General features: G+C 32.7%; 1 protein-coding gene across 8 annotated transcripts; it reads left to right on the top strand.

Moving 5' to 3' along the window:
• The first annotated feature begins 26059 nt into the window (after positions 1 to 26059).
• On the top strand, positions 26060 to 53403 carry LOC134714541 (protein FAM184A-like). 8 transcript variants are annotated; one of them, XM_063575871.1, is made up of 6 exons: positions 38531 to 38750; positions 46563 to 47471; positions 49363 to 49386; positions 50129 to 50161; positions 51668 to 51910; positions 52976 to 53403. In XM_063575871.1, exons 2-6 carry the CDS (start codon positions 46644 to 46646, stop codon positions 53105 to 53107), a joined length of 1260 nt encoding a protein of 419 aa, XP_063431941.1. In that variant the 5' UTR covers positions 38531 to 38750; positions 46563 to 46643; the 3' UTR covers positions 53108 to 53403. The 8 variants fall into 8 exon arrangements, with proteins under 8 accessions (XP_063431940.1, XP_063431939.1, XP_063431936.1 ...); XM_063575870.1 differs by lacking the exons at positions 38531 to 38750; positions 49363 to 49386; positions 50129 to 50161 and adding exons at positions 26060 to 26219; positions 48543 to 48644; XM_063575869.1 differs by lacking the exons at positions 38531 to 38750; positions 49363 to 49386; positions 50129 to 50161 and adding exons at positions 26060 to 26293; positions 48543 to 48644.
• The last annotated feature ends 18686 nt before the right edge of the window (positions 53404 to 72089 follow it).

Below are 72089 nucleotides of genomic sequence, written 5' to 3'. Positions count from 1 at the left end.
CAGGAAACTCTAAGCCAATATTTGATATCAAGTGTGCTACAATGTCTAACATGGTTCAAAATTTATTTTGATAAGCCAAATTTCATTGTCTTGATCCTTAGAGGGGCTTGTTGGCCAGTGTTCCTAATAATTCATCTAAGTTTTCATTAGCCTGTCGACAGTTTGATCATCGGTCGTTACCTTTTAAAGCTCTGGATATCATTAGAAGCAGTGAAGCAAAAATAAATGACCCGGTACTGGTAAAATAATTAGATATATATAAGATGGATGTATGCAAATGTAGTATAGAAATAAGAAGCATTAGACAGAGGTATGGTTTAGATTAAAACATTGGTTACCAGATCACACAGTTAAACTTGTTTTTGAGTCCCTACATGGACGCCAAATGTAATAACTGACTTTTGGGTTTTATATAAAACTGAAATTGCTTTGCTAGGTTTCAGTATATTAATTTATCTGATGATTATCGGACTTTGTAGTTTGTTAGCACAGAAACTTTCTTTTTGAACAAGAAAGGGCTTGTATACCAGAGGTTGGACCATACTTATCGTACTTCCAACTTACAACAGCTACTCAGAAAAAAATCGTTTAGTGGTTTTCGTAGGGTAAACACTTCATAACTTACAACTATTTACTATGCAAGATATGCTATCACGTTAGAATTGAATTACCAAGAAAAGAAATATCTATTAATGTAAATAAACTCATAATAAATACCAACACTAAATTTTGTATATTCGCCAGACGCGCGTTTCGTTTACAAAAGACTCAGGCGACTCGAATCCAAAAAAGTTATAAAGACCACATAAAGTACGAAGTTGGAGAGCATCGAGGACCAAAATTCTTAAAAGTTTTGCCAAATTCCGCTAAGGTAATCTATTCCTGAGGTAGAAAAGCCTTAGTATTTCAAAAATTCAATATTTATAAATGTAACCATATCAATAAAAATGCATGTCAAGGAAGTCCTAAAATGATTTCTTCACGGAAAACAAGGAAAATGTTTCATCTGTACTAACACTGACGTTTTACTTAATATATAAAAGGCAGATGTGGTATGAGACAACTCTCCATCCCAGTAACAATTTATAAAAAGTAAACCATTATTGGTTAAGGTACGGCCTTCAACAGAGCCCCAACCAGTTACTAGTGTAAAACCATTCAAACGGGGAACCAACGTTCTAAGTATATTTTATGTCTTACGTATTGACTGTCCGTATCATTCTTTCTTGTTCTAACATAACAATGCATATGCAGCTCTTTATACATTCACGTATGTTAAGATATTAAGTACCCAAAATAATGTAAAAATCTTCACATTTGATTGAATGATAATTGTTCTTCTTTTGACTGCAGATCTTAATCATATATGGAGTATGAAAAACGATATGTGCTTTGCAGTTTTAAAATTTCCCCATCAAAGAAAAACTATTATTTCATGTGTACATTAACAAAATATGGACATAAAAAGGTGAAACAATAAGATGCAAGCAAAATAATCAATAGATCAACAACATTAAAATGGAGACTTTCTGTTGTACCATCACTTAAGTTTTGGATTTGTGGTCGATGGATTTGTTTACCCCTCATTTCTTTATTTTAACATTTGTTTTACAGTAAAGGGTTTATCTAAAACCAATTACAGTTACAAAACACAATGAATAAATCAAGCATAAATAATAAACAATAAACAAATTGATCTTCAACGTATGTTATTTTTTGTCGAGTTTTTCATAACAGAAATGGTATCTATTTCGAGATAAAGCTTGTGCTAAGTGAGTGAGGTTGGAATACTCTACTGATGCACCGAGCTGGACCCTCTATGTACATGAAGCTGCACCATATCCCCCTAGCCGATTAAATACTGTATAAATTGTCTAGCTAATTAATTTTTGAAGATTGTGCTGGCTGAAGATAATGTGATATAAAGACTGTTATGTGCGGAACGCCTACCATTCTTTTCACATGTTGAAGTTTTTTTTGTTTTTATTTTCTATAAACATGAATGTTGCTATCCTACATTCAATATTATGGATGTGTCATATAGATGAAAGATGCTTTATGTTCGATTGAACTTTAAACATAAAAATGACAATCGCATTGCGCTGGAACACATTAAGCGAGCAAACGATTATCAAGGGAATTAGTTATATGATTTTGTTTCTAATAGTTTATAACGAAAAATACATTTTGTTATGAAGTTGACGATCTGATTAATATCATTTTTTTTTATATATTTAATGGGTTACCATTCACAACATGTTATGAAATTCTGTTTTTCCAACGATTAATATCAAACTAAGGAGATGTTGTTTGATTTCCAATGAGACAACAATACCCTAGAGTTCAAATGGCGTGGATATAAGCAATAAGTCGGTAAGTTGATAAACACAATTTGAAGCACCTGAATGACTATTTATATTCATTCGTCCATACTAACAATTCAGTGAATCATCTCGTTAGTGTAATACATTGAGGAAAATATATAAAATGATAATGCTTCATAAACGCATGTTTTGCTGACAATAGATTAACTCTTGACACATTTTTTAAGCTTTGCTTTTGTTGGTTGTTTTGTCATTATGTTTTAAGATTGTGTCTGACTTCATTGATTACTTTCGATTTAAAACTATGTGCTCGATATTTATCCTTTTATCTTTAAATAGGCTTTTAGCAAGCAATAGTTTACTACAGGAACTTTGTTTAACTGCAAAATATTTAAAAAAAAAATGAAGGATCTTTTATCAAGAAGCATTTACAGTTATGATGGTCGACTTGATTTTTAGAAGCAGTATCTCAACATAAAACTATTGGTAATTAATTCACGTTTTAGTCAATATCAATTATTTATTTGAAGCATGCACACAAAATCAAATGATCACGATAGTAACCGATTTTAGTGCGTTTGGATTAATCGACATGTAAATTCGAAGCCGAATGATATACAGGTAAACATCGAATTATGTTAGGTAAATGACTAAAATGATGACAAAAAACACGGAAGGAACTACTATCTCAGATTGTTAGTTTCAGTGATATAAATTTATGTCAATGAATTACTAATACCATTCGAGAAACTAATATTGGATATTGGGATGGAGGTATCTTGCGGTACTAAGATTCCAAAAACAGTACGCCGTTTGATTTCTCATTTTTCATGGCGGGGCCTTTTATAGCTGACTATGCGGTATGAGCTTTGCTAATTTGTGAAGGCACTACGGTGGCCTGTAGTGGTTAATGTGTGCTACAATGTATTTGGTTTCTTTTGAAGAGTTGTCTCATTGGCAATCATGTCCCATCTTCTTTTAAATAACACTTGTAACAAGCACTTTTGATACAGATTTGTTATTGATTTTATTTAAAAAAACATCAAAACTGTCAATATCACATAACTCTTACCTGTATGTAGGTCAATATGAACATGCATATTGATTCCTTTTGCTAAGAATGATCAATTGGTGGATGAACTTGAAACTTAGACATACAATAATGTATCATCAAAAAAATTTGTTTTGCTTTGTGGTCTGTCAATTTCAGGTAAATAACCCTTTATGATTATAACACCATATTGACTGCTTTACCACTATATTTGACATTTCAACAATGTTATGTCTGTTCATTTTGTTCACACATTGTTTTCAAAAGAATTTGATGCAACTGTCATACAAATGAGACGTTTTGCTAGCTATAAATAAAGTCAAAAGGAGTATACAGCTAATCAAAATTCATTTATTGGTTAAGATAAATCAAATCCAGGTTATAAACTTAAATCGGGGGAAACACATCAACTATAAGAGTAAAGCAAAGAAACAATAGGAACACTGAAATGCAACAAAACAAATCGCCAACCAGGTTTTTACAACCGTTTCCTAAATACGGAAATGTATGTACTACCTCAAATAGAACAGTTGTTTTCATTCGTTTGAGATTTTGGGCTTTTGATTTTATCAATTAAGGGGGCTCCTGGGTATAAATGATTTTTTTTCCTAATATAGGATTTCGCTATATTTTTTCATAAATGAACTTTATCATATACTTAAAAGAAAAATGAAATAAAAAAATGGGGTCACCGTTCATTTAAGCTAAAATCTGCCTCTGGAAGAAGCATACATTTTTGTTAATGTCCTTTTTTTCTGTTGAACTAATAGGAGAAAAAGAGGAAATATTGAAATAAAAAAATAACCTAATATAAGAAATCGGTTAAATTTTACAATTATTTAGTTTATGTACAGCTTATTTGAAAACAATAATAAAAAATATAGGTCACCGATGAGTTAAAAAAGATATTTCAAATTTAAGGCCAAAAAAATGGCATTTTTGCACCAAAGGGAGATAATTTGGTTTTTTTTCAATTTTTAAAGTCATCTGGGGCCAAACCAAATCATTTTTTTGGTTTGTTTTTTGTACCATATCATAAAGTAACAACTAATAGTGTAATAAATAAAATTAGTAATGAAACAATAAAGGTTTAATTTTTGCTAAAATTTTTGTACCCACGAGCCACCTTAATAAGGGATTTATCGATTTGAATTTTCTTTGGGGTTGGTATTTTTATTATTTTACTTTTATGTCCTACCTTCTTGAGAGAGTACTTATTCTTAAATCATGGAATGGGTATTTAAAGTGTGTAGACTGAAGAACCTATTAACATAGTTAAAATGAATGATTGTTAATTCCACAACTTTTAATGGCAATAACATATATATCGTGCTTATTTATGACAAGAACAAATTGACAAAATGTAGGTAGGTCAACCGGTATGACGGTCATGCGTGTTACTAGCAGATGATGCACGAAAAGAAATTATAGAGATCGCAATTAATCATTTATCAATGACTATTCTAGGCAAAACTTGAAAAAATAAGGAATTTAAAACAAAACTAGTAATATAATTTGAGAAACTATCACGAAAAAAATCAATAAACGAGGAAAAAACATCCATGACATCTTCTGTATACGTCTGAAAGCACGGGAACATTTTAAAACGTCTAAAAACATTAAGGAAGCAAATAAGACGAACTTTCCCGAAACAACAAATTCGTTAGGTACCCGGAATTACCAACTACATATTGTTATCAAAGAAACCCCACTTATACTTTTTATAAGTTCTGGCTGTAAAGTTCCATAAAATACTTTTTTATTTACGTTAAGCCTGGTGACATAATACATTCATATTATCCCAACTGCAGTGGCTTACTCTTAATTTATTACAGCTAAACATCATTAAAATGAAGCTTTGGCATTGATTTCGTTTACTCATAGTCATTGTTTGGTTGCGTATTTAGACTCTTTAGTGCATTGAATGGCAGTAACAAACATTATAATATTCATGTTTAATACGCGACCAATAGACACGTAATGAATGCGTAAAACATGTGTAAACACAATAAACTGTTACATTATATGAATTATTGTGTTTGCTCTCGCTGTATTCGTGTAAGAACTAGTCTCTTTCGTGTTATAAAAGGAACCCCTTGTACATCATTATCTAAGAATCTACCATACAGTGTTATATTCAACAATCCTGTGAGTTTGATAGAAAACAAACAAGTTTTCTTAATTTTTTGTTCATTTTATTTCGTTCTCTTCATAAGCAGTATTTTTAAAATAACTTTTTCCAAAGAGCTTTATCCTGAAATAGGAAGCAACTCAATTAATAACCGGTTTGTATAAGGACTACTGAGTATCGCATGAACTGATAAGATTTGTTCTGTATGTCGGTAATTGATATAAGCTTCCACTGATCACAACTAATTGTTTTGTTCGTCTATAATTTCTTCTCCTATTCTTGATATGCAACAAATGCATATTTCTGGTATGGTAACCTATACATTGATAAAGGTATGCTATGATACACTTGCTGTCGATTTGTGAAAGACACATCAATGACACCAGCTCTAAAACAATAAATTTGGCATCACTACACAAAATACATTAAAAAAGCTTCTGTTTGCAAATAAAATTAAGAAAGGAAATGGTGAATATGTCAAAGCGACAACCACCCGACAATAGATCAGACAACAGCCGAAGGCAACCAACATTTAATACCAGATGTTTATGATTACATACACGGGGATTACATATGAAACAAAATTTCTATGAGGTCAATATTGTCATTTTATCTAATGCTAAAGTTTCCAAGGAATGTCTTAAACTTGGCCATGAAGTACTTTTGAATGAGTTGTTGATTCAAAGCTGAAACTCTGTAAAAGGAACAGTCATTTCTTTCTTTTTAATTTACAAAATAATGTTAGCAGACCTTCATCTGAAGTGTTGTTTTTGTATGAATCAAAAAAGGGAGACAGCCAATTAAAGTTTTGGTCAACATTTCCGCACGAAAACATTTTATTCAGTGAAAGAAAATTCTTTCTTGCTTGAGTTAAAGGGATTTGAATGGTAGTTTATACTTAACTTTAGCACTGCCTTGGACACTCTAGGTGCCTGAACCTTTTTTTTAAACGACTAAATGTTGCCAACCTACATACTACAGAATATTATGATTGTGTCACATAAAAGAGAAATGATTTATATTCAGTTGAACCTATGAAATAGAATAGAAACACAAAAATCGCGTTGAAATGCAACATATTTAGCCAGAGAAAAACTAGATACCGCAAACATTATGATACAACGGGATTAAGTTGCATGACCTCGTTTTTAATAGTTTACAACGGAAAATATATATTGCCATGCAGTTGACAATCAGATTTATGAAATCATGAAAATATCAATCACCATTCACAAAACCTTGCGAAATTCTGCCTCCAAGAATTAATATCCGAAGGAGATATTGTTTAATTGCCATTAAAATCAACTATGCGCGAGAGTTCAAATGGCGAGGAAGTAAGCATTGAGTCGGTTAGTTGAGAATTACAATTTGAAGCACTTGAATGCATATCGTTCATACTATATTTTACAGGAATTATCTTGTTAGAGTAATACTATGAGAATAATATCTATTACGATTACGCTTCATAAGCATTTTTTGAAAATAGATTAGGTCTTAACACGTTTGTTAATGTTTGCTTTGTTGATACCAGTTTCTTTATAGTTTTGAGATTGTGTCTGCCTTCATTGATTACTTTCGATTTAAAACTATTTGATATCCACTTATGCTTAAATAGGCTTTTAACAGGCAATAGTTTACAGGAACTTTGTTTAATTGCAATGTTTTTACAAAAGTATGGGATCCTTTATTAAGAAGCATTAACAATTTGAATAGTCGATTTAACATTCAGTAGCTTAAACCGAACTTGAGATAAAACTATTGATACTTAATTCCCGTTTTAGTCAACATGAATTATAGACTTGAACCATGCTAACAAAATCTACGGATCACGAAACCAACCGATTTCAGTTCAATTGAATTAACCTCCATGTAAATTCGAACCCCGAAGGATTGACTGGTTAACAACGAATTATGCCGAGTTAAAAATCAACCCTTTGAGGGCAAACAAAAGTAACATTGAACAAATTTAACTTGTCGAAAGGTACTGCTATACATGTAATACTCGTTATTACGGAATTACAGCCCTATATTAAAAAAATGTTACCAAGTGTCTGCACCAGATGCACATTCCGAAAATCAATGTCTCTTCGGTGATGCTCGAGGCCAACATATTTTCAAACCCAAAGCTTATGAAAACTATGCATTCCTTAATTTAAAATAATTTCCAAAAATGTGTATCAGCAAGTCCTGGCTACTGGCTATGATGAGGATCCTCGAGGACTTTCAGTCCACAAGCAAGCATAGGCAACAGTTGATTGACATTAGTAACATAAACTTTTGATACAGGTTTGTTGTTGATTTGATTAAAAAAAAAATGTGTGTAAATATATTCATGCACCCTGATTCCCTTTATTAAAGACAGATAACTAGATGGGTGATCTTGAAACGTAGACATACAACACGATATCAACAAAAGATATGTCTGCAATGTGGTTGATCAATTTCTGATAAATAAAGCTTTATGATTATACACAATGTTGACTTCTTTACCACTATAATTTACATTTTTACAATGTTATGTCTAAAAAAGAAGATGTGGTATGATTGCCAATGAGACAACTATGAGCAAAGCCCATACCGCATATAGTCAGCTATAAAAGGCCCCGATAAGACAATGTAAAACAATTCAAGTGTCTGTTCATTTTGTTCACACATTGTTTTCAAAAGAATTTTATGAAACTGTTATACAAGTGAGACGTTTAGCTAACAATAAATAAAGACAAAATAAGTATGTCGCTGTTCAAAAGTCATGGATTGATTGCGAGAAAACAAATCCGGGTTACAAACGTAAACCGAGGGAAGCAAATCAACTCTTAAGAGTAAAGCAAATAAACAACAGGAACACTGAAATGCAACAAAAACAAACGCCAACTAGGTGTAATTCACCATATTTTACATAAGAAAATGTATGTAACAAGGAAGATAAGACAGTTGATTTCTTACGATTGATTAGTTTGAACTTTTGATTTTTTCATTTGATAAGGGATTTTCCGATTTGAATATCTTTGGAATTTTTGTTATTTTACTTTTTGTGCTTTTTTTTAGTATAATACTTTTTTTTTAAATACGGAGGTTTGTAAAAGGGTGTAGGCTGAAGAACCAATTGAATGTTTTGTTTCTTTTTTTTCCAAAGCTACTAAACATGGTTTAAATGAATGATTGTTGCTTTCTTAACTTTTAATGGCAATTACATGTATATCGTGCTTATTTAGTATAATATGTAGGTTTTACAAGGCAGGTCAACTATTATGAGGGGCGAAACAACAAATTCGTTAGGTATCTTGAATTACCAATAACATTGTGTTATCAACACAACAAACAGCACTTATATTTGTGTTTTTTGTTGTTGACATTTCTGTAAAAATGTTTGTGTTCATGACTTTGTTTAGCATCAACCAAACTCAATGCGTTATTACAGTGGATATCTCAAAAGTAATTTCTGTGAAGTTCCATAAAATACTTCTTTCATTAACTTTAAGGACTGCTGACATAATGAATTCATATAATCTTAACTGCAGAGTCTAAGTTTTAATTAATTACAGCTTTACTCATTAAAATGAAGCTTTGGCATTTATTTCGTTTACTTATAGGCATAGTTTGATTGCGTTAAGCGTCACTAACAAACACACTACAGTTCATAATCAATATGTAACAAATAGACAAACAATGGTTGCATAAAACATGTGTAGACACAGTAAACTGTTATAGTGACATAATATCAGTTATTGTGTTTACTCGTGGTGAATTTGTGTAATAACCAGTCCGTTCGATATAATAAAAGAAACCCCTTGTACATCATTATCTGAGAACCTATCATACACTGTTTTCTTCAACAATAATGTGATGTTAATTGAAAACAAATTAATTTTCTCAATTTTTTCTTCATTTAATTTCATTCTATTCATAAGCAGTATTTCCAAAATATATTTTTCTTAAGAGCCGTCGCCTAAAATAGGAAGCAAACTCATTTCAATAGATAAACGAGTTGAATATTAAGGACTACTGTTGACGCAAGAACTGGAAATAGGGTATATTGGTCATTTTTATAAATTTCCTGTTTACAAAACATTGAATTTTTTCGAAAAACTACGGATTTTCTTATCCCAGGCATAGATTACCTTAGCCGTATTTGGCACAACTTTTTGTAATTTCGAATCCTCAATGCTCTTCAATTTTGTACTAGTTTAGCTTTATCAGTAGTTTGATATGAGCGTCACTGATGAGTCTTATGAAGGCGAAACGCGCGTCTGTCGTACTAAATTATAATCCTGGTACTTTTGATAACTATTTTGTATGTCGGTAATCGATTCAAGCGAAATACAGAAAAGGAAATAACATTAACAGTACCAATTTTCTACACCAGAGTCGCGTTTTGGAATCAAATTCTCTTCAGTGATTTTAAAGGCATAACTATTTAAAAAATACAAATACTAATCAAAACGTTGCATATGCTGCAATTAGTTTTTAATGAGGAGACTAGTATCATTACGTAGCTTATGAGTCATGTCAGACTTTATGTAACTTGTGTGAGACAATAGCAACAAAGACAAAAATATCTGTGCTCGTCACCAACTACTAGAAATGAAAGAAGCAAGATAGTCAATGAGCGAAGTAAAAGTTTGTCAAACAGCTCTTTATATTAAACTAAATAATTCCTGTAAATTGTGTTGTTCAAATTTTATGAAATTTTCATATTTTTGTCAACAGGTCAAAGTATTAGTTATTCCATTTGTAATTGATGGCATGTATATAAACCATTGCATACAGTACTGTTTAAAACATATTTAATTTGATATTGCAAATATTCCTCAATATATCTTTAATGGTAATAAAAATCTAAAAATACAACATATTACGATTAAAAATTAATGTAAATATTATACCCTTCGATATCATTTCTATACGAACATATTCATTTGTTGAAAGTGCCTCAATATATTGTCTATTTTCTTTATTTGAAAATTATGCAAGTCATGCCGTTTCAAAGGGGTTTTCAATTATTCTCTTATTTTTATAACATTTATAAATTTGACATTTGCAAAAACAAATGACGACAAATACATTATTTCAGGGATCGGTATGGAGTTGATAGTCATTTAATAGAAATAAATCAGCTGATATCTTCATAGTGTGGTTATAACTTAAATGTTTATGTGTTTATTGTTTTGTGTGTTTAATATTTGTTAAAACACTATACTATGCTTTTAACTAGCATTCTTCGTTTATAATTGAAAGACCGACTACCTCTTACAATGTTGTTCTTTATTCACAAAGTAAAACTCTTTCTCAATCCTTGTTTTAGTTTTATAAAAAAAAATCAATCATACTCTGTGATCTTTAACTGATTCCTTAAACAAATACATGGAAGGTAACATTGACTTCATCGATGTTGAATATATCAACAGTTATAAAATGTCTATTTGCCAACTGTTTTTCTTCTGGTAGAGATATAAGACGATGTGGTTTGAGTAAACATGAGACAACTCTCCATCCAAGTAACAATGTGTAATAGTAAACCACTATAGGTCAAAGTACGGTATTCAACACGAAGCCTTGGCTCATTCCGAACAGCAAGCTATATTGGTCCCCAACTGACTAGTGTAAAACATTCAAACGCGAAAAGCAACTTAAGTATAACCCTTGAACCTATTGCTTTCAATTTCAAGCCTATTACACTAGATCGAATCGCGCCTGAATCGAAATTACAATTTAAATAATGAGTGTCTAGATTATGCAACTATAAAACCTTTGGGTCTTTTAGAACTTATATTTTCATTTTGTTGACACAACTCTGCTAACCCTTCCGGAGCACCTGAGATCACCCCTAGTTTTTGATGGGGTTCGTGTTGTTGATTCTTTAGTTGTCTATGTTTTGTCATGTGTACTATTGTTTTTCTGTTTGTCTTTTTCATTTTTAGCCATGGTGTTGTCAGTTTGTTTTAGATTTATGAGTTTGACTGTCCTTTTGGTATCTTTCGTCCCTCTTTGATCACTATATGCATACATACCAACTTCAGAATAAAGTAAATTAGCTTTAATTTAGGCATATATTAATCATCAAGCAGAATACGACCTCTAACTGGCGAACTAAATCAAAGGTTATATATTTATATGGTTAAAAATAATTCAAGAGAAGAATCGTAATAACTGTATTTGCCGTGTGTGTGCACTATAGACACCATTTTAGATCATGATTTCAGAATAATATAGACCCTTTGTTAAAGTCTGTCTTCATATCAAACTTTCCCCCAAAAAAAGTTTTTCATTGCCAAAATCATTATCTCAATGTCATTCATTATCGGTTAATTTTAGCAAGATTTGCATTCCAGAAACTTTTTTCAATGCAAGAAGATTACAACAATTGACATAATTTCGATTCACGTACTTCAGAAATTTTTCCGAAATAAATACATGTCTCCAATTACTGTAAAGTACAGAAATATGCATATCAGGTACTGAAATTGTACGAGCTCTATTCAGCAATTAATGTTTGGCTATTGTATGATTGAAATTGGTTATTCGTAATTAAACATGTTTGCTGATATGAATTTCAATGAATATAATTAAACACTAAATCAATTTTCAAATAAAATGTATTTCCACAGCAAAATACAATGCATGTTATTGCAAAATTATGTTAGTTCCAAGAGCCTAGAATTTGCATTGCAATAAATGTCAGAGATGTTAAAGATTGTATTTCAATTTTAGCAAATATTTATGATATGTTTGGTTGGTTTGAATAGTTTTATTTCCTTATTTTTAACTAGCAGACAATGATATAAAAATCTGGATTATTTGAAAATAATAAATATTGAATAAATTAGAGGTTTAATAGCTACTGTCATGAATTTCATACCAAATGCATATCGCGCAAAAATCAATGCATATATGGTTACATAACGTTCGTTGATTAAAACGATAGTAAAATGATACAGGGAATGTGTCAAAGAGAAAACAACCCGATCAAGGAACAGAAAACAGCCAATGGCTACCAATAGTTCATCAACGCAGTGATGCAAAAATCAACACCCGATGGCGGGCTGCAGCTGGTTTCTGAAAAATAATGTTAACTAAACTAGTTGTTTTAGAAAAAGGGAAAAGGTTTCGTACCATTTTAAAAACGCTTAATCTGCTGCAAATATTTGCACCTGTCCTAAGTCAGAAATCCTATGTACAGTAGTTGTCGTTTGTTTATGTAATTTTTACGCGTTTCTCGATTTTTTATATAGATTGGACTGTTGGTTTTCCCGTTTGAATGGTTGTACACAAGTAATTTTGTGGCCCTTTATAGCTTGTTGTTCGGTGTGAGCCATGGCTCCGGGTTGAAGGCCGTACCTTGACTTTTAATGGTTTACTTTTATAAATTGTTATTTGGTTATATTAGTTGTTCATTGTCACTCATACCACATCTCCCTATATATTGTACATCGAAATAGACGCCACACTAAACTCCTTAACATATAAATCAACCAACATTTAAAGATCATTTATTTATTATCATTATTTTAGATTTATGAGTTTGACTGTTCCTTGACTGGTATCTTTCGCATCTCTTTTAAAAAACACATAGCATTCAATAGAATTGAATGTTCACTTTTTTGCATGAAATAGATCATTTGATTAGACTTTTTCTGTTCAGGATGTTTGCTTCTTAAAAAAGGAATCAAACTAATTTCGTTAACTGAGATTTGCACAAAAGTGTACATTATGGTAAAGTAAGTATAGATCTTGACGCTTGATTTTGAGAAACAAGAAATGAACACATAAACAGTGGTATTAAGGAATCCAAAGTATCTTTAGTACCCAAATTTTATCTCTTTTTCAATGTGAAGTTATGATATTGAACATCATCATGACCTAAGAAGTACCTTCTAGAGATTTTTAAATTGTCTGAATTACCTTTATCTTATATCGAAAAGTAAATAACAAAAATATCGAACTCCGAGGAAAATTCAAAACGGACCGAACAAAACCTCATACACATCAAACGAATGGATAACAACTATCATATTCCTGACTAGGTACATGCATTTTCCTATGTAGAAAAAGGTGGATTAAACACGACCTCACTGCCATCCAAGCCCTCAACTCCCACCTGTATGATAGTCGCATAAATTTCAATCACAATGACAACGATGTGTGAACAAAACAAACAGACAGAATAGTGAAAAATGACGAAGAAGGGGTACAGCAGTAAACATTTTGGTATAGTCTCAATCACTAAAAAAACAAACATATATGTCAACAAAGAAGAAAAGGAAAAAAGGGAAATACTAGTATTTGATTTCTGATTTTTTGTTTAACTTTTAAGCACCGCATTTAGGCTATTTCGTGACGATCAGTTTTTATTAGTGGAGGAAGCAAGTATGCCCAGAGAATATGACCGACCTTCGATATGAAAACTGACAATCCTAGTCAATTAGTGTTGAGTCGAGTGCAACCGCACGAACGGGGTTCGAACTCACAACCTTATTGTTGACTGGCTAGTGATTACAGTAGTAACAATTTAGACCACTCGGCCACCGAGGAAATACTAGTAGACAAAAGCACTTAGGCAAAAACGAAAGACAAGTATACAAAAATTTACCGCAGTGCAACAAAACAAAGACGGCACGCCAAAGCGCCAAGTCAAAACAGAATACCACCAAATATAGACTAAACAGTAAAAGTAGTACTAGTAATTAACAATGACAAGAAATATTACTATTTTATTTAAAATGTTAGTTCTGAGAATTGAATCACTTGGATTATTTGCTTTAAATAAGATGGATAAAAGGAACAAAACTACTAATGATGATGATCAGATAGTGCAGTTTCCAGAGATTTACAACTAATTAGTTTCTCAGATTCTAACGCTAAAAACATAAGGATACAGAAAAAATGAAGGAAGGGAAATTAAAATTGCATCTGAATTAATGAAGATATCTTGCAGACTTTTGCCCCAGTTAGTATTAATAAGCGAAGAAAGGGATGTATTCATAAAAGCAAACAAACATAAAAAAAAAAGGGATCTGAACTTGGGACAATTTTCAAAACTGATCCCAATAATTAAACAACATTCATAAAGAAGAGAAGCACGTCGTTCTCTGTGTTAATTCTCACTTGCACCTAGATTTTGACAAAGAGTCATCTTAGTACCAGAACTTATGATAAACGAAACGATTTCGTTTTTGAAATTATAAATGCCTGAACCTTAGAAGCAATATACTTCATCAAAATATGTGATATACATTTTCAAACTCATTTGGTATTTACGAACTTGCAACTGATTTTAAGACTTTATAAAATGTCATCATGTCCGAGCAGAGAATTGACGAATCCGGGATATTCCACTTGTTTCTTCCTTTTCTTAAAAAGGTTCATCGGTAAATATGCGAAGACCTTGCTGATATTGAAATATTCCTTTTCAGCTTCACTGTTAACCGTGCCCGGAAAGTTAGAAATGATCCATGTAAACTTGTTGCTCCTTTAAATACACTTATTAAAAAAGGTTACCTATTCGACACTGTAATATGATCATTGAATATTGTTTTTATTGGTATAAATAATGATTTGATTATCAGTAGATTAAAAGCTAACTAAATATTACTAGTATGTTATATGCATATACATTTTCATGGATCTACAATCTGTCGATACCTGTAACTTGGCATTGCACAAGGTCATGTTTTTCTCTGGCTGTTTATGACGTCTTTACACTAAATCCATTGTATGTTGGATGTGTACGGATTGAGTGTTTAGTCATAGAGATTTTTTTATTAGTTGTAAGTGGCTTTGAACTAGCTGTCAGATAACTGCGAGTACTCTCAGATCTTTCCATTGTGTCTTTTGTGTCGGGATGTATAAGTACCCTGCCATGTCCACTTGTATTTTTTGTCTATCTGCTGAGTTAAGCCTTTTTCAACTGATTTTTATAGTTCATTCTTATGTTGTACTGTTATAACACTGTCCCATGTTTAACCCCGCCACATTACTTATGTATGTGCCTGTCCCAAGTCAGGAGCCTGTAATTCAGTGGTTGTCGTTTGTTTATGTGTTACATATTTGTTTTTCGATCATTTGTTTTACATAAATAAGTCCGTTAGTTTTCTCGTTTGAATTGATTTACATTGTCTTAACGGGGCCTTTTATAGCTGACTATGCAGTATGGGCTTTGATCATTGTTGAAGGCCGTACGGTGACCTATAGTTGTTAATGTTTGTGTTATTTTGGTCTTTTGTTGATAGTTGTCTCATTGGCAATCATATCACATCTTCTTTTTTATATTGACATATAGATTCTAGTTACTGACATTGTTTACTATCTTGATAACAATGATAAAGTGGTATTTTGTATATTTTTAAAACTTTATTTTAGTCCATTTGTTGTAATATACCTTTGGTGTGGCTCGGTATACAAATATCCCCCATTATTGCAATGGTAATTTTTTGTTATATTTGTCTTTGGTTTTTGCTTATGTACTCTGTTTATATGTTTAAATTATATTATTAATTTAAGGTGTAAAAAGAAATTTTCTAAAACTTGGATAGTTTTTTCGTTTAATTTTATGTTGATAGCTTTTTTTAAAGTCTAGTAAATAGTAACACTTACATATGTATTTGCTAAAAGTGTAATTTTTAGAGAAAGAACAGTAACTCAAACTGTCATGTCCGCTCCATATTGGAATCTTTTGAAAATAAAAATAAACAGTAACACGGTGAAACGAACTACAGATATTTCTACTAAATAAATAACCATAGATAAATCTGTTTGAAAGGGATGCTATATATCATTGGTTCGGAAAGATAATTCAAAACAATAAAGGAAACAATATAATCATAAAATATCAGAGCTATGGTGTTCTTTTGTCAATGATATTGTCAGTTTTTATATGAGCAAAAAGATTCTTCATTGCAAAAATTAACGTTAACTTTACATTTCAAGTAATCCAGCAATTTTCTAAGGATTAAATACAAATTGAACTACAATTTTAAGGTATAATAACATTTAAGATGGATATTTCAGTTGCTATCGTGAATCTAATTCAAACATTAAATGAAAGAGGCATATATATTTTCAATCATCTATTGCTTCAAGGACATAATTTCTTCGAAAATTTCTCATCTTGAACATAACTTAAGAAGCCACTTCTTTTAATATGACTACTAGTATATACCATTTATCCAGGCATTACAAAAAAGAATTGGGATAACTGAAAAGTAAAATCACAAAAATACTGAAATTCAAAACGAAAAATCACTAGTCAAACGGCAAAATTAAAGCTAAAACACATCAAACGAATGAACAACAACTGTCGTATTCCTAACTTGGTACAGGATTTTTTTTATGTCAAAATGGTGGATTGAACCTCTCACTTGTATAAAAGAGGGACGAAAGACACCAAAGGGACAGTCAAACTCGTAAATCTAAAACAAACTGACAACGCCATGGCTAAAAATGAAAAAGACAAACAGAAAAACAATAGTACACATGACACAACATAGAAAACTAAAGAATAAACAACACGAACCCCACCAAAAACTAGGGGTGATCTTAGGTGCTCCGGAAGGGTAAGCAGATCCTGCTCCACATGCGGCACCCGTCGTGTTGCATCAAATTCCATTATATTGACAACGATGCGTGAACAAAACAAACATACATAATAGAAAAAAAAAGTGTCAAAAATACAGCAGTCAACATTGAGTTATAATCTTAATCACTCAAAAAACATACAAACTGTTAAAAAGAAGCACAAAATGGCATAGGGACTAAGCATATTAGCATAAATTAAAGACAAAAATACACGAATTTACCATAGTAGAATAACACAATGACGGGATGTATAAGTACAGAGCCACGTCATATATGTAACAAAGAAATATAAAAAGGCATAAAGACAAACAAAATTTCGAAGTATCAGAAATAAATGAAAGAGAAGAATACGAGAATATCATAACAATAATGACAGGACGTACAAATACCGCAAGTATCCTAATAATTATAAAAACGAACAAATGTTTTACAAAGAAGCACAAAAGGCATATATTAAACTAAAAACCCTCATTCATTGCTTTTAATGCTTTAAAAAAGTCAATCCGATTATATATATATAATATAAAGAAAATCGTGAACGAAACCAGAACTTGACATGTAGCTTTCAATGATGACTATATGCCATGCATATTACCAATTGGTTTATGTACTACAGTGAAGGCGCGAAAATTCTTTTAAAGCATTTTCGATTTCCTAGAAACCATACCAATCAACCACTAAAACTTAAATAGGTGTTTTCTAATAATATATCTTAAAAATGAATATATATCTAATTGGGTCGTGTATTTACAAATCAAATATTCCACAAAGATAGATACAGCAGTTAAAAACTCATAAATTCAGGGCCAACGCAAGTGGGCCAACGCAACTTACACGGAACGATCAAGTGGATCGGAACTATCACTGAATATTTCCTATCATTTTACGTCACATTTTACAGGAGAATTGATCAAAACCATACTAAGGGAGATTCGTATCTTACTCCTTATAATATTGTTTTTACAGATTTTCAAAACTCAACACGTCAATGACGAAGATATTCAGTAATCAGAATTAGGGTGAGAACAGATGCGTCGGCAGGGCAAGCACGTTGTGCTTTGTAAACATCACTGAAATGATCCATTTGTAAAGTGGAACGTCAATCAAAAACTTGGAGAAAAAGTAGTAGTTATTTTTTAATTCAAGTTGGAAATCTTAATTCTTTCGACTGTAAAGATAAATTGATTTGATGTTGTTTGATTGGCGTACAGTGCAATTGGTATGTTTATATACAGGTCACGAACAAAGAATACTACAAGGTTGACCAACCGGGCAGACATTAGTATGTTTATATACAGGTCACGAACAAAGAATACTACAAGGTTGACCAACCGGACAGACATTGGTATGTTTATATACAGGTCACGAACAAATAATACTACAAGGTTGACCAACCGGGCAGACATTAGTATGTTTATATACAGGTCACGAACAAAGAATACTACAAGGTTGACCAACCGGACAGACATTGGTATGTTTATATACAGGTCAAGAACAAATAATACTACAAGGTTGACCAACCGGGCAGACATTGGTATGTTTATATACAGGTCACGAACAAATAATACTACAAGGTTGACCAACCGGGCAGACATTGGTATGTTTATATACAGGTCAAGAACAAATAATACTACAAGATTGACCAACCGGACAGACATTGGTATGTTTATATACAGGTCAAGAACAAATAATACTACAAGGTTGACCAACCGGGCAGACATTAATATGTTTATATACAGGTCAAGAACAAAGAATACTACAAGGTTGACCAACCGGGCAGACATTAGTATGTTTATATACAGGTCACGAACAAATAATACTACAAGGTTGACCAACCGGGCAGACATTGGTATGTTTATATACAGGTCACGAACAAATAATACTACAAGGTTGACCAACCGGGCAGACATTAGTATGTTTATATACAGGTCACGAACAAAGAATACTACAAGGTTGACCAACCGGACAGACATTGGTATGTTTATATACAGGTCACGAACAAATAATACTACAAGGTTGACCAACCGGGCAGACATTGGTATGTTTATATACAGGTCACGAACAAATAATACTACAAGGTTGACCAACCGGGCAGACATTGGTATGTTTATATACAGGTCAAGAACAAATAATACTACAAGATTGACCAACCGGACAGACATTGGTATGTTTATATACAGGTCAAGAACAAATAATACTACAAGGTTGACCAACCGGGCAGACATTAATATGTTTATATACAGGTCAAGAACAAAGAATACTACAAGGTTGACCAACCGGGCAGACATTAGTATGTTTATATACAGGTCACGAACAAATAATACTACAAGGTTGACCAACCGGACAGACATTGGTATGTTTATATACAGGTCAAGAACAAAGAATACTACAAGGTTGACCAACCGGGCAGACATTAGTATGTTTATATACAGGTCAAGAACAAAGAATACTACAAGGTTGACCAACCGGGCAGACATTAGTATGTTTATATACAGGTCACGAACAAATAATACTACAAGGTTGACCAACCGGACAGACATTGGTATGTTAATATACAGGTCAAGAACAAATAATACTACAAGGTTGACAAACCGGGCAGACATTAGTATGTTTATATACAGGTCAAGAACAAAGAATACTACAAGATTGACCAACCGGGCAGACATTAGTATGTTTATATACAGGTCACGAACAAATAATACTACAAGGTTGACCAACCGGGCAGACATTAGTATGTTTATATACAGGTCAAGAACAAATAATACTACAAGGTTGACCAACCGGGCAGACATTAGTATGTTTATATACAGGTCAAGAACAAATAATACTACAAGGTTGACCAACCGGGCAGACATTGATATGTTTATATACAGGTCAAGAACAAATAATACTACAAGGTTGACCAACCGGGCAGACATTAGTATGTTTATATACAGTTCAAGAACAAATAATATAACAAGGTTGACCAGCCGGGCAGACATTAGTATGTTTATATACAGGTCAAGAACAAATAATACTACAAGGTTGACCAACCGGGCAGACCTTAGTATTTTTATATACAGGTCACGAACAAATAATACTACAAGGTTGACCAACCGGGCAGACATTAGTATGATTATATACAGGTCACGAACAAATAATACTACAAGGTTGACCAACCGGGCAGACATAAGTATGTTTATATACAGGTCAAGAACAAATAATACTACAAGGTTGACCAACCGGGCAGACATTAGTATGTTTATATACAGGTCACGAACAAATAATACTACAAGGTTGACCAACCGGGCAGACATTAGTATGTTTATATACAGGTCACGAACAAATAATACTACAAGGTTGACCAACCGGGCAGACATTAGTATGTTTATATACAGGTCAAGAACAAATAATACTACAAGGTTGACCAACCGGGCAGACATTAGTATGTTTATATACAGGTCACGAACAAATAATACTACAAGGTTGACCAACCGGGCAGACATTAGTATGTTTATATACAGGTCACGAACAAATAATACTACAAGGTTGACCAACCGGGCAGACATTAGTATGTTTATATACAGGTCAAGAACAAATAATACTTCAAGGTTGACCAACCGGGCAGACATTAGTATGTTTATATACAGGTCACGAACAAATAATACTACAAGGTTGACCAACCGGGCAGACATTAGTATGTTTATATACAGGTCACGAACAAATAATACTACAAGGTTGACCAACCGGGCAGACATTAGTATGTTTATATACAGGTCAAGAACAAAGAATACTACAAGGTTGACCTACCGGGCAGACATTAGTATGTTTATATACAGGTCACGAACAAATAATACTACAAGGTTGACCAACCGGGCAGACATTAGTATGTTTATATACAGGTCACGAACAAATAATACTACAAGGTTGACCAACCGGGCAGACATTAGTATGTTTATATACAGGTCAAGAACAAAGAATACTACAAGGTTGACCAACCGGGCAGACATTAGTATGTTTATATACAGGTCACGAACAAATAATACTACAAGGTTGACCAACCGGGCAGATATTTGTATGTTTATATACAGGTCAAGAACAAATAATACTACAAGGTTGGCCAACCGGGCAGACATTAGTATGTTTATATACAGGTCACGAACAAATAATACTACAAGGTTGACCAACCGGGCAGACATTGGTATGTTTATATACAGGTCAAGAACAAATAATACTACAAGGTTGGCCAACCGGGCAGACATTAGTATGTTTATATACAGGTCAAGAACAAATAATACTACAAGGTTGACCAACCGGGCAGACATTAGTATGTTTATATACAGGTCAAGAACAAATAATACTACAAGGTTGACCAACCGGGCAGACATTAGTATGTTTATATACAGGTCAAGAACAAATAATACTACAAGGTTGACCAACCGGGCAGACATTGGTATGTTTATATACAGGTCAAGAACAAATAATACTACAAGGTTGACCAACCGGGCAGACATTAGTATGTTTATATACAGGTCAAGAACAAAGAATACTACAAGATTGACCAACCGGGCAGACATTAGTATGTTTATATACAGGTCACGAACAAATAATACTACAAGGTTGACCAACCGGGCAGACATTAGTATGTTTATATACAGGTCACGAACAAATAATACTACAAGGTTGACCAACCGGGCAGACATTAGTATGTTTATATACAGGTCACGAACAAATAATACTACAAGGTTGACCAACCGGGCAGACATTAGTATGTTTATATACAGGTCAAGAACAAAGAATACTACAAGGTTGACCAACCGGGCAGACATTAGTATGTTTATATACAGGTCACGAACAAATAATACTACAAGGTTGACCAACCGGGCAGACATTAGTATGTTTATATACAGGTCACGAACAAATAATACTACAAGGTTGACCAACCGGGCAGACATTAGTATGTTTATATACAGGTCAAGAACAAAGAATACTACAAGGTTGACCAACCGGGCAGACATTAGTATGTTTATATACAGGTCACGAACAAATAATACTACAAGGTTGACCAACCGGGCAGACATTGGTATGTTTATATACAGGTCAAGAACAAATAATACTACAATGTTGGCCAACCGGGCAGACATTAGCTTGTTTATATACAGGTCAAGAACAAATAATACTACAAGGTTGACCAACCGGGCAGACATTAGTATGTTTATATACAGGTCAAGAACAAATAATACTACAAGGTTGACCAACCGGGCAGACATTAGTATGTTTATATACAGGTCACAAACAAATAATACTACAAGGTTGACCAACCGGGCAGACATTAGTATGTTTATATACAGGTCACGAACAGATAATACTACAAGGTTGACCAACCGGGCAGACATTAGTATGTTTATATACAGGTCAAGAACAAATAATACTACAAGGTTGACCAACCGGGCAGACATTGGTATGTTTATATACAGGTCAAGAACAAATAATACTACAAGGTTGACCAACCGGGCAGACATTGGTATGTTAATATACAGGTCAAGAACAAATAATACTACAAGGTTGACCAACCGGGCAGACATTAGTATGTTTATATACAGGTCAAGAACAAATAATACTACAAGGTTGACCAACCGGGCAGACATTGGTATGTTTATATACAGGTCAAGAACAAATAATACTACAAGGTTGACCAACCGGGCAGACATTAGTATGTTTATATACAGGTCAAGAACAAATAATACTACAAGGTTGACCAACCGGGCAGACATTGGTATGTTTATATACAGGTCAAGAACAAATAATACTACAAGGTTGACCAACCGGGCAGACATTAGTATGTTTATATACAGGTCAAGAACAAATAATACTACAAGGTTGACCAACCGGGCAGACATTGGTATGTTTATATACAGGTCAAGAACAAATAATACTACAAGGTTGACCAACCGGGCAGACATTGGTATGTTAATATACAGGTCACGAACAAATAATACTACAAGGTTGACCAACCGGGCAGACATTAGTATGTTTATATACAGGTCAAGAACAAATAATACTACAAGGTTGACCAACCGGGCAGACATTAGTATGTTTATATACAGGTCAAGAACAAATAATACTACAAGGTTGACCAACCGGGCAGACATTGGTATGTTTATATACAGGTCAAGAACAAATAATACTACAAGGTTGACCAACCGGGCAGACATTAGTATGTTTATATACAGGTCAAGAACAAAGAATACTACAAGATTGACCAACCGGGCAGACATTAGTATGTTTATATACAGGTCACGAACAAATAATACTACAAGGTTGACCAACCGGGCAGACATTAGTATGTTTATATACAGGTCACGAACAAATAATACTACAAGGTTGACCAACCGGGCAGACATTAGTATGTTTATATACAGGTCACGAACAAATAATACTACAAGGTTGACCAACCGGGCAGACATTAGTATGTTTATATACAGGTCAAGAACAAAGAATACTACAAGGTTGACCAACCGGGCAGACATTAGTATGTTTATATACAGGTCACGAACAAATAATACTACAAGGTTGACCAACCGGGCAGACATTAGTATGTTTATATACAGGTCACGAACAAATAATACTACAAGGTTGACCAACCGGGCAGACATTAGTATGTTTATATACAGGTCAAGAACAAAGAATACTACAAGGTTGACCAACCGGGCAGACATTAGTATGTTTATATACAGGTCACGAACAAATAATACTACAAGGTTGACCAACCGGGCAGACATTGGTATGTTTATATACAGGGCAAGAACAAATAATACTACAATGTTGGCCAACCGGGCAGACATTAGTATGTTTATATACAGGTCAAGAACAAATAATACTACAAGGTTGACCAACCGGGCAGACATTAGTATGTTTATATACAGGTCAAGAACAAATAATACTACAAGGTTGACCAACCGGGCAGACATTAGTATGTTTATATACAGGTCACAAACAAATAATACTACAAGGTTGACCAACCGGGCAGACATTAGTATGTTTATATACAGGTCACGAACAGATAATACTACAAGGTTGACCAACCGGGCAGACATTAGTATGTTTATATACAGGTCAAGAACAAATAATACTACAAGGTTGACCAACCGGGCAGACATTGGTATGTTTATATACAGGTCAAGAACAAATAATACTACAAGGTTGACCAACCGGGCAGACATTGGTATGTTAATATACAGGTCAAGAACAAATAATACTACAAGGTTGACCAACCGGGCAGACATTAGTATGTTTATATACAGGTCAAGAACAAATAATACTACAAGGTTGACCAACCGGGCAGACATTGGTATGTTTATATACAGGTCAAGAACAAATTATACTACAAGGTTGACCAACCGGGCAGACATTAGTATGTTTATATACAGGTCAAGAACAAATAATACTACAAGGTTGACCAACCGGGCAGACATTGGTATGTTTATATACAGGTCAAGAACAAATAATACTACAAGGTTGACCAACCGGGCAGACATTAGTATGTTTATATACAGGTCAAGAACAAATAATACTACAAGGTTGACCAACCGGGCAGACATTGGTATGTTTATATACAGGTCAAGAACAAATAATACTACAAGGTTGACCAACCGGGCAGACATTGGTATGTTAATATACAGGTCACGAACAAATAATACTACAAGGTTGACCAACCGGGCAGACATTAGTATGTTTATATACAGGTCAAGAACAAATAATACTACAAGGTTGACCAACTGGGCAGACATTGGTATGTTTATATACAGGTCAAGAACAAATATTACTACAAGGTCGACCAACCGGGCAGACATTGGTATGTTTATATACAGGTCAAGAACAAATAATACTGCAAGGTTGACCAACCGGGCAGACATTTCAACTACTTACTGAAAATGAAGGTGATGGAAAGTGTAGCCTTCCATTAAATCAACTACTAAACACTCCATCAATTAGTTGTTCCCGTGGTTTATTTTCATCACAGAGCTTGCCAATCTCCATCTTCGCTAGCCAAGGGTTACGATCCACTCCCGCTTTCGTAACCCTTGGCTAGCAAAGATGGCCGGAGTGGATCGTAACCCTTGGCTAGCGAAGATGTCCAATGTCCTTATATAAGGCATTCAAAATAAAAATAACTAAACCATTACTTAAGTTAACTCCCGCATTCAGATTTGTATGTTTAACCCAGGCAATCCATGGGTTTCAAAAAATGGAAGAAATGAGTGACATTAGTTCCAATATGATGTATAACACATAATGTTTATTAAAGATTAAAAATAGTCTTCAGCGCAGCAAAAAAAATCCACACTGGGAGGTGGGCTTCAGCTGGCCCCGAAATACTAACGTATACTTTAGATGAATAGAATTAAACTAGTTTAACCAAAGTAGTAACATATACATATGCGTTACATTCTTTTTACAATTGATAAACATTTATATGAACACCATAAAAGCTTACATGGTTAGATTGATGCAATGAAAAAATGCTTGTGAACACTAAAAATGTACATGTATATGTGCGTTTGTATTATTTCATTTCGATAATGCCTTTTGATGAGAAAAATCTCCCATAATAAGTGGTTTTAAGTTGTTCTACTACATATCTATGAATTGAATTGTAAAATTCATGTATTTTAAATCTTTTTATAGGCTGAACAAATATTTAGATATTAAGGGATTATAAATCACCAATGAAAAACATTTTGGAATTCATTTCCCAAATGACATGTAACCGATCTAATTCGATAACTCAATATTTTCAATAAAGATATTTTTCAATAACCTTAAATATCAAGTGAAATTTCAATATACTGTTATGAAAAAATATGTTTAAATTAAATCACTTAATATAACCAGAAGAAAAGGACCCATTTAAATCGAATCACTTCTATAATACACTTTAGTCAAAAGATAATATTTTAATCCTTGACGTACACTGTAGGACATGATTACCTAAAGAGATAACTTGTAACCTTTTGGAAATTATAGAGAATAAAAGAAAGAAACAAACTGTGTCTTTGTCAAGTAACGAACGGTGCGTACAGGCACTCACAATAGATGCGTACTGGCACAAACAATAGATAAGTCAAGAAGGGACTCTTTAAAGACTTAGCGAGACATAACGGTAAACAAATGGTGATTTAAAAAAATAGGTGAAGAAATTTAAATCGTGTATTGCTTCTAAACGAAACAACACAGGTAAATATTGTGTACGTATAAACACGATCACATATTTAGACAGACGGGTATTTCGATACTAAACACATGGTGTCAGATTTCAGTGTTCAATATTTAGATGTCTATTGAAAATTCAATCGTTTGAACGGAAGTATAAAACATATGATTTGTTTGATAACCATGGTGATACAAAGTGAGTGTTCAGTTTCTTTTCATTTATTTTTTTGTAGTTAATGAATTATGTATGTATATTGTAGGTTTTCATAGATTTTTTTAAAGATTAAATATCTCGTACGAACATGAATCATTTACAATGCCTTTAAAATCAAGTTTGACGTTTGTCTGTTTTATTTAAAACGCATATTTCTACATAGCATTGAGCTAAATATAGTACCTTCTTTTATACTTATACATAGAACGCAGCAAGATTGTCGGTTTCCATACGAATAATTAAGAAACTAACTTCTTAAAACATATTTATAGGCAATAGCATGGGTACAATGTTTGATTTTAATTGCTGAGGACTCTTTGTCACATTATCGGCTCCGTATATCTAAAATGGATATACTTGTTGCTTGCAGTCCTAGAGTACCTGGACTGAAATGTACTCTTAAATATTTGTGTCGTGAGGTTGCTGTCGTGATCTCGTTTAATCATTTCAAATATCGAAAAAAGCGACATATTTTAAGGGGAATTTAAAAATGTAAAACGATAAAAAAAAAAAAACGGTGAAAAAACGAACGAAAGACAAAGAACAGTTTTTGGATTCCTACATGAAACTGAAGACTTCAGCAACATGATTCCTACATGAAACTGAAGACTTCAGCAACATGAAACTGAAGACTTCAGCAACATGAAACTGAAGACTTCATCAACATGAAACTGAAGACTTCAGCAACATACAACTGAAGACTTCAGCAACATGAAACTGAAGACTTCATCAACATAAAACTGAAGACTTCATCAACATGAAACTGAAGACTTCAGCAACATCAAACTGAAGACTTCAGCAACATGAAACTGAAGACTTCAGCAACATGAAACTGAAGACTTCATCATCAACATAAAACTGAAGACTTCATCAACATAAAACTGAAGACTTCAGCAACATGAAACTGAAGACTTCAGCAACATGAAACTGAAGACTTCAGCAACATGAAACTGAAGACTTCAGCAACATGAAACTGACGACTTCAGCAACCTACATGAAACTGAAAACTTCATCAACATGAAACAGAAGACTTCAGCAACATGAAACTGACGACTTCAGCAACCTACATGAAACTGAAGACTTCAGCAACATGAAACTGAAGACTTCAGCAACATGAAACTGAAGACTTCATCAACATGAAACTGAAGACTTCAGCAACATACAACTGAAGACTTCAGCAACATGAAACTGAAGACTTCATCAACATTAAACTGAAGACTTCAGCAACATGAAACTGAAGACTTCAGCAACATGAAACTGAAGACTTCATCAACATGAAACAGAAGACTTCAGCAACATGAAACTGAAGACTTCAGCAACATACAACTGAAGACTTCAGCAACATGAAACTGAAGACTTCATCAACATAAAACTGAAGACTTCATCAACATGAAACTGAAGACTTCAGCAACATCAAACTGAAGACTTCAGCAACATGAAACTGAAGACTTCAGCAACATGAAACTGAAGACTTCATCATCAACATAAAACTGAAGACTTCATCAACATAAAACTGAAGACTTCAGCAACATGAAACTGAAGACTTCAGCAACATGAAACTGAAGACTTCAGCAACATGAAACTGAAGACTTCAGCAACATGAAACTGACGACTTCAGCAACCTACATGAAACTGAAAACTTCATCAACATGAAACAGAAGACTTCAGCAACATGAAACTGACGACTTCAGCAACCTACATGAAACTGAAGACTTCAGCAACATGAAACTGAAGACTTCAGCAACATGAAACTGAAGACTTCATCAACATGAAACTGAAGACTTCAGCAACATACAACTGAAGACTTCAGCAACATGAAACTGAAGACTTCATCAACATTAAACTGAAGACTTCAGCAACATGAAACTGAAGACTTCAGCAACATGAAACTGAAGACTTCATCAACATGAAACAGAAGACTTCAGCAACATGAAACTGACGACTTCAGCAACCTACATGAAACTGAAGACTTCAGCAACATGAAACTGAAGACTTCAGCAACATGAAACTGACGACTTCATCAACATGAAACTGAAGACTTCAGCAACATACAACTGAAGACTTCAGCAACATGAAACTGAAGACTTCATCAACATAAAACTGAAGACTTCATCAACATGAAACTGAAGACTTCAGCAACATCAAACTGAAGACTTCAGCAACATGCAACTGAAGACTTCATCAACATGAAACTGAAGACTTCATCAACATGAAACAGAAGACTTCAGCAACATGAAACTGACGACTTCAGCAACCTACATGAAACTGAAGACTTCAGCAACCTACATGAAACTGAAGACTTCAGCAACATGATTCCTACATGAAACTGCAGACTTCAGCAACATGATTCCTACATGAAACTGAAGACTTCAGCAACATGAAACTGAAGACTTCATCAACATGAAACTGAAGACTTCATCAACATAAAACTGAAGACTTCAGCAACATGAAACTGAAGACTTCAACAACATGAAACTGAAGACTTCATCAACATAAAACTGAAGACTTCATCAACATAAAACTGAAGACTTCATCAACATAAAACTGAAGACTTCAGCAACATGAAACTGAAGACTTCAGCAACATGAAACTGAAGACTTCAGCAACATGAAACTGACGACTTCAGCAACCTACATGAAACTGAAGACTTCATCAACATGAAACAGAAGACTTCAGCAACATGAAACTGACGACTTCAGCAACCTACATGAAACTGAAGACTTCAGCAACCTACATGAAACTGAAGACTTCATCAACATGAAACTGAAGACTTCATCAACATAAAACTGAAGACTTCAGCAACATGAAACTGACGACTTCAGCAACCTACATGAAACTGAAGACTTCAGCAACATGAAACTGACGACTTCAGCAACCTACATGAAACTGAAGACTTCATCAACATGAAACAGAAGACTTCAGCAACATGAAACTGAAGACTTCAGCAACATGAAACTGACGACTTTAGCAACCTACATGAAACTGAAGACTTCATCAACATGAAACTGAAGACTTCATCAACATAAAACTGAAGACTTCAGCAACATGAAACTGAAGACTTCAGCAACATGAAACTGAAGACTTCATCAACATAAAACTGAAGACTTCATCAACATAAAACTGAAGACTTCAGCAACATGAAACTGAAGACTTCATCAACATGAAACAGAAGACTTCATCAACATGAAACTGACGACTTCAGCAACCTACATGAAACTGAAGACTTCAGCAACCTACATGAAACTGAAGACTTCAGCAACATGATTCCTACATGAAACTGAAGACTTCAGCAACATGATTCCTACATGAAACTGAAGACTTCAGCAACATGATTCCTACATGAAACTGAAGACTTCAGCAACATGAAACTGAAGACTTCAGCAACATGAAACTGAAGACTTCATCAACATGAAACTGAAGACTTCATCAACATAAAACTGAAGACTTCAGCAACATGAAACTGAAGACTTCAGCAACATGAAACTGAAGACTTCATCAACATAAAACTGAAGACTTCATCAACATAAAACTGAAGACTTCATCAACATAAAACTGAAGACTTCAGCAACATGAAACTGAAGACTTCAGCAACATGAAACTGAAGACTTCAGCAACATGAAACTGACGACTTCAGCAACCTACATGAAACTGAAGACTTCATCAACATGAAACAGAAGACTTCAGCAACATGAAACTGACGACTTCAGCAACCTACATGAAACTGAAGACTTCAGCAACCTACATGAAACTGAAGACTTCATCAACATGAAACTGAAGACTTCATCAACATAAAACTGAAGACTTCAGCAACATGAAACTGACGACTTCAGCAACCTACATGAAACTGAAGACTTCAGCAACATGAAACTGACGACTTCAGCAACCTACATGAAACTGAAGACTTCATCAACATGAAACTGAAGACTTCATCAACATAAAACTGAAGACTTCAGCAACATGAAACTGAAGACTTCAGCAACATGAAACTGAAGACTTCATCAACATAAAACTGAAGACTTCATCAACATTAAACTGAAGACTTCAGCAACATGAAACTGAAGACTTCATCAACATGAAACAGAAGACTTCATCAACATGAAACTGACGACTTCAGCAACCTACATGAAACTGAAGACTTCAGCAACCTACATGAAACTGAAGACTTCAGCAACATGATTCCTACATGAAACTGAAGACTTCAGCAACATGATTACTACATGAAACTGAAGACTTCAGCAACATGATTCCTACATGAAACTGAAGACTTCAGCAACATGAAACTGAAGACTTCAGCAACATGAAACTGAAGACTTCAGCAACATGAAACTGAAGACTTCAGCAACATGAAACTGAAGACTTCAGCAACATGAAACTGAAGACTTCAGCAACATGAACCTGAAGACTTCAGCAACATGAACCTGAAGACTTCAGCAACATGAACCTGAAGACTTCAGCAACATGAACCTGAAGACTTCAGCAACATGAACCTGAAGACTTCAGCTACATGAAACTGCAGACTTCAGCAACATGAAACTGAAGACTTCAGCAACATGAACCTCTGAAGACTTCAGCAACATGAAACTGAAGACATCAGCAACATGAAACTGAAGACTTCAGCAACATGAAACTGAAGACTTCAGCCACCTACATGAAACTGAAGACTTCAGCAACATGAAACTGAAGACTTCAGCAACCTACATGAAACTGAAGACTTCAGCAACATGAACCTCTGAAGACTTCAGCAACATGAAACTGAAGACTTCAGCAACATGAAACTGAAGACTTCAGCAACATGAAACTGAAGACTTCAGCAACATGAACCTCTGAAGACTTCAGCAACATGAAACTGAAGACTTCAGCAACATGAAACTGAAGACTTCAGCAACATGAAACTGAAGACTTCAGCAACATGAACCTCTGAAGACTTCAGCAACATGAAACTGAAGACTTCAGCAACATGAAACTGAAGACTTCAGCAACCTACATGAAACTGAAGACTTCAGCAACATGAAACTGAAGACTTCAGCAACATGAAACTGAAGACTTCAGCAACATGAACCTCTGAAGACTTCAGCAACATGAAACTGAAGACTTCAGCAACATGAAACTGAAGACTTCAGCAACATGAAACTGAAGACTTCAGCAACATGAAACTGAAGACTTCAGCAACATGAAACTGAAGACTTCAGCAACATGAACCTCTGAAGACTTCAGCAACATGAAACTGAAGACTTCAGCAACATGAAACTGAAGACTTCAGCAACATGAAACTGAAGACTTCAGCAACATGAAACTGACGACTTCAGCAACCTACATGAAACTGAAGACTTCATCAACATGAAACAGAAGACTTCATCAACATGAAACAGAAGACTTCATCAACATGAAACAGAAGACTTCATCAACATGAAACTGAAGACTTCATCAACATGAAACAGAAGACTTCATCAACATGAAACAGAAGACTTCATCAACATGAAACTGAAGACTTCAGCAACATGAAACTGAAGACTTCATCAACATGAAACTGAAGACTTCAGCAACATGAAACTGAAGACTTCAGCAACATGAAACTGAAGACTTCAGCAACATGAAACTGAAGACTTCAGCAACATGAAACTGAAGACTTCAGCAACATGAAACTGAAGACTTCAGCAACATGAAACTGACGACTTCAGCAACCTACATGAAACTGAAGACTTCAGCAACATGAAACTGACGACTTCAGCAACCAACATGAAACTGAAGACTTCAGCAACCTACATGAAACTGAAGACTTCAGCAACATGATTCCTACATGAAACTGAAGACTTCAGCAACATGATTCCTACATGAAACTGAAGACTTCAGCAACATGATTCCTACATGAAACTGCAGACTTCAGCAACATGAAACTGAAGACTTCAGCAACATGAAACTGAAGACTTCAGCAACATGAAACTGAAGACTTCAGCAACATGAAGCTGAAGACTTCAGCAACATGAAACTGAAGACTTCAGCAACATGAACCTGAAGACTTCAGCAACATGAACCTGAAGACTTCAGCAACATGAACCTGAAGACTTCAGCAACATGAACCTGAAGACTTCAGCAACATGAAACTGAAGACTTCAGCAACATGAACCTCTGAAGACTTCAGCAACATGAAACTGAAGACTTCAGCAACATGAAACTGAAGACTTCATCAACATGAAACAGAAGACTTCATCAACATGAAACAGAAGACTTCATCAACATAAAACTGAAGACTTCATCAACATGAAACTGAAGACTTCAGCAACATCAAACTGAAGACTTCAGCAACATGAAACTGAAGACTTCAGCAACATGAAACTGAAGACTTCATCATCAACATAAAACTGAAGACTTCATCAACATAAAACAGAAGACTTCATCAACATGAAACAGAAGACTTCATCAACATGAAACAGAAGACTTCATCAACATGAAACTGAAGACTTCATCAACATGAAACAGAAGACTTCATCAACATGAAACAGAAGACTTCATCAACATGAAACTGAAGACTTCAGCAACATGAAACTGAAGACTTCATCAACATGAAACTGAAGACTTCAGCAACATGAAACTGAAGACTTCAGCAACATGAAACTGAAGACTTCAGCAACATGAAACTGAAGACTTCAGCAACATGAAACTGAAGACTTCAGCAACATGAAACCGAAGACTTCAGCAACATGAAACTGACGACTTCAGCAACCTACATGAAACTGAAGACTTCAGCAACATGAAACTGACGACTTCAGCAACCAACATGAAACTGAAGACTTCAGCAACCTACATGAAACTGAAGACTTCAGCAACATGATTCCTACATGAAACTGAAGACTTCAGCAACATGATTCCTACATGAAACTGAAGACTTCAGCAACATGATTCCTACATGAAACTGCAGACTTCAGCAACATGAAACTGAAGACTTCTGCAACATGAAACTGAAGACTTCAGCAACATGAAACTGAAGACTTCAGCAACATGAAGCTGAAGACTTCAGCAACATGAAACTGAAGACTTCAGCAACATGAACCTGAAGACTTCAGCAACATGAACCTGAAGACTTCAGCAACATGAACCTGAAGACTTCAGCAACATGAACCTGAAGACTTCAGCAACATGAACCTGAAGACTTCAGCAACATGAAACTGCAGACTTCAGCAACATGAAACTGAAGACTTCAGCAACATGAACCTCTGAAGACTTCAGCAATATGAAACTGAAGACTTCAGCAATATGAAACTGAAGACTTCAGCAACATAAAACTGAAGACTTCAGCAACCTACATGAAACTGAAGACTTCAGCAACATGAAACTGAAGACTTCAGCAACCTACATGAAACTGAAGACTTCAGCAACATGAACCTCTGAAGACTTCAGCAACATGAAACTGAAGACTTCAGCAACATGAAACTGAAGACTTCAGCAACATGAAACTGAAGACTTCAGCAACATGAACCTCTGAAGACTTCAGCAACATGAAACTGAAGACTTCAGCAACATGAAACTGAAGACTTCAGCAACATGAAACTAAAGACTTCAGCAACATGAACCTTTGAAGACTTCAGCAACATGAAACTGAAGACTTCATCAACATGAAACTGAAGACTTCAGCAACCTACGTGAAACTGAAGACTTCAGCAACATGAAACTGAAGACTTCAGCAACATGAAACTGAAGACTTCAGCAACATGAACCTCTGAAGACTTCAGCAACATGAAACTGAAGACTTCAGCAACATGAAACTGAAGACTTCAGCAACATGAAACTGAAGACTTCAGCAACATGAACCTCTGAAGACTTCAGCAACATGAAACTGAAGACTTCAGCAACATGAAACTGAAGACTTCAGCAACATGAAACTGAAGACTTCATCAACATGAAACTGAAGACTTCAGCAACCTACATGAAACTGAAGACTTCATCAACATGAAACTGAAGACTTCAGCAACCTACATGAAACTGAAGACTTCATCAACATGTAACTGAAGACTTCAGCAACCTACATGAAACTGAAGACTTCATCAACATGAAACTGAAGACTTCAGCAAACTTTATGAAACTGAAGACTTCAGCAACATGAAACTGAAGACTTCATCAACATGAAACTGAAGACTTCAGCAACATAAAACTGAAGACTTCAGCAACCTACATGAAACTGAAGACTTCAGCAACATGAAACTGAAGACTTCAGCAACCTACATGAAACTGAAGACTTCATCAACATGAAACTGAAGACTTCAGCAACCTACATGAAACTGAAGACTTCATCAACATGAAACTGAAGACTTCAGCAACCTACATGAAACTGAAGACTTCAGCAACATGAAACTGAAGACTTCATCAACATGAAACTGAAGACTTCAGCAACATAAAACTGAAGACTTCAGCAACCTACATGAAACTGAAGACTTCAGCAACATGAAACTGAAGACTTCATCAACATGAAACTGAAGACTTCAGCAACATAAAACTGAAGACTTCAGCAATCTACATGAAACTGAAGACTTCAGCAACATGAAACTGAAGACTTCATCAAAATGAAACTGAAGACTTCATCAACATGAAACTGAAGACTTCATCAACATGAAACTGAAGACTTCAGCAACATGAAACTGAAGACTTCATCAACATGAAACTGAAGACTTCATCAACATGAAACTGAAGACTTCATCAACATGAAACTGAAGACTTCATCAACATGAAACTGAAGACTTCAGCAACATGAAACTGAAGACTTCAGCAACATGAAACTGAAGACTTCAGCAACATGAAACTGAAGACTTCAGCAACATGAAACTGAAGACTTCAGCAACATGAACCTCTGTAGCGTGGAATCAGGAGTCACAAAAGTATGCAGTCAACTCTAGTTTAAGAATGTTGTCAGATGTTCGTATCACACACTTTTCCTTTCTTAGAAGACTACATTAGCTCATTACAAGTTCATAATAGTCCTAAATAAAAGTCTGAGTCAGCCTTTTCCCATTTGTTTTAAAACCAAATACCTTCAAAAGGAGTTCCATAACCTATCAATATGTTTAGCTTATTTTGTCCCTTAACTCTTTCATCCGTTAGCAAAACCATAAGGTGTTACATCTAGATATGAATAGGTTTTCCTACATAAATATAAATTCAAAGATATGCAAACGGACTAAATTTGTATATTTCTCGTAATCACAAAGACAAACCGATGGTCAACTTTTTTTTTTTAGAATTCTAGCAGGATTCTCCATATGTATGTAGCGTGACACTCTTTCTTATTTATGAGTTTCAATGTCCCACTGGTGTTTTTCATCTCTCTTTCTTATACAATCTGTTCGTGATTGCGTATTTGTGCATCCGGCAAAGTCTTGAACGAACAACATAGTAAGTGTGGGTTTTACTGACAAGAAGAAGAAGTCATTCAAACTTTGAGTGTTATATGTTAATGAAAGATGAACGTTCAAATCTAGGTTTCGACTAGATGTACTCATTTTCGCTAGGCTAACCCTTAGCTGCCGATTAGAAGAGGACTAGATTGTAACCTTTTGCTTGAGGTGTACTATGACAGCTGTATTTCATATTACTGAAATCATGTTATTCTAAGTTGTAATGTAGTCTATACTCTATAGTTGATTGAAATGGCGCTAAAGGAAACGATGTTCTAACATATAGTATATGTATATCATTTCCCCTAAGATATGAATGAAAATGCCAGGTATGTTCTTTAGTATACTTTCTTTTACACAAGTTTAACCATATACTGCATAATATAAAAACTTCGTTATATCGTGTAATCAATCACTTTTAATGTTAATTTTGATTATTAAAGAAAATATAAAGGCAAATGTGGAAAATTATTCTGATAATAAAGAATATACATAATATGGCGGCCTGTTTAAACTAATTGATATCAATAAGAATCAATTCATGACTTAACCATATTCAATTATCAATTTATTCTCAAATCATCTTTCAATAACAAAAGTTTTTAATCATGACATTCTCGTCACATATTCTAAGGTCTGTAATTAAATGTTCATTTGAATTTATTTCCAAAAGAAACTTTGACATCCAAATCGATTCACGTGGTCATAAAAGTTGAAATTGACTTGATAAATCTTTGGTTATAATTTTGTCGTTTAATAACACCTTAACTTAGGACATGTTTTCCTGTTAGGCTCCAAAGAACGGTTTAGATAACGTTATTCGATTAAGGTCAAGTAACAGTAAATGCATGAGCTTTGTCGCAGATTTTGATAAAATTTCGCATGCAACCTTGGCTCGTTGAATTACAACTAAAAATCGATGCATTTATCACATCTAGCATTTAAAATATTACTGATTGAATTCTTACAAAATGGATAAATATTTGTAGAGAGAGCACATACAATCGGCGAACCCCCGATTATTATGTGATTTCCATACAAATATTCACCTTTATTGAAAGAAATCAATCTGTAATATTTCACATAATAGAAAGAGACAAATGCATTATTTTTTTCCATTATCAGTTGTAATTCAACGAGCCAAGGTTGCATGCACAATTTTCGCAAAATCTGCGACATAGCTAATTTACTGTTACTTGACCTGTTTTCTCTTTAGTTATCAGGATTCTGTTTCTTTAATCATTGTTAAGCTTTCTCGTGTAAAGAAACATTTTCTGATGCTGATTAAAAGCTGTATAGAAAATTTACAAAAATACCGTATTTTTCATAAAAAGTTGAATTCAACTAGCCTAAATTGTGCTGTATTATATAAGTGTATTCTGACACTTAAACATAGAACTTCTACTTGTTGTGTTCCTGAAAACGATTACTATTATAAATAAATAATGTTTTTATGGTTTGTTTGGCCTGTTATACTGTCAATGTGTTTCGATTATTTCTGTTGACTCCAAAGATAAGATTTATCAAAAAGAAGTAAAAAAAAACATTTAATGTTTATGTAAAAGTTATGTTCAATCATCAATAAATCTTTCTATGAGAAGACATGCTATATTTTTTATGAATGCAATAGTTAGAGAAAATTTGCTATTAAAACATGAACAATTTTTATTTTTTTTTCAAATATTTAAAAGGCCTAACGGAAGTTGATGTCGTACAACGTGGCCTGAAAAAATGCACACACTGCACCAATGCTGTCTCCCTCCTCTGAAAGATGGCGAAAGATTGGTCACTGGTGTCGTTTATGTATCTAAGAAGTCTTCAATTTGTTGTTTTTAGTACAGGAAAACATGGACTATTAATAAGTAGAAACTTTTCATAATTATTTAAACTCTTGAACCTCAAATGGTTTTCCCTTTCTGTCAATTTTCGTGAAATTTCCGCTCATTTAATCATACTGTCTATAACCTGTTTTTTTTCCATCCTTGTTTTTGGTCTTCTGTGGGTTATTTCTAAGTATTAATCATACAGTCTGAGAGGTTTGATTTTAATCAAACTGTTTATTATATTGCATCCATCTTTTTCATGTTAAAAGATTTCGACTTATTTCTCGGGTATTAGCATTGTACATGAAGTATCGGGCGATGTATACTATTTTTAAGACGTATCCGAAAAGTGTGCTTTTTCCCTGATAAAAACTGGAAATTAACATCCCAAAATGTTTTTTTATTAAGACTTTGGTACATCTTCCTGTACGGGTAGTTTTCCCATATGTAAAAAAAAATAATGGTGGCAATATAATTTAATTTTTACTGTTAGTTTTAAAGATTGTTTTAACTTAAAATTTCATTGATATAAAACTAAATAATGAAAAACAGTTAACTAATTTACATGAACACGTGTGCAAATATTAACCACAATTTCTCAAAGAATGATAATTGGTGTTCGTTTCTTACTGTTATAAATCACACCCTTCAACAGTGAGCTAATTACGACAACTTCTAATTTCCAGTTGCATTAATATTACCATAAGCCGTTTTCAACTTATATTTTAAAATATTCTACAGGGTATAAATTATACAGTGCTTTAAAATTAATCTCTATGTTAGTAATACAAGTGCATTTGCATACATTCAATCAAAGATTGAATTAATCGTCTTTGTAAGAATTTTAAATTGGTGTTAACGGGCATTGAGACTAGAAGGTATTTTAATAATCGAGGTCATTTTTAAATAATTCCGTGATTTTGATCTTCTAATCTCACGCATAGAGACGAGAAATTATTTATGTATACAGGGTGTTTATTCAAGACTTATCCGGTTCCATGGGAAATATAACTTATTTGGAGTAGGATAATTATGTTTTACATGGATATTTGCTCCATCAGGTATGCTTATTGAACTATTTTAATATACGACGAAGATTCTTTTAAAACTTTTTATAACTACGTCTCTATTGTGAAGTGACATATACAATTATTGATGATCTATAAAAAAAAAATATACTACACGAGATAGAATAATTGTATGTGATGTGTAGCGTTTATATCTTGGATGCTATTGGTTACTGCAGGGGCGTATCCATCTATTAGTAATTAATACCCAGGATAAGGGGGACGGGATCCAACCATATGTCCCCATTCAAATGTGTTGATCGTCCAAAAAAGTGGAACATCATAACATCAGCCCCCATTAAAACCGCCGTTGTAAATATTTCACTTGACTTGATTAAAGATCAATTAATATATCGAAACCAAAAAAGAGGAATTTTATGAGAACTAAAATAAAAAGTTTATCCTTAACCTTTCGTCAGTCGTACCCTTAGCCGTATTTGGCACAACTTTTTGGAATTTTTTTCAACAATGCTCTCCAACTTTCTACTTGTTTGGCTTTCTAACTATTTTGATCTGAACGTCACTGGTGAGTCTTATAATGTAGACGAAACGGGCGTCTGGCGTATTAAATTATAAGCCTGGTACCGTTGATAACTAATTATATATAATTGGGCGTAATGGAGACATCGTCCTGTTTATCGTTAAAAAATTTACGTAGCTCCAAAGATGTCTTATTGGTATTTCATCTTTAGCTTGTTTTCTCATTGAATGAATATTTATTTATATAAAAAAGTCTTAGAATTAAAAAAAAAAACAGTTTTGATGTTCTCATACAGCTCCTTAAAATATACTAGTAACGTAGTCGCGCTCTCTTTAATTTAAAGTATAAATTATATAATGGGAAATGTACACTTTTTTAATTTTTGATTTTATTTTTAAATAAGACCCCTATTTGTTTCGGCACGGGACATTTGCGCTTTTTCATAGGACATTTGCGCTTTTTTTTGTGGACACTTGCGCTTCAAAACATAGGACATTTGCGCTTTTTAAAAATGGACATTTGCGCTTTTCACATAGGACATTTGCGCTTTTTTTTATATATATATCTATGACTTCCCTTTTCTTTTATCCGGGCTTGGGACCGGCAGGTTTGACCGGGCCGAGTTAAAGTCATTCTTTATGATTAAAAGTTTAAAAATCATTTCATAGCACAAACATGTCATATTGTTGATATTTGTTTAAACGTTTATGTACAGCTAAAAGTACACATTCTTATGAAATAAAACCATGCATGTACTGTCATCACAATTACAGGTCAGTTATAGCTTGATATTCGAAGCCCAATGAGTGAACAAATATTGCTCTTGTTATCTGTCCTGATTGGTACTTAAATAAATGATCGAGTTTCTACTTCTCAATTCTTGTTTGGGGAGCCTGTTCATTAATGTACCTAATCATAAATATTTTTTTCATTTACTAGTCTCTATAACTTTAAACTCCATGTTCAAGACTGTGTAAATGTGAACTAACTATAATGACAAATATAAGTTATTTTTTTTTAACTTAATGATTACTTCTCATTAAGATTACAGGTAGACCACTTTAGGTAAAAAGCGCAAATGTCCGGTCAATTTAATACAGGTGAATAAAAATTAAAAGCGCAAATGTCCATAGTATTTGAAGCGCAAATGTCCTATCGTTTTACAGGTAAAAAAGCGCAAACGTCCTGTGCCCATTTGTTTAATTGATCAAGGGGTATAAACAGGATACAATCATAGATATTATGTAACTTCTACGACGTCTGTTTTTTTAGAAAAAAATAAATAACAAGTGTAAACCTGAACTTAATTAACACCTTTAAGCCACAGTTAGCTACATACAGTAACAAAAGTGTTTAAAATATAACTATTTAAAACAGATTTAGTATTTGTTAAATAATAATAATTTAAGATAGATTAAGTATTTGTTAAATGATTTTTATTACAATTCATGTTTACAATTGTTCTAGGATATAACCGTACGTGAAGAGAAAATTATTAGTATTCCATTTTCCTGAGATAATGTTGTTCTTTAAAAATGTGTTGTTCTTGTTTTAGAACGATAAAACACATCAGTATTTCAAAGGAGTAGGTTCAATAAGACCCCTTTTTGGCCCCAAAATATAGCAGTTTTACAAAATTGTTAAAATGTATTTTTTTAGATATTTAATGGAAAGGAGAATGCTTCAGCTACATAAATTATGGCAGTTTTTGACAGTACAATGCACATATATCGGGTACTCACATCATTAAGTAATACTAAATTACTGAAATCTTTACAATTTGAGCATTTTAGTTAAATTTGTAAAATGAAAGTGGCCTCATTCGTGTTCATTCATAATATTGAAATGTAGATCTAAGTTGTATTTGATGATAATACAGAACATAAATAAAGGTTGAGGATGAACACGGATGCGGTCACTTTCATTTTTGACAAAAACCCTCTGAAAAGTGACGTTTTTTGGCATATTTGATAGATTTTTCATATGTAAGCCTGAATCTGAGCGTTTTAATGACTAAATCAGTTAATATCTTTTACTTCAACTAACTGAATAAATTCAAATAGACACTTAAGTGTACAAAATCTTTCGTTCGATGAACCTGAAATTTGAGGCCAAAAACGGCTTTTACCGGACCTACTCCTTTTGGACTGCAGTTTATTTATTGATTGATTAATTTAATGAGTTTAACGTCCAGTACCAAATATTATAATAGTGCATGCCTATCACGGGCTGGACGTTCGCTAGACACTGATCTTCTGGAATATTAGGAAAAACTCGTATATTAATAATCTTGTTGATCGTATATTTTAAGTCACAAAATTGAGGTCATTTTATAGCAAGATCCACTTTCCTCATTTCATCCTCATCCAATTTCAACATGTCACTAACGGGTATTGCAAAATTTATATATATGTTTGTGTGTGTGTGCAATTCCACTGTCACGAAGGCGACATGCAGTTCTCATAGAATCCAAGCAGTTCAAAAAATAGGAACTGAAAAATCAATACTCTAGTTTTTTGTCGGTGCTGTTCAATTGAATTGTAATGCAATCTTTTAATAGAAAATACTTTCAACACAATCGGTGACATTTGACCCAACCCGTTTCGTATTCCAAAAGGTTTATTTATAAATACAATGCATGTAAGTTTTTACGTCCTACATTTTTTTCTATCGACTTTTGATCATATATTTTTTTGGTTAGAGGATGAATTTTTGGCATATAACGTAAAGCATGTGCAAAATGAATGTAGTGTAGAAACATGGCCATATGAATTTTTCTCTTTCAAGCATCCATCATCTTTATGAGGTTTGGTTAGAAGTTCATTTCTTGTTCTTGTTTAGATGTTCATGATGGATACATAGGCAGCCACGTCTCTTCCCAAAGACGTTCAAGTTTTGCTGTTGAATTACTTTCTTTTTCTCCAAACTCATCAATCGTTTAGATCTAATGTAAATATGTTTCCCAATACTTTTATTCAAACATGGAAAAATTGTATAAACTCGTGCAAATACATTAACAAATTCATCGGAAGACTCCGTGTTAAGTTACTAAATTTATTTTTTCTAGACTTTTGGACGATTTAAAGCTTGACATATAGATTAGACACTTGTTTATTGTTGAAAACCATAGATTAACTTCTACATGTTGTGGCGTCATTGACACATTTCTCCACATCCAGTTTGTATCCATATCAAATATTTACTTCCTGGTTGCCTTTTTTAATTATCAAGTTTCGGTATCATTGAACTAAGGATAAAAGCCTTGATTGTCGAAACAATAAGATTGAACAGTTCAAATGAGAATATAAAATTTTTTGACAGCATATAATTGCTGATCTTGAACAGTCAAAATCGTCTAACATCAACTGCCTGAGAGAGTTGGATGGGTTTGTGTTGCTCAGTCTTCTTCCTAGTCGGTTTGCTTGTCTCGGTTTTTGCCACGGCGGTGCTAGTTTTCTTACGGCTTATGGACTGAGTCTCATTGGCAACTATACCACATCTTCTGTTTATGTTTGGGCCTCCCTTTGGCATCTCCCACACCTAGTTTGCAATCTTAATGTTACATATAATAATTGTAACATAATTCACGAACTGCAAATTTAGGGACAGAATGTCTCGTGCATCGATCGATCTAGTACCGAAGCATAAGGTACATTTATATCATTACAGATTAAAAGTATAGTAGAGAAGTTACCGACTAGTTATTGAAGTACATTGTATGTATAAGCATCTTAAAATGGTTGTTTTATTCGATACATTTACAAAGTCAGCGTTGTAAATTTTTAATAATGTACTGCCCTCGTTTTAATTTTTTTATTTTTTTTATTAAAAATGGTTATAATGCTTCTATGTAACTCAACCGGAAACTTTTGATTTGTCGCAAGTACAAATGCATTTTTAAATAAATTCTATAATTGATAAACAAACATGATCATGTAGGATCATGTAGTGATTTTATTTCCTGTGCAGATAGAATATAGCAGTAAAGTTTATGCAATAATAATTCTTTTTAAAATCCACCACATGGTTCCTGATGGTATTTATCTATTTACAAGTTATGAATTATCAGTTTTTTATTTGCTAAAATATTTTTCTAACAATGAAGTATTGACATAGACCTTAAAGTGGAATCAATAGTAGATTGCATATATAACTTGAAGCCAACTGATAACGTTTAAAGTTCTATCTTATTTGTCAATTATTGTCCCTGGTAAATGAATGGTGTACCGTGTAAAAATGTCAATATACTCATGTGTAAATTATTGTCTTTTCAATTTATCACGTTATATAACGGGTTGAATCAATATATTTTAGGAATTCGGTCTTTTATATTTCAAAAGTCAAAAGTATTCAATAGTTATTGGCTAACCTCATTCATCATTTTTCCTCCCAATAAATATGCAATATATTTGTTTACTGAGGTATTAATCTACTATTGGGGCTAGTCATTTAATATATTTTCAGTGAAATTATAAAGAAATAGGACAGTTAAAAATAAAGATTTTTAATATTGAATCGGTAAAAAAGTAAGGCCACATGCTTCATTAATAAAATGCAGATTTATGTTTATATGAATGTACTTCGGAGGATGTGACAGGACATATTGAATATTAGAATTAACAATCATCCGTTTTCTGTGATATATATATATATGTATATAAACCCATGTGTTGCCATTATATATAATCGGAATGAGGACTAACATGTAGAGAGGTGTGCCACGCCCTATGTGTGCCCGTTATAACGAATATCTGAGCGGATGTTATTGAAGGCCTATTGCCAGGCATGATATATGCCTCTCATTTTCTAGTAGCAGTTTTAATTTCCCGCAATTTGTTATATTCTTTCTATTCTTTTCTTTTTGAAGAGCCTAGCTTTTGTATTAACTGTTATTTTTTCACGTCCCAAACATACATGAGATATTTTCCACTGGACTTTAAGCAAATAGCAATGAACTCAGTCATATTTTATTTAATTCTCAAAATTTTACGAGTCTTTGTTTCCCTCATGTAATTATTTATAGATTATTACATGGCATTTTCCATATGGCCCTGGTATCAGCCCTAGACTCCCATATCAAGCCAGAGGGCTTTAGCCCGAGGGCTTGATATGGGTCGTGGGCTGATACCATGGACCATATGAAAAATGACATGTAATAATCTATTTATCACATATTTTTAAGCAAAAGAAAACAAATAGCCTACATTACATCAAAATGATTATGTTTGATATTTCATCAAAAATCAAAAAGATATTTAACAAAAAAAAATAAAAAAATGTACTGTATCACTGTGAGTTAAAAAAAAAGTTCGTATCACAGTAGGTGAACAACGTTTTGTGAAAAGTTTCAGAAATAATTAACAATAAATACATTAATTCTAAGAATTGCAAATATTAAACGACTTTAAAGTGTTACATTTATGATTACAAATGTTTAAAAATGCTTAAAAAGAATCCTACATCGCTACTCATTCCAGTGTGGCGTCATATATTTTCCAAATTCTTTATGACGTCAAAATTTTACGGGAACTTTTGTGATTTTCACTGTTGATTTCTATTTTTTTCTTCTACAGCAGATTCGTAACTTTCTAAATTTCTTTTCATTGTGTTCAACTTGTTTACAAATAGTCCTTGATTGACTGGTTACCGGAAGTTAAAACTCGGGGGCTTGATATGGATTTCGAGGGCTGATAACCAACCTTGACTTCCGGCTATTATTGGCCATGCAAAAACGTACATATCAGTACAAAATATGTGATAATATCAGATTATTACATGGCATTTTTCATATCGCATGTATTATCAGCCCTAGGTTCAATATCAGCCCAAGAGCCGCATGGCTCGAGGGCTGATATTGACCGAGGGCTGATAATGCATGCGATATGAAAAATGGCATGTCATGATCTTTTTATCATATGCTTCAACAGTAGAGAAACATCACATATTCATATATTGATCCTTGTACGTTAAAAAGGAAGTTAAAAGAGTGAAAAGTTCACGGACGTCGGACCCAAAATTTGATACACTCGATAGGAAATCTTTCTATCATATGCCTAAACAGAGAAAAAAAAACATTTTAATATGGACGAATCGACAAAAAAATAATTCATTAATATACATAATCAACATTGTTTGGATTTTTTTTTTAAGCAACTTTCTAACTTATGTTTCAGTGAAACTTTAAAAAAAAATGCATTTATTTGATAATTTGTTTGGGTTCTTTTATCTTTTTTTTTTTATTTATTATTCTACACAATATACTTTCCAATATTCAAATGATTTTTTTGTACATTACTTTGAAATGTTTTTCACTGAAAACGTAGCATTGAGGTGTATTTTCCGGAATTTGCCGAGTATTACCGGAATGCCATGTGATAACGTTACGGAAAGGCATGTGATAACAATCGAAGCATGTGATAAACTTTTCATATCAGCCCGCTAAGCACCAATTCAAAAAATATGGAATATACGTTGATTTAATGCTATTATCATACGGTAAAAAATCATATGTTATTTAGTCTAAGTATATGATAAATATTCTTAACATTACCAGAAATAAACATATACAGGGCAAGCTGAAAATCAAAGCAGAGTGAACGATACATTCTTGCTAAATTCTCATGCTATAGTCAGAACTAGAAATAATAATCAATTAATCCAACAGGTAGATTCGGCTATGTAGGGAACTCGCCTTACCAGAAAAAAAGACTACATTTTGCTGGATATATATGCAAAACCAACACGGCAATACGGGTGTCTTTCTATAGCATTGGGGTCTAATGACCGAGCGAAGAACTCCATTCACCATGTGTCAATACCCGTTTAACTTTTTGGTGTTTATTTTGCCAGTCAAAGTCGACAAATAAGTCATATAATCGGAAACTGAGATCGTTACTTGATAAAGATACATGTAACGGAATTTTATAACAAAAAACTCGATAACAATTTAACGTCTTTGTTGCGTCAGTCAATTTTTATTCTATCATCACACTGCTATATTTACAAGGTGTCAATAGTGTAATATGTTCTGAAGAAACAGTAGGGCTTTCCGCATAGTAATTTATATATGTCCGTAACGATAAAAACACTTTATAAGCAATATTTTCGTATTGATTTAACTATACTGGGATATATCAATGTGAAAACTGATTTAAACATCAATTTTCAATATATGTAATTACATTTGCTTGTTCTATATTGAGTTATACCATTTTAATGATTTTATTGATAACAGCTATTCAGATTCAATCATTAGCAATAATAATGTTATCTAAAACAAATATGCCACCAAGAATGAACCTAATGATTTTCACGTTATATTTCAGGTAACTTTTAACCAGAGAGATTTTTATAATAAATGATGTGAATTTTGAACGTTCTGAAATAAAAAGCTCAGTTAAATCAAAATGAATCAGTTCAAGTTTGACTCTGGCGATTCCGCCAAGAAGACGTTCGAGTTTCGGATGTCAAAAAAAGTTTCCGAATTGACTCAAGTTGTTCATATGTTGTTTACCCGCAATCATGAAAAAGAGGTCGAAATTGAGGCTATGAAAGAAGCATTTGAATATGAAATATTATTAGTGCAAGAAGACGCACAAGGAAGAATTGACAATTTAGAAACTAAACGGTTGGAATTAGAACTGGAATTAGACAGAGAACGAAAAGCTGGTCAAGATCGTCTGAAAAGTGCTCTGAAAAATGAATCGGACAGTCGAGAAGAAGAATGGAAGGCCAAATTAATAGCAAGTGAAAAAAATTTGCTTGAGGAGAAAGCCGAGTGCCAAAATCTTAGAGATCTCTTAATAAATGCTCAGAGAGATATAGAAAAATTAAGACAAGGTGTAGCTGATCAGCTTGCAAGTAAAAACGAAGAAATTCTTAGGAAAAACCAGGAATTAGATAAATTACGGAAATTAGTTGCTAATTTAGAAAAGACCCAGGTTGAAACAGAAATTCATTATAAAGAAATTATACGTGATATTGAAAAAACTAATGAAAAGTTAGAAAAAGAACTTCAACAGTTGCAATCATTGTTAGAAGAGACACACAGGAATAAAATGAAACTTGAGGAAAAGAATGCTAAATTAGAAACAGACTTGAAAAATTTGCGAAAAGACTTTAGTAGAAAAGTTGCAGAAGTTGTAGCCAGTCAAAAAATGCAACATCATCAACAACTACAACAAGTTCAAAGCCATCAACAGCCGTCAACAAGGCTGTCTCCTGGGGCTTTCACGGTAAGTGTCTCTTTGGTGAATCATGAGTCATCATGTAAGTTATGGTTAAATTTAAAAGTGATATTACGAGCTCATTAAAGGCAATATGTTTTAAACAAATATTTACATTGTGAATTTTAAAAGTCAGAAATATCTTTAGAAAATTCACCTTTGTTTCTGTCCTTTCTTATAGCAAAGTGATATTAGACAGGTTTTTGAAGCTGTTTTGAAATAATAAATTTTGAATTAGTATGCATAAATAAGATAAAAATGTTCTCATCTTATGCAATACAATATTGTATCACAGCGTGCGGTATGTAGTACTAATACACAAGTTATTAAGTAAGAAGACAAAAATCAGACATGGTCTGAATGTTAATCTAAAGTGTAATTTCTAAGGTAAAGTGATTTGAAATACATTTTGGAATTATACCAAGACTTCTTTGAGACATGAACAATTTACTATAAATAGATGAACTGAACTATACAATATTATATAATATTTTTCAACTCATTTCGGATATTTGTTCAAGATAATGAGAAATTAGAATTAAGTCTTCAAGCCGAACAACAAAAAGATTACAACATTTTTTAATAAACCAGTCTACCAAAACATATTATAAACATGCTAACGATTTTGTATCCATGACAGATGCATGTTTCGTCTGAATTAAGAATTATATTTTAACAACCTGTCACATAGAAATTGGATGAATTGACACCAAAACCAAACACGCAAACAAAATAAACGTTTTTGGTTGTGTCTCATATGTTTTGTGTTGGAGAAAAGGCCTGTTCTATCAACCACACCGGATCCAAATCCGGATACCGCGGAGGAAGGGGGATCCGAATCACGAACAGAAATTAAAGAAAGTTTGTAATGGTTGGTTGGTAAAATCTAGATGCGAAGGAATTCTGCTATGTACTTATCGAATCTTTGATTGGGATTCAGATCCTTCCGCTGATTTCGGATTGGGATAGCTAGTGTGGTTAATAAACTAAAACAACAACAACAGCAAACACACACCATATTACATTTTATAAAAGGACAAAATAAATGTAAATAAGCATATATTACATACTTCTTAAAAGAGAGAAGACAGAGTACGGTCATCACGTTCACCTATTCCATCCAATTCTGCAAAGAGAAGAAATAGCCGTGATTCTAGGCAAATTGCCCCAAAGCGCGATGAGGTACTCTTTGGAATAATGTTGTACTAAGCGGCACTCACGGATTTATAATCATGTCTGTCTGCACTTGTGACGATTTTACAATTTTTTTTGAAAATATACCACTTTGATTTATAATCAAATGTTTTAATATAATCTTTTTATACAGTGTGATTTTTTTCACGTTTATATGATATGTAATTACACAAATTTACCTTGCACAAATCTTGTTGCTAAAATCAATGCAAAGTATGCACCTTTAATGTATCTTAAAACGATATGATTTTACTCTTTTTCAAATATATTCACTAGTTGAGACATACCATAATTATTATCAAACTGTATGAACGTGTTTAAATTTTATATTTACATGTTCTTTTATTCAAACTGTTAAGAACACCCAGTTCCATATCAAAACTATGATACTATTAGACTTATCTAAAATCAAAATAAGTAATAAAAAAAAAAAACATACGGATTTTGATTTAAACTATATAACATTCGTTTGTGTATGTGTATCAAAACAGTATAGACATGTCTAAAATTAAAAGGTTAAAATCAGTATCGTTTTATGCGATTATGTTACATACTATATATCCAATAACGATATGTAACATGGGTTAATAACCCTATAAGCCGATTTGCCATCCAATTTAACTGGAAAACAAACACATCTAAATGTCATTCACATATTTAACTGATAAACAAACAAATTTAAATTAAAGTTACATATTATTTTCAGTCGCATCATTCATGTACAAACAAGGTAAACTTATTTACAGTCTTTTCACTTGATCAGGGAAACACTTCATGGCTTCGATAGAATGTTTTAGATTTGGGGTGACACTAATAAGCACTTAAAATTCAACGAATTTTATTTTAAGTTGAAAGGTTCACATACTTACAGGTGAAAAGACATGTAAAATAGTCCTGTCTTTGCTATTTTCAAAGATGGAAAGACATATTTATGCATACATGTCTCTGATATTCATATAAGTGAAACTTTAAAACGGACTATCTTTGATAAAATATCAATTGGACTTCAGCCGCTAACATCAGTTCTAAACCACAAATGTGTGTTTAAAACACCATTTGTCAATATCCACCTTAGTGTAATTCGTAATTAGTAATAATTTTGTCTCAATTTCAGTGTCAGTGAAATTTAGATACCTTGTGTATTCAATTATTTGATCGAATTCAAAATCAGAAAACAAGTCATCATCACTTGGTGAAATAGTCATATTTGATTGCTTGGTGCTGATCGGTTTTAATTCTAAACCAATTGAAACGTTTTATCAAAGATTTTGCTATTTCTATAAATAAGTTATTTATTATTTATACATATATGTAACCAAACGTCAAACACTAAGTCTTATTTACTTCTCATTTCCTACATTCTTCCTTTGTATATACTAGTATCAATTCCGCAATTCTAATCTTCAATGATCTTCCCTTATCTCAATATTCCAAAAATGACCATCTACTGCTTTATATTTCTTCCTTGGAAGGTTGGACGTTCGAAATTGTATGAACCTAGGAAGGTAAGCCCTTACACGGGTAAACCAGTCATGAAAATCAACATAACCGTCTGTTGTAGATATTTATAGCAAACCCTATTGAGCCTTTCCACAGATTCACCTGCAAGTTACCTGTCCATTTAAACTTTTGGCAGTTCTATTGTCCCATCTAACAAATACAACAGGTTTTGTTCTCTGTGTAGTTTATTCACTCAGACCTTTAAATTTCCTCTAACAGAAATCTATCACTCATTGATTAATCTACCAGAGTAAAAAAATTATCTGCTAAACTGATAGAAATACCATGTTTCACATAAAAAAAAAAAATGCCTGTGATTTCATGTTTATTAAACATTTATAATATTTTTTTCAATCTGTTCAAATTGGATAAAAATTTAATCATAAAAAGTTTGTTTAAAAAAAAAGTATTGTTCGTATGAAAATTTGCATCTTTTAGTTATTGTTTAGTTATAAAATACTTTAAAGAAGGCCTTAATATATAAAAAATCACCATGTTTAGGGTACTTTTTATCATTTTTTTTTTTGGAAATAGGAATAATGTTGATTTTTCCAGAAATCAAATTTTACTAATGTTTGAATCAGTGCCTACATTCAACAGTTGGAAAATATAATACATTCATACTCATATACAGTTTTAATATTAAAAGTCAACATGTTATTTCCATCAATTAAGCAGATACATTTTTTGCTCAGGTAAATTAATCAATGAGTGATAGATTTCTCTTACAAAAAATTTAAAGGTCTGAGTGAATAAACTACACAGAGAACAAAACCTGTTGTATTTGTTAGATAGGACAATGGAACTGCCAAAAGTTTAAATGGACAGGTAACTTGCAGGTGAATCTATGGAAAGGCTCAATAGGGTTCGCAATAATATCAAATAATACTTAGCTTTTGTATCAGATTAGAGTTATCGAACTTTTATTGTCATTTTGCATGAAATAATTAGTTGGGTTTATTTTTCGTTTTTTAAATTTCATTCTTTGCTTTGCTTCCGCATGTATACAGGGTAATATGGATCAGTTTTATGACAGGAAAATTGTTTTATTTCACACTTTATTCTCATATTTAACCTTTATACTTAAATTAAAGTTTTACTTAATTTTAGTTCTTTTTTACCCAGCAGTCATAGCTTTTCACTACCATATATTAATCATACTTCATAAAATTTTGTCATTGTTTTATTAATATTTGTGTAATTTATGTTGAGTAGAATTATTTCGTAAACTGGAAGAAAATAAGAATATCAAAATAAAAGCTTTAACCGAAAAAGTTGTTTTTATATCACCAATGATATAACTTACATAATATGTATTTGCATACTAGTATAAATTTGCATTCATACAAGACTATATTTTATGTAACTAATATCAATCACATGTTATAACTATTGCTTGAATTATATCTGCAAATAAGTTTACTGAATAATATTGAATATAAGATCATGATATCATAGTTTTGAGTTATGATATAATATATATAAAAGTAACATTTGTTTCATTTTCCTAGGATTATAATGATGAACTGGAAAAATTACGACGAGAAGTTCAGCGATACCGGATGGAGCTCAGTAATCGAGACAATAACTTCAATAGAGTATTCTCTACTCAACAACCTCTTACAGTGGACCCCAGAGCAGGAAAGATTGGAATGAGTTCACAACAGGTGATTGCTTCACACAGGAGTAATGAACCTCTTTTATCAAAAGAGAAGTCGTTTTCATATGCCTTTGTACAATCAATAGACGATTCCGTAAGTACCATTATCTGTCTGTTTAATGCAGATTATGAATTCTTGAACTATGTTGTGTTACTTTCAAGGTGAATATCACGCTTCATAAATTGTATGCGCTCTACGACTTTTTCTCAACGAACCTTCACCAGGAACATCCAAAGACGAGGATATATAAGTACTGAAGCCCGTTAAGCCGAAATTGTTCATTGTACATTATAGCCGAAATCTATCTAAGATCAAATTTATATGAATGCTACCTTCCCAAGGAGGACAATCGTTTACAGTAAATATTTTTTTCGAAGGAAGAAATCCGTTTGGAACAAATATACATCTTATTTATGTTCCAACTTGTTTGCGTCACAACTAAGTTTTCAATAAACTAGGCTACTTTTATTTGCACCGAAAATTAGGAAACGTTGTGTCGATTCTAATACGATTTCTAGAGAGATTTTAAACAATAAGTCTCTACACAACAAGACAGTTTATACTTACTTAAAAACGGATGTTCGTTTTTTAATGCACATACCTTTCTTGAATTATGTCTGTTTCCTGAGATTGTTTCTTTTTTGTATTGCGTGTAATGTACAATGTACCTAGTAAATAAGTTTATAGCGTATGATTGTTGGAAAAGATTAGGACAACTCTCTTCATTAAAACAGAACACAACCGAACACGCGACATTTGATGTTATCTCAAATACCGTTTATAACTCTTTGTTGCAAAGACTTTTCGAAGAACCTGGTACTCTAACGCCTTTGTTTTTTCGCACAAATATGACAGAAATCGATTAAACAGAGCCATGTTCTGATCATCCGAATTATTTTCAACACTCTTCTTACTGCGATGAAAGTCATGTTTTTAAAAATCCATATTTTATTGTATTTGAGATATTATTCATTATGGACATATTTATATATATCTATTTACAAATAAACAGAGGTGAACTGACGATTCTAACAAAATAGTTCAGAGCGAATTTAAGGAAGTATAATTGCTATGTTCTTGACATAATCAAACCGACCAAATTTCAACACTGATTTGTGCGTCAAATACTTAAATTATGTATTTTATTTTCGTTTTCAGAAAAGACCGTCTAGTTCTAGGGCCTCTTCTGCAGCCTCGCGGTTACCGGTGCTTTCACAGGAGCAGAAGACTCGTCTTACAAAACTTATGCGACCTAAACCATTATCGAAAGAGGCTTTGTACAGTAAATGAACCGATCTGTATGCGGAAACAACAAATATGTGTGCCAGACGGACAGTGGCACTCTTATAACGTCATACGAGCACTCATCAACATCAGTCTGACAATTCAAACTTGAACTTCCAAGAAAGGTTACAGAAAGAATTACACAAGTGCACTTCACCCCAGTGCTTCCATTGCATTTACGAGTTTTCACAATTACAGCATTTAATGCATCATTTGTCATCATCTATTCATGTCACCTACATAACCCTTATATTAATTGATTATTGGAACAGTTAGAAGAAAGAAGTTATGGAATTAATAAAATTATACATGTGTGATATTCTTTGTGTTTTTGTTTTCTTGATTTAATAGGTTTCTTAAAGTAATATCTTATATAAAGTTGTCTTTCCAAGCATACAAGTATTTTGAACCCTTGAAATCAACAAATGTACAGTTCGGGGAGCATCAGTTGGAGATGCCTGCTGTTTACTTTTATCGACATAATTTGAACTGTATTCAATTAATAGTTGCTATCTTTCTATACTAGTACACACTATAGGAAAGTACCTCTTCTGATGTATAAAAATATTTTTTAAACTGTTACCTTTGGATGGCTATTATTCGTTTGTTTCTCTGTCCTATATTTGCTTCCATTTATCTGTTTATTTATTGTAACCCTGTCGTGTAATGTTGTCATTTTAATATTATAATAACATTGCCATTAAAGCGGGAGGTTCGGCATGCCACAAAACCAGGTTCAACCCATCATTTTTTCATAAAATACCCTGTACCAAGTCATGAAAATGGCCATTGTTACATTATAGTTCGTGTCTGTGTCTGTTACGTTTCGATGTTGTGTCGTAGTTCATTTATATTTCTATATTTGATACGTTTCCCTCGGTTTAAGTTTGTAACCCGGATTTGTTTTTTTTCTCTATCGATTTATGAATTTTGAACATCGGTATACTACTGTTGCCTTTATTTATAGCATAATTTGTCGATATTATTCTGCATCTGATTTTTTATCTTCTGCGTCTGATTACAACTAAAGGATGATTTTCGCTCAAACATTGTTTTGGATCATTTCCTGTTTGTAGTCAAAAAAGTCTTTTAAGAAAGGTGGTGGTGCTTTCCTCCTACTGGGATATTGAAATATCAAATACCGATCTGCTCAGATCTTTAATGAAATTTTTAACTTTTGAGAGTAGTGTGTAAAGTTTATGTTAATACAAAAATGTATGTGTTTTATCATCTTTACAGATGTATTTAACAAACAAAAGCCACATAAGGGGTGATAACTCAAATTAAATTTGTTATGAATATGCATCTACCTATTTTATTATAAAGCAAGAAAAAGAGTCCGTTGACACCAATTGTTTTCTTATATAAAAGCATATTTTTCAGCGATCTTCTCATATTTTATTTTAAATTTCTACATTGTATGTTGTAGTGATCCACACTTTTTATATTTTTGAAAAAAAGCATGATATAAACCTCATATTGACAAATTATTAGAAAAATCTAATTTATTAAGACCCCAATCTACTTTAAGGGCATACACAATTGTAATGAACTAAATGTAAATGTTTGCTTTTTTCGAGATCTTTGGACAGGAGATGCTAACATGAATTAATAATGAGTAGTGTTGACAGTCTTTCTGTTGCTGAAGTAAAGGAAAATATAATGAAATTTCCATCGTGTGACAGACATTATTTGCTACTTTCTAAATTCAAATTCAATCCTTTTATAATTCGGCAATTAATGATATCTGGACGTTAGATCTAATGTCAATGAAAGACGACATAATCAAGTACTTTCAAGATATCAAATTGAAGTTGTACCTAGAAAAAAGTAAAATTTAAAAAAAATGAACTATGAGGAATATTCAAAATTAAAAGTCTCTAATCATATAGAAAAACCAAAAGCTCAAACACACCAAACGAATGAATAACAACTGTCATATTTCTGACTTGGAACATGCATTTCCTTATGAAGAAAATGGTGAATTGAACCTGGTTTTATAGCACCAAACCTCTCACTTATAGGACAGTCTCATCAAATTCTATTGTATTAAAAAGATACGTGAACAAAACAAACACACATCATAGGTAAAAATGTCACAAATAGGGGTACTGCAGTCAAGATTGTGTTATAAACTTAATCATAATAAGTATTTAACAAAGAAGCACAAAAAGGCATATATCAAATTTAACAACCTCATTCATTGCTTTTTTCAGTATTTTATTTATGTATGTTTAAAAATTGCACCCATAAATGATTAAAAAAAATATTTAAGTCCTGAGACCGAATAGATTAACATTCTGACGTAGAAATGCGCGTTTGACGTACATCAGTTGATCAGAATGTAAACGTCACAGGGCAAGAGATATGATATGATTTTGTCGTTCAGAGTAGTAAGAAAATAATACAGTCTATAATAGTTCTTTAAGACATATCCTCTGCAGAATATATAAATTAGAAGTTTCCCTTGTTCTTTTTATCGTTTGTCTTTATGCTTATAATGAATTTCTTCTTGCATTAAATAAACACAATAGAAATGAGAATCACTTTAACCCGGCGGCAAGTTTGTTACTTGCATCAAAATCAAGAAAAAAAATCAGGAAATATGATAAGCAAAACTGGATTAAGCCATGCAAACAAAAAAGACAAAAATATGTAAATATTTAATGAATTTATCAAAACAGTCATCTAAAACACTTAATGAAACATTGGAGATTGATCATTAGACAAGAAAAGTTTATATTGACATTACATACGTAATTTGAAAAGCTGAGAATGAGAATAAAAAGGCAAAGAGATCAAAGCCTTCTTCAAACAGAATACGAAGCAGAGTTTAAAGTGTGATAGTAAAGCAATTACACGCGGAAAACCAAAATTTAGCATTGTTTTGGATGAAAAGTTTAATGGTCCTTTAACATTGTCCACAAATCATACCGGGATTGAATTCGTCTTTGCCAGAACTAAAAGATGATCTTCATCATTTAGTGTATAACAATTTTACTGGTCACATGAAATCGTATGCGAATTAGTACATTTATAATTCGGCGAATAACACAATGTTGGATAGTGGATGTCAAAGATACAGAAAATGTTTTCCTTTTTTAAATGAGAAGTATTGGAAGTCGAAAACTGAAGCTACAATATAGGAAATGGAAAAATCCAAAACTGAAAGTCCCTAATCAAATGAAAAAAATCAAATGATAAAACACATAAAACAAATGAACAACAACTGTCTCATTCCTGAGTTTGTACAGGTATTTTAAATGTAGAAAGTGGAGCACATAAAACGTACGCAAAAACTGATTTACTGGACGAAAATTTAAATTCAGCAACTTCCGAATTGATTATAACAAATTGGAGATAGAGACAGAAATACTCCGAGTATTGAATGCAGTTTTTTTGTTGTTAGTATTGGCATGATATGCAGATGGTTAATGATAGTAGAAAAACGTCACATATTGCCACAAATTATGGCAAATTGGAGTGAAAAGGTAATGATAAAGAAACAAAATTAATACAACAAAATAATTACATTTGAAATAGATTTTCATTTACATTTCAAGTTTGTACTTGTTTGGCTTTATAAATATTTTGATATGAGCGTCACTGATTAGTCGTATGTAGACGAAACGCGCATCTGGCGTACTAAATCAGTATCCTGGTACCTTTGATAACTATTTGGCACAAATTGCGGGAAAATCTGAAAAAAACGATCTGTTGCATGTAATAAGATTTCCGGGAACTGGCAATTCATGATTATAACGTTTTGATATTAACATGTTCTCGTTGGTGTTCAAGACCCATTGGCGGCCATATGCTGGTCTCTGCTGTTATGTTGGGTTATGTCTTGTAACATTTATTTTGTAAACATATGTCAAAAGACAACCAAAAAAAAAACCTAGATTAAATTCCTAGAATATGAATAACCATGGAATATTTTTAAAATCATATTAGCCAAATGTGTTCAACCTCAATTGCTAAAAAATGCAACTAATTCAATTACAATAACGGTACCAATTTTCCTGCACCAGATGCGAATTTCGACAATACATGTCTCGTCAGTGATGCTCGTGGTTGGCCAAAATATTTGAAATCCAAAGCTTTTTAAAAAAATGAAGAGCTATAATCCAAAAGGTCCAAAAAGTATAGCCAAATCCGTAAAAGGAATCAGAGCTTTGCATTAAGGAGCATCAATATATCACCTATATTTTTGTCAAAAAAAACTAAAAAACAAATATTATTTTATGATTGATAGAAGTCCTTTGTTAATTCATGTATCATTTCATTTTGCTTATTTTCTTCTTAATCGGCAATTCTCTAGTTAATCCTCTAATCTCCTTCTCTGATATAGGTACGGAAACAGCCGAGTTGTGACGAATGAGTCTCTTCGGTTACCTCGCGTTTTCTTTAAAACTAAGTTTTAATGTGCGCGATTCTAAATTTTGATTTATACTACATTGACTACAAGTATAAGGGAGGGTTAAGATCATACAAATTCAAATTATAATTCGACTAAAAAAGTACAACAGGTTCAATGAACCAAAACATCATCTTTTACTTGTAATTCGATATTAATGTTTCGATATCACGTGATAATTGTCAATTTTAATTTAAGACAATGCTTAATTAAGGATCCATGTTTATCGCCCTTTCGAATTTATATGTTTTATTTACAATGATTTTACCTTCAGTTGAGTAAACTGAGCGTTTTTGTACTTTTAAATTTAAATCAAGATCAAATTCTAGTTGGTAATGACTTTGTTTATTCATTAAAAATTATTTGAAGAGAATTTTTAAAACATTTTCAATTTTTTATTTAAATTTTCTACACCATGCAATGTAAATTTGACAATTTATAGACATATATATATTTCAATAAAATGGAATTGTATACGACTGTCATACAAGTGAGATGTTTACCTAGCTATAAAACCATGTTTAATCCACACTTTTCTACACAAGATAGTGCCTGTACTATTTCAGGGATATGACAGTTGTCCTTCATTCATTTGATGTGCTTGGACAAATTTTTGATTTTGCTATTTGGTTATGATTTCCCTCGGAGTTCAGTATTTTTGTGATTTTGCTTTTTACTTGATTTTATTTTTTCCATGATGGGTAGTTGATCAAATCATATCGTTATTTCAAAACGAACATCACAGTAGTTATAGGACTTTGAATGTTTTTGGCTAGGTTTTTACCATATTTGCGGATGTAATACAATATATCGAGAGAAAAAAATGAGAGTGAAAGGAAACCTAACGTGGTCAAGTATTGTGATTGGATCGTGCAAGCTCTTGACTTTTTGTATAGGATTGTGAACAAAATCTTATCGAGAAGACATATGCATGGTCAATTACTAATATTATATATTGAATGAATTATGCGGATAAATGTACATGAAAATAAAACTATCTGTCAAAATGGTTCAACATTATGAACAGTATGTTAGAAAAATTACGTCGTTTTTACAAAGTTCGTTCATTTTATTTGTTTGGAATTTTTATTTTGCCATCTGGTTATGAATCTTCTCGGAGTTCAGTATTTTTGTGATTTTGGTTTTTACTTGAATGTATTGTTTCCATCATGGGTAGTTGATTAAATTATCGTTTTTTTTTCGAAACGAACATCACTAGTTATAGGACTTTGATTAATTCTTTTTAAAGTATTGTACCGATAAATCTTTGGAAAAAAAACATTCTGAGACTGTTCTACAGATATAATGTAGAGTGTTGTGGGTATTTTTTTCATTTTGGAACATCATACCCATTTAACACATTACGATATCCTATTTGATTCATATCGTTTTTATCAATTAAAAATATATTGCATATCTTACAGCTTAAGTGTGATAAATGTTATTGTTGAAATTTGGATAAATATAGATAAGTCAACACTACAGTATGTTATCAGGGTAAAGATAACGTCAATATCATCATATTTTATGACTTTGTCGATGATTTTTAAAATTAACAGTGTGTTTACCTCCCTTAAGAGTAAATTACCTCTTCATTCTTTTGCCATTCGACTAGGATAAGATTCATAATTAATTTTAGGGATCAGTAAAAATAATTATTTTTGTGCACCTCAAGTCAAATTAATCTTAAAAATGTAGTCAATAGTAAATACTGTGCCAAAAGGTATTATAGTGTATTCAAATATACTGTAATCCTAAATTTATCGAATGATTATTGTTCATAGATAAATAGTGTTCAAACAAATTTATGAATGGAGATACAAAACCACTGGTGCCAGTAAGTGAAAAAAACACCTCAACTAGCATATTTGCTAAAAGGCTAACTAATGCCTAAACTAAGGCTTATACTAAAGTCAAAGGCCAACGTGCCAAAAAACCGAGACGCACAAAGCTATAATGTACGTGTATTCATTAGTCTCAAACCTACAAGACTGAGTAACCTTTCAGTCAAATGAATGATGATCCAATTAAGGATCCATGCCAGAACGGTCATTGATGTGAACCCTGAACCTGGGATAAAGATATAATTCCATGGGAATGATACACTTACCATTGGCCCATCGTGACTGCAGTCTCCAGTGGCTATTGATGTCTTCGTTTTGATTTTTCCTATTTCGTACATATAGTCATTTGAACATTATAGCTACTAGTATATTCCTATTCTCTGGGTTTTTTTCTTAGTCGGCTAGGCTTTTAGCTCTTTCGCGGATGTATTTCGGTATATCAAAACTTTGATCGTAAAATAAAACCTAGTCGATAAAACCGATGGTTATAGTGCCGCAGGTTCCAGATTCAAATCTGACAAAGGGGCGTTGCAAATGTCAGTACATCAGAAGGGTGAGTTTTACCCTCTTAACACTATTCTTTGGTAATAAAACCGGAGTTTAAATTAAATTGGTACTTATAGGTTCTTGTTAGCTATTTTGACCTTGATATGAATCTACTGATATCTACTGCTGGTTTTTCTGTTCCAACTGAGTGTCCCGATGGTTGTATCTTATAACTTTGGCGTCCTCCACATTAATAGTGTACTTAACCCGTAAATTTTTGGAAGTGACAATAGCAATGACTAAAAGAGTTTTCCAAATTAAAGTTTGAATTCTTCTCCAACAAACAGCTCAACTGGTTAGTTATTTTAATAACCTGTCTTTCTCAAAGGTTGTTATTTTGAAGTAAGTGCTGTGAAATAAAAAATAAAACAACGCCGGAGATCGAAATGGACATTTGTGTTGGTGTTGTTTGTTTAGAAATTAAATAGAACCTTTCTTAAAGTAAGTTTCCATTACATTTATTTGTTCATTTTTTTTTATCGTGAAACGGTTGATATCTTCACGTTTTTGCTTAGAGTATTTCTTAAATATCTTCTTTAAGGATGTATTCTTCTGACTTTTCAGTCTTGTTCAGTCTCGTTGAAATCTCGTTCTTGAATTATTTCTAAAACATATAATACAAGTGAAATTATCAATGAATTTAAAAAAAATCATAATCAAACATAACTCTGTGAAAAAATTGTGTATTTACAATGAATAGTTTTTGAGTAATCCAGTTTTCAAATTTTACGACTAGTCAAGTCAGTATGTTTAGCCAAAATTTTGAGAAAATGGGTTAGGGATACAAAAAAGATTTTACAAGAATCATGTACATCCCATATTTTTTTGGTCTTTTCAAATTTCTTAGATATGTATTTTTTTCAATCATTTATAACAAAATAGTTGAAATAAAATGCAATTTGTTCTTAAAGCTGAGAAATATCACAAAAATACAAAATTGACAGCATGGTAAATATTACACAAAAAAGCGTCAACATATGATAAAACTTTCTTATATTAACACCTACCTATAGTTTTTTTACGTAAAATTTACTTAGATTGGTCCACTTCATCTTTATAGAAAAGTTTAATTGTGGAACAGTGATTTTTTCACGATAACAGCCCCAAAATAGGTAAAAATCAATGAAAAATGGGAAAATCATCAAAATTGGCATTTTTAAAGGGCTGTAGCAAAAAAAGAAGTGCACCACCATATGATTTTTTCTTCACCAATTATTCTGTTACAGTTTTATAATCCCAAAAATCAGGTTAAGAAAAAAAAGTTTAATTCTAGAAATTTTTAGCTCTTCAGAGGTGTATATCCTTAAAGATGCTCGCGGGTATAAGATTTTTAGAAAAAAATAAACATTTATTTTTCATTACACATTTTATTAATTACCTTTAGTAGTTGTTGCTTTATCATATGGTACAGAAATCATTCCATAAAGTCAATTCGTGTTGACCCCAGGTGACTTTAAAAATGTAGACATCATTGAAAAGGCTCCAAATTATCTCCCTTTGGGGCCAAAATATCACTTTTTGGCATTAAAATTGAAATATCTTTTTTAAACATCGGAGACCTATATTTTTATTGTTGTTTGAATAAGCTGTACATCAACTAAAGTCTACAATAAGGCGAAAATAGTTAACCGTTGTTCGGATTTCGCAAATAAGTAGAAGAGTCAAATCAAGGTAACAACATTATTTTTACTATGCATGTTTTAAATGTAAACATTCATTTTAAGGTCAAGTTACAGTAAATGGGCTATGTCACAGATTTCAATAAATTTTGGCATACAACTCTGGCTCGATGAGCTTGAACTGAAAATCGAGAAAAAAAATGCATTTATCTCAATTATCATTTAAAATATTACTGATTGAATTTTTACAAAATGGGTGAACATTTGTATAGAAAGCACATAAAATCGGCGAAAACCCTTCTAAAATTTGTCTTAAAATCGCCAAATCTCTAATTCTAGTCCATAGATTTTTCTTAAAAAACTATATGTTGTTGATACATAAATTTCCGTTATAATGATGCAAAATAAAGATAGGGTCACCGACTTCGTTTTTACGGTAAAAATCATTCAAAGTTGCGTTATTTGTGAAAAAATCCAACAAAACGTCAAAATAATCGTAACGTTATCGCGTTGCAGGCCGTAAAACGTTGATTTTTTACGTTTTTCACTACCAACAAGGTTTCAAATTGATTATTAGACAAAAAACGAAGTCGGTGACCCTATGATTATTTTATATCATTAAAACAGAAATGTATGTGTCAACAAATTATAGCTTTTTAAGAAAAATCTATGGAGTAGAATTAGAGATTCGGCGATTTAAAGACAAATTTTAGAAGGTTTTTCGCCGATTGTATGTGCTTTCTATACAAATATTCACCCTTATTAAAAGAAATCCATCTGCATTTTTTCAAATAATAAAAGAGTTAAATGTATTATTTTTTTATTTTCAGTTGTGGTTCAACGAGCCAAGGTTGTCTGCAAATTTTTAGCAAAATCTGCGACATATCCCATTTACTGTTCCTTGACCTTAAGTTGTATGATAGAAGCTGTTACCATAAATCTTGTAGCTTTTATCATTAATAACATAACTACTATATGCATCTAATAGAACGATGCTCTCTTGCAGTAATTTTCAACTACGCATATTGACAAAATACATAGTTTTCTATCAATAAAGATTTTTGTTTAGAACCTTGAATAATAGGTTGTACTATTCGCTTGATAGGTAGATTAGAAAATACCATATCAAGATTGGTTATCTTTAAAATTGACTAATAAAAATAGAAACGGTGCAACTTATTTTAAAAATAGCAAAAGTTTGTCCCATATGTAAACGGCATTGTGTAATCATTGGCTTTATCTATAAAACTAAAACACTTTGAAGGAAAATATGTAGCTCGAACATAAATATGAACACAGAGTACATGTTGTGATAGAATTTAAAGCATCTCCTTTCAGAGATTTTTTCTTTGTTACCTTGTTATAGAACATACAATTTTACACATGTTTAAATGTAGAATTTTTGAATTGTAGAAAAATAATGCGTTTTATGAATTCACAAATATTCATGCTAAAGAATGGGTAGTTGCAAAGAAGTATCCATTGATATATGAAATTGAGGTAAATAAGTCTTTATATTAGTTGATTGATTGATGGATTTGTGTAATAATCTAATTTCAGCTCTATTTGTGGCGATCATTCGTAGGAAACTGACAATCTTAGTCAATCAAGATTTTATTCAAGCTCACCTGCCCCGTGCGGTATTTAAACTCACAACTTGAAAGTTGATTAGCTGCTTAGACCACTCGGTTGATCTGATATAAGTAGATTGATCTTAGTTTTGAATGCAAGCTAATAAATTAGGCTTCATAATACAGAACTGATGTTCAAGATTCATTGATCAATATTTAGTGTTTGCTGTAACTTTTATGTCTCATACTTTAAACTAATTGTTCAACAGTATTTTCATCATGCAATGATTGTAAGGCGCTTTGCCTAGTTCAACTGAACGTGATGTAATATTTTTTTTGTATCAATGCTACTGTTAAATTTAAATGATGTCCTAAGTAAAACATTGTTCTTTAAAATTTTCAACTTAATCTTCAATGATATTAGTATAAAAAAAAAGACTATTCATTGCAGCATTAGTATTCTTGTTTTTAAAATACTTTTTTGATAAAGCCTGTTTTGCATGACACGTTCGAGTATATAAGGTCGCATTAATACAGAAGTCGTATATAATATGTATCAGTAGTTTACCGATTTTTAAATCTCATCGATCTATGATAAAGATACAGATGCGGATAAAATAAATCAATGAGAGAATCGCATGAAATCTAAAAGAAACAACAAAGGGTGCGTATACACTGTAGGCATCTCCTGATATGTAGCACCACCTGCTATGGCAGTCTACATTTGATCACAATTTCACAACTGGGAAACGTTCTAAATCTTACAGATCAGACGAATACTTGTATTCTTAAGATATAAGTCGGACAACCTGTGAGATGCGATAGAGACATATTGTATCGTTTAACTAATTCAATACATTATGCATAAAAACTATTGTAAGGTAAATATCAGTCGTTTTTTATAAACTTTGTGGCAGAAGATCGTGTCAGGAGAAAACTCCTGACATCAGGGACGTATAAGCCACACTCTGTAAATACAGCTGTTTTGCAAATCATGAAAAATATATTCTTTTTCTTTTAATAAGGTCAGGTTCTCAAGTATGATCTCCTCATAGAGGCATGCATTTGGATACTAGTACAAATTCACATGGTAGCGGCAAAAAATTAATTTTGAGCCAGACCCGCTGTGAAATGAGGGTATTACAAAATTTTCGTTTACGTTTTTATTCTGAGAAGTTCGGGGCATATAAATGTTGAAAAAATGTCATACAGTTTTGAACTTTGAAAAAAGATAGTAGTGCATATCAAATTTCCATTCTAGGTTATTTTTTTCGAAACTTTATAGTCAAAGAGGCACAGTTTAGCCGTAAAGGCGGCACTGTAGTATTTCCTGGTACATATGGGATAATGATAGCATTTTTATAATTTGTACCACTTTCTAACACTGCTAAATATTCTACATGACCAGTTAACTGAAGTTCTTTCATTATTCTATGCAGGAATGAATTTGAATATGTATCAGAGCCGTTTACTTTTTTTATTTTCTTTAAACACCGGTGCTTTTAGGTCTTTTATCATGCAGTGAAATTTAAAGAACAATTCTCAAAAAATCATGTTCTCCTGTTTGTCATCTAATTTTATATTTTTCTAAACCTGATCAATCACTCATTTTTGGAAAGTCTGTTTAGTTGATACTGTATTTAATCTTCTGCTACCTTAAAAGACTTTATATGGGCAATAACATTGTCTATATTTACGGCAGTGTAACCTATTTTGTTAAAATGCACCAGTATAGTTAAAAAAAAATTGTATGAAAATACTTTGCGTTAATAAATAAAATATAAACAGCAAAGAAAAAATAATTAATATGTAATTAGCAAACAATATACAATGTCAGAGTAATTTGTTTGTTTCATTACGTTTAGATGGTTAATAGTGTTTTATATTATGAATATTACATTATAACAAACAGAAATGGAAAACAGTAAGTTTTATCATCTAGTGTAAAAACACATATACAATCAAGGTATCCATGGTGTATGTGAAAATACTTAAACTTAACTTGATAACTCATATGAAAAAACTAAGATAATTTTGTTTAAGATAACAAAAAGGCGTTAAAATAAATTGATTATTAAATTGAATACAGATTGAATTGATACTGGTTTGGTTTTTTTTTATTTTTCATGTCACTAAATAGTGGGGAAGCAAAATTCTTTTTCATTGTGCTATATAGAATAAAACCTGACTCATCCATTTATAAGACGTTGGTCCCTTTTTCATTTTTCAAAATGAATGTTGAGGTTTTTTTACTTTCTGAGTATTTATCCTTCATACTTGATCTTGCACAATACGACCTTAAACTAAGAGTATTTATTGCCGACTCAATTACAAGTGGTAATGTTTCAGTCAAATGAATGATATTTTGATAATCTAATTTGCTCGTAAGGCAGGAAGTAAAATATTTGTCTCCCTTGAATGTGGTATTTTTGTTAAAAAGTATATATTTTAAACAAACGTGATTATGAGCTACTGTGATGTTTTGGCTAATGAGAAATAATAATATTATTATCAATACCTTGAAATTTCGGTAACGAAAAACATGTCAAGTCAACTGTAGAACTGACCAGATTGAATGATATGCAAATTTTGTTCCACCTTATTACGTAAACTAGATAAGAATATGCCTATATATTTTAATAGGAATATTACATAAATGGAGATCCAATGTCACTGGGGCCAGTAAGTGCAAACCTCACCAAACAATGTATGTATGTATACGCAAAATTTAGTTGAATCAAATATGTACTATGGTAAAATATTATCAATGGATTTATAACTACATTTGAATAAACAAAATATGAATTAAACTTAAATACTTATATAGATATGATACTTTGAAAATATAGAGCCTGAATATAGATTTGAAATCAATAACCAAAGCGAAAATACAAAACTCAACGCCTAATAAATGACCATTCATGTGACGCAAATACCAAGAAGAAAACTAATGTATCCAGGGACTTGTAATAGTCCCTGGCGTCACTTATAGGCCCTTTGGGAGGACAACGGTTCGACCAGCATCGCTGAAGTCTCCAGTGGCAACTGATATCTTCGTTTTGCTAACCGATCAAGGGAAACACGATATATCAGATATTGAACAGAGTAATCAGTTCGAAAACAAGTAAGCATTTGAACTGTGCAATGATTAATGATTCAGAGTGTATTTCTTCTTTTGATAATACACACTTAAATTCTATTTCAAAAATTCAAAATTGATAATTGAATTGATTATCATTTGTATTATAACTTTTTAAAATATAATTTAAAGAATTTCGAAGTCCACCTGCCTCAGACAAAGTTATTATGAGGTTGCCTAAACGAATCTCTTATCGCTTTTGGTCATATATTCATCATGTATTTAAGTATAAATGCAGATATTGCTAATTTGTTTTCAGTTTGAAAGCGTCCAAATGCATAACATTCTGAAAAGGTTTTCGAATGTCAAACAGTTTTTCTGTCGAAAGCTCTTCCGTGTTGACATGGTTATCTATGATCTGATCAGATATAAATCAACTGTTTATAAAACTTTGTATTTTTCGAAATTCTAAGGACCTCTTGTCTCTGTAGGAGTATCATTTAAGCTGTATCTGGTAGTTGTTTTTTTATTTGTGTTTCTCAATACTCTCTAATTAAGTTCGTACTATAGGTGTCAGACCACCAATTAAAAATCCCTATCTGTTCAACCAAATTTTGCAATTTTCACAGCTTTCTAAATATTGTACCTTAAGTTTAACTTCATAGAAACCAGGTATATCCTGAATTGTACATATATCAGTATTCTACATGCTAATTTTCACCATACCTTTAAAGCCTTTTAACAAATTAACTGACCATCAAACAGAGATATTCAAAAAAACAAACCTGGTTTTCTGAAAATCTAAAATTAGTCTACTTTGGAGCGCATTAATCCTCAAATTTTAATGCATACTCATAGACAAGTAAATTTTGGCTCAAAATGATCTAGATATATGTCTCTTTCACCAAAAGTTTCATTTCTGCATATTTGTTGGTAAGTTTAAGTAAACAAGTACATCAAAAGCACTATTTTGTGTCAGAGTAGGGCTACTTTTACATACGTTCTAAATTGGAGGGAGTTATTAGTGGTCTGACACCTATATCTGACCTTCTTATCTTTGTTTTTATTCTAGCCTAATTGATGACTCATTTCTAAATGAAACGCGCTTCTGACGTACAAAATTTTCATCCTGGTATCTATGATGAGGGTATCACCAGCCCAGTAGTCAACACTTCGGTGTTGACATGAATATCAATAATGTGGTCATTTTTATAAATTTCCTGTATAAAAAACTTTGAACTTTTTGAAAAACTAAGGATTTTCTTATCCCAGGCATAGATTACCTTAGCCGTATTTGGCACAACTTTTTGGAATTTTGGATCCTCAATGCTCTTCAACTTTGTACTTGTTTGGGTTTATAAATATTTTTGATTTGAGTGTTTCTGATGAGTCTTATGTAGACGAAACGAGCGTCTGGCGTACTGAATTATAATCCTGGTACCTTTGATAACTAATTAAACATAAAGTGCAATTTTTATTTTCTATCGTTGAGTATATACCTCTACTGGTAGAAGCTTAGGAGGGGTTTAATCAGTTGTCACTGTGTCGTTTAAAGAATTTGCATACTTGATACCATTTCCTGATTCCTTTTTGTCTCTGTTTTTGTCTTTAGCTTAAGTTAAAAACTACTTTTAATTTCATTTGATCATTTCAAGTTAAAAGATTAAGTCTCCCAATTGCATTGCCGATATAACCGTAATATTTGCTACTGAGTATATAACAACAACAATGCCTGAATTAGATTATGCTACTATTTTTTGTCGATAATTGACTACAAAGTGTGCCCATTATTAAACAAAGTCCCTAAACAAATTTGATCCATATCCACCCAAACGCACCTTACCTATTAATTAGTACTATATTCAAACTGTGCTAACGAACATTAAAACAATTTTTTTATATGTTTTAGTGTGTTTTATTTGTCTTTGTAAATTATCAATGTTGCGTTTCGGTGTTGTGTCATTGTTCTCCTCTTATATTTATAGTCCAGTCAATCTAGGATAAACCTTAAACAAATTGCAACAGAATATTTTTCTGCTCATACCCGTCAAAAAAGTCATTATATCAAACATACTAAAAGTCCTAAGAAATCGGAATGGTCTAAAGTCTTTTTTTTGCGATTTTATATCATGGTCTTAAAAAGTCTAAAATATGTTTAACAAAGGCCGCCATACATACAAAGGGGAATAATCGTAATAGATGAACATTTTGTTTTGGTTGATTCTGAGCGATGTTTTGACGAATGTAGTGAATACAGAATGACAAAGAATATTTATTTAAAGGTAAGTTACTATATAATACGAGAATTGGTACAAAAAACCCGTATGAGTAGTGAATTTGGCGCATATTGACAAAAACAAGAAAAGATAAATGACGTCATCAAATAGACCACTTTCGAGTTCATCCATCACCGGAAAAAACTCGTCAATTATACGCGCCTTTATCACCGTCATTTTTGCGTTTAGGGGCGTCGTCACTTCCTTCCAATGTTGAGCGAGTGGTTGGAAAACTTTAATTCTATATTGTACGAATTATTCGGCAAATTGAATTCTCAAAATTGACAATCAACACTGCTGTCATTAGGGACTTGTCAGTAAGTACCTACAGAGCAACCATTATTTCTAGTTTATCCTGCACAAAGACGATCACTAAGACGCTTGATGAACGTAAATAGTGCAGGGATACAGGCGAGCCCCTCTATCTGGTAAGTGACGTCATAAAGGCGTGCATAATTGACGAGTTTTTGCCGGTGACGGATGAACTCGAAAGTGGTCTATTCACGTTTGAAACGCTTACCTACGATTTAATGTATTGTTTACAGTTAAAAAATTGATTAATTGTATTGATACATCGTAAATAATATTAGGCTGAACAAATTCTCCGTCAATGACCGCCCATGGTTAAATGAAACGCATTTCTGTAAAACGTCTTATAACAACAAAATAAATCTATGGAAAGCCAATCGGGACATTAATCCAAGCATTTAACATTTATCGATAAAAAAAAACAGAACGGCAACATTTAAAAGGAGTATTGCTCTCAACAAAAAGAATAGAAGTATTGTGCTATTACTATTGACATGAAATATAAGAATAAACTTAAGTGAATTTGAAGAAAATAAGATTAATCCTATAGTTATTAAATAAAACAAATAAAAAAGTATAATTTTTTTCTTTTTTCAGAATGTGCAACTTGAAGACTGCATTTTTCAAAGTGTATTCTGGAGAATTATATTGATTTAAATCACCATAAAATGCTGATGATGATTGTTTAGGTAACTTTTTATTCATAATTTTATAAAATAATCAATTTATGGGAATATAGTGTGGTCTTTTCAAAATGACCGTTAAAATAATAGAAAATTACAACCCGTAAAAAATAACCCGACGTACGATACATATCATCTGATGGGATGTTAAGAAACAAAAGAAAATAAAACAAACAGATCTGAATCGAAATAGAATACTGTTCACAACATGTACAATTAGTCCTAAGAAGAAGGGTAGATTAAAACCCACTGAAAATGCAATTTAATAAAACATGTCATTGTATGATGTCTGCTTTGATATCTGGCCCTTAAAAGAACTATTAAACTAAGCAATTTTAACTTTGATTTTATACTAAGCCCTTGAAATGTTCCGTTATTAAGAACGGCGTTTTTCTTTTTCAGGTGATAACTGCTTTGAGTATGGAAAATTGTGGAATTTGTTTTAAAGATGATAACAGAGAATCACTGGTCAAGTTGCGAGAAAAGGGGAGTCAAGGTATTGCTAAAGCAAGCAGCGAGAGAGGGGATGATTTAAATGTAGAGTCAGGTCAGTTTGTTCACCAATCCTGCAGAAGAACATATACAAATCCGACAGAAATTCTTAGATATAATAGACAAAAAAACATTCTGAAGGAAATTAAAGTCAATACTCCTTGTTTACGTTCCAAGTCGCAATTCAATTTCCAAGATCACTGCTTTCTCTGTGGCAGAGAAGCAACAAAAAATAAAAAGAAAGGTAGTGAAGTTTTTCCTGTACGAACAGATGACTTTCAGACTAGAATAATTCAAGTATGCAATGAACGTGACGATGAATGGGCATCAGAAATCCAAGGAAGACTTCAATCAATTAGTGATCTGCATGCTGCAGATGCACTGTACCATCAAGCATGCAGCGTGAATTTCAGGACAAACAAAAAGATCCCTTTAGCCTTTTCACCTGCACCCAAGAAAAAAGAGAACAGCAGTAGGGGTAGGCCAGCAGCTTATGAGGATTATTTCTTAAACATTGTCGAATACCTAAAAAATCATGATGATGAACAAATCACAATTAAGGAACTCGTTGATAAGATGAATGATTCATGTGGAGAGCAAGCCTACAGTTCTGTTTATTTGAAGAGAAAACTTAAGAACCATTTTAAAGATGATATTCTTATCACAGATATATCCGGGAAAAGTAGTATTGTTACACTTAGAGATAATGCAACAACCATTCTACAAAACTTTTACCATCGACCAAAGCATCAAAATTCTGAAGATGAGAAACAAGCTATTATTTTAGCAGCTGCAAAGCTTATCAAAAGTGATATTCGCTCAGTAGAAACTTCAAAGGAGTATTATCCATTTCCCTCAGACATAGCATCGATAGATCAGAACTTGCAATATGTCCCAGATAGTTTAAGACTCCTTATGAAAACAATTTTTGTTGAAAAAGACTCAAAACTGAAGATTGCATCAATTGGACAGGCAGTTATGCAAGCGTCTAGACCTCGCATTCTTCTTACACCTTTACAGCTCGGGCTTGGCATACAGCTTCACCATAATTTTGCCTCCCGCTTTCTTGTGTCGACCATACACAGTCTTGGGTTTTGTACATCATACTCCGAGATTCAAAGATTTGAATCATCTGCCGCTATATCTCAGGTAATTGACCTGCCAGGAGATGTAAGCAATACTTTTATTCAGTTTGTTGCAGACAATGTTGATCACAATATTAGAACATTGGACGGTAATGATACTTTTCTTGGTATGGGGCTTATTGCAGGAATTACACCTGGAACTATGAAAACTGATGCTATTCTTAGAAGGGATGTTTCTGCAGAAGATATCAAGGCAGCAGCGAGAATCAACATCCAATATTACAAACCCCAAAATGACTTTATGGCAAAAATGTCATATTCTGAGCTAGAAAAAAACAAAACTATAGATAAAACAGCTCGTCTAGATTTATTATCACTTGTAGTGTGGCCTTTGAAAAATCCTACTCCAGGATGGTCCGGAACGATGCAAATGGTACATAAAGGAGAATATCCAGGAAAATCTACAGTATCCTTTCTCCCAATGATAGACATGAGCGCAACAGATATGTCCTGTATCTACTCAACATTGACATTCGTTTGCAATCTAGCAACTCGATATGATATATCACCTGTACTAACATTCGACCAACCACTATATTGGAAAGCACTGACCATTGTGCAAAATGAGGAACCAAACAGTCAACTGAAGTCACTAGTCTTGAGGTTAGGCGGTTTTCATACAGAAATGAGTTTTCTTGGAAGTATTGGTCATATTATGAATAACTCTGGGATTCAAGAAATTCTTGAACTGATCTACGCTCCAAATGCTGTCTCACACATACTCAACGGCAAAGCAGTAGCACGTGCATTAAGAGCACACATGCTTATTGACACAGCTTTACACTGCATTTTGACATCCGATATTTTTGGCATTCAGATCCCTGGGCAAGAGGATGATGAATTAGATCAAGTTAACGAAAACAGAAGTGAAATACTACATAAAGCAGCTGATTTACATACAGAGTTATTGGAAGGAGACATTACAACATCTGAGGCATGTAACAGTACAATTTTGGAAACAATAGAGAATACTATGGTTACACAACTTGAGTCAAAGAAGAAAAATA

Source organism: Mytilus trossulus, chromosome 4, assembly GCF_036588685.1.
Source record: "Mytilus trossulus isolate FHL-02 chromosome 4, PNRI_Mtr1.1.1.hap1, whole genome shotgun sequence".
In the NCBI taxonomy this organism is placed as follows: Eukaryota; Metazoa; Mollusca; class Bivalvia; order Mytilida; family Mytilidae; genus Mytilus; species Mytilus trossulus.
Note: the sequence above shows the minus strand (reverse complement) of the source record. Positions and strands in the feature narration are given on the sequence as shown.

Coding starts and splice junctions, on each gene's coding strand:
- LOC134714541 (XM_063575870.1), top strand. CDS start 46,644: ATGAATCAGTTCAAGTTTGACTCTGGCGATTCCGCCAAGAAGACGTTC. Junction 48,645..51,667: donor TTGCCCCAAAGCGCGATGAG/GTACTCTTTGGA, acceptor TCATTTTCCTAG/GATTATAATGATGAACTGGA. Junction 51,911..52,975: donor TACAATCAATAGACGATTCC/GTAAGTACCATT, acceptor TTTCGTTTTCAG/AAAAGACCGTCTAGTTCTAG.